The 72,089-nt window shown below is 43.4% G+C and overlaps 1 long non-coding RNA gene and 6 other non-coding genes across 7 annotated transcripts; 1 reads left to right on the top strand and 6 right to left on the bottom strand.

Moving 5' to 3' along the window:
* Nucleotides 1-35,544: 35,544 nt before the first annotated feature.
* Nucleotides 35,545-35,663, top strand: LOC142393529 (5S ribosomal RNA). The gene has a single exon (XR_012772127.1). It is a non-coding gene; the product is annotated as a 5S ribosomal RNA (ribosomal RNA).
* A 298-nt stretch (nt 35,664-35,961) lies between these two features.
* LOC142393343 (5S ribosomal RNA) lies at nt 35,962-36,080 on the bottom strand. Its single transcript, XR_012771952.1, has one exon. It is a non-coding gene; the product is annotated as a 5S ribosomal RNA (ribosomal RNA).
* A 15,642-nt stretch (nt 36,081-51,722) lies between these two features.
* trnas-aga (transfer RNA serine (anticodon AGA)) lies at nt 51,723-51,804 on the bottom strand. Its single transcript has one exon. It is a non-coding gene; the product is annotated as a tRNA-Ser (tRNA).
* Nucleotides 51,805-57,208: 5,404 nt separating this feature from the next.
* trnat-ugu (transfer RNA threonine (anticodon UGU)) lies at nt 57,209-57,282 on the bottom strand. Its single transcript has one exon. It is a non-coding gene; the product is annotated as a tRNA-Thr (tRNA).
* Nucleotides 57,283-58,317: 1,035 nt separating this feature from the next.
* Nucleotides 58,318-58,391, bottom strand: trnat-cgu (transfer RNA threonine (anticodon CGU)). The gene has a single exon. It is a non-coding gene; the product is annotated as a tRNA-Thr (tRNA).
* Nucleotides 58,392-58,655: 264 nt separating this feature from the next.
* On the bottom strand, nt 58,656-58,729 carry trnat-cgu (transfer RNA threonine (anticodon CGU)). Its single transcript has one exon. It is a non-coding gene; the product is annotated as a tRNA-Thr (tRNA).
* A 7,601-nt stretch (nt 58,730-66,330) lies between these two features.
* LOC142391920 (uncharacterized) lies at nt 66,331-71,802 on the bottom strand. The gene is made up of 3 exons (XR_012770641.1): nt 71,647-71,802; nt 66,964-67,137; nt 66,331-66,802 (listed from the first exon to the last, which is right to left on the bottom strand). It is a non-coding gene; the product is annotated as an uncharacterized LOC142391920 (long non-coding RNA).
* Nucleotides 71,803-72,089: the final 287 nt, after the last annotated feature.

The raw sequence follows: 72,089 nt of genomic DNA, 5'->3' as shown, positions 1-72,089 counted from the left end.
TCACTAAGGCTGTGAGCAAAGTCCTTAAACCTTACTTTCCAGAGGAGGAAACCAAAGTAGATGGATACAGCGAAATCTCTGCAGGAACTAAGGAATCTTCTTTGGAAACAAAGCCTGCAGATGATCAAATTCAAACCAAAGAAAAACCAATTCCTCGAAAGGCGTGGAGACTCACTAAGGCTGTGAGTAAACTTATAAAACCATACTTTCCAGAGAAAGAAACCAAAGTAGATGGATACAGCGAAATCTGCAGCACCTGCGGAATCTTCTTTGGAAACAAAGCCTGCAGATGATCAAATTCAAACCAAAGAAAAACCAAGTCCTCGAAAGGCGTGGAGCCTAAAAAAGGCTGTGAGGAAACTCCTAAAACCATACTTTCCAGTGAAGGAAACCAAAGTAGATGGATACAGCGAAATCTCTGTGGCACCTGCGGATTCTCCTTTGGAAACAAATCCTGCAGATGATCGAATTCAAACCAAAGAAAAACAAAGTCCTCCAGAGGCTGTGAGCACTCCTAAAACCATACTTTCCAAAGGAGGAAACCAAAGTAGATGGATACAGCGAAATCTCTGCAGGACCTGCGGAATCTTCTTTGGAAACAAAGCCTGCAGATGATCAAATTCACACCCAAGAAAAACAAAGTCCTCGAAAGGCGTGGAGCCTCACTAAGGCTTTGAGCAAAATCCTAAAACCACACTTTCCAGAGGAGGACACCAAAGTAGATGGATAAAGTGAAATCTCTACAGGAACTAAGGAATCTTCATTGGAAACAAATCCTGCAGAAAATCAATTTCACACGAAAGAAAAACCCAAGTCCTCGAAAGGCGTGGAGACTCACTAAGGCTGTGAGCAAACTTCTAAAACCATACTTTCCAAAGGAGGAAACCAAAGTAGATGGATACAGCGAAATCTCTGCAGGAACTAAGGAATCTTCTTTGGAAACAAAGCCTGCAGATGATCAAATTCAAACCAAAGAAAAACCAAGTCCTCGAAAGGCGTGGAGACTCACTAAGGCTGTGAGTAAACTTCTAAAACCATACTTTCCAGAGAAAGAAACCAAAGTAGATGGATACAGCGAAATCTGCAGCACCTGCAAAATCTTCTTTGGAAACAAAGCCTGCAGATGATCAAATTCAAACCAAAGAAAAACCAAGTCCTCGAAAGGCGTGGAGCCTCACTAAGGCTGTGAGAAAAGTCCTAAAACCATACTTTCCAAAGGAGGAAACCAAAGTAGATGGATACAGCGAAATCTGCAGCACCTGCGGAATCTTCTTTGGAAACATAGCCTGCAGATGATCTAATTCACACCAAAGAAATATAAAGTCCTCGAAAGCCGTGGAGCCTCACTAAGGCTGTGAGTAAACTTATAAAACCATACTTTCCAGAGAAAGAAACCAAAGTAGATGGATACAGCGAAATCTGCAGCACCTGCGGAATCTTCTTTGGAAACAAAGCCTGCAGATGATCAAATTCAAACCAAAGAAAAACCAAGTCCTCGAAAGGCGTGGAGCCTAAAAAAGGCTGTGAGGAAACTCCTAAAACCATACTTTCCAGTGAAGGAAACCAAAGTAGATGGATACAGCGAAATCTCTGTGGCACCTGCGGATTCTACTTTGGAAACAAATCCTGCAGATGATCGAATTCAAACCAAAGAAAAACAAAGTCCTCCAGAGGCTGTGAACAAACTCCTAAAACCATACTTTCCAAAGGAGGAAACCAAAGTAGATGGATAAAGTGAAATCTCTACAGGAACTAAGGAATCTTCATTGGAAACAAATCCTGCAGAAAATCAATTTCACACGAAAGAAAAACCAAGTCCTCGAAAGGCCTGGAGCCTCACTAAGGCTGTGAGCAAAGTCCTAAAACCTTACTTTCCAGAGGAGGAAACCAAAGTAGATGGATACAGCGAAATCTCTGCAGGAACTAAGGAATCTTCTTTGGAAACAAAGCCTGCAGATGATCAAATTCAAACCAAAGAAAAACCAAGTCCTCGAAAGGCGTGGAGCCTCACTAAGGCTGTGAGCAAACTTCTAAAACCATACTTTCCAAAGGAGGAAACCAAAGTAGATGGATACAGCGAAATCTCTGCAGCACCTGCGGAATCTTCTTTGGAAACAAATCCTGCAGATGATAAATTTCGCACAAAAGATAAACCAAGTCCTCGAAAGGCGTGGAGCCTCACTAAGGCTGTGAGCAAAGTCCTAAAACCATACTTTCCAGATGAGGAAACCAAAGTAGATGGATACACCGAAATCTCTGCAGGACCTGGAGAATCTTCTTTGGAAACAAATCTGGCAGATGATCAATTTCACACCAAAGAAAAAATAAAGTACTCCAGAGGCTGTGAGCAAACTCCTAACACCATACTTTCCAAAGGAGGAAACCAAAGTAGATGGATACAGCGAAATCTCTGCAGGACCTGCGGAATCTTCTTTGGAAATAAATCTTGCAGATGATTAAATTCAAACCAATGAAAAACCAAGTCCTAGAAAGGCGTGGAGCCTCACTAAGGCTGTGAAAAAACTCCTAAAACCATACTTTCCAGAGGAGGAAACCAAAGTAGATGGATACAGCGAAATCTCTGCAGGACCTGCGGAATCTTCTTTGGAAACAAAGCCTGCAGATGATAAAATTCGCACAAAAGAAAAACCAAGTCCTCGAAAGGCGTGGAGCCTCACTAAGGCTGTGAGCAAACTTCTAAAACCATACTTTCCAAAGGAGGAAACCAAAGTAGATGGATACAGCGAAATCTGCAGCACCTGCGGAATCTTCTTTGGAAACAAAGCCTGCAGATGATCAAATTCACACCAAAGAAATATAAAGTCCTCGAAAGCCGTGGAGCCTCACTAAGGCTGTGAGGAAACTCCTATAACCAAACTTTCCAGAGTAGGAAACCTAAGTAGATGGATACAGCGAAATCTCTGCAGGACCTGCGGAATCTTCTTAGGAAACAAAGCCTGCAGATGATAAAATTCGCACAAAAGAAAAACCAAGTCCTCGAAAGGCCTGGAGCCTCACTAAGGCTGTGAGCAAAGTCCTAAAACCTTACTTTCCAGAGGAGGAAACCAAAGTAGATGGATACAGCGAAATCTCTGCAGGAACTAAGGAATCTTCTTTGGAAACAAAGCCTGCAGATGATCAAATTCAAACCAAAGAAAAACCAATTCCTCGAAAGGCGTGGAGACTCACCAAGGCTGTGAGTAAACTTATAAAACCATACTTTCCAGAGAAAGAAACCAAAGTAGATGGATACAGCGAAATCTGCAGCACCTGCGGAATCTTCTTTGGAAACAAAGCCTGCAGATGATCAAATTCAAACCAAAGAAAAACCAAGTCCTCGAAAGGCGTGGAGCCTAAAAAAGGATGTGAGGAAACTCCTAAAACCATACTTTCCAGTGAAGGAAACCAAAGTAGATGGATACAGCGAAATCTCTGTGGCACCTGCGGATTCTCCTTTGGAAACAAATCCTGCAGATGATCGAATTCAAACCAAAGAAAAACAAAGTCCTCCAGAGGCTGTGAGCACTCCTAAAACCATACTTTCCAAAGGAAGAAACCAAAGTAGATGGATACAGCGAAATCTCTGCAGGACCTGCGGAATCTTCTTCGGAAAAAAAGCCTGGAGATGATCAAATTCACACCCAAGAAAAACAAAGTCCTCGAAAGGCGTGGAGCCTCACTAAGGCTTTGAGCAAAATCCTAAAACCACACTTTCCAGAGGAGGACACCAAAGTAGATGGATAAAGTGAAATCTCTACAGGAACTAAGGAATCTTCATTGGAAACAAATCCTGCAGAAAATCAATTTCACACGAAAGAAAAACCAAGTCCTCGAAAGGCGTGGAGCCTCACTAAGGCTGTGAGCAAACTTCTAAAACCATACTTTCCAAAGGAGGAAACCAAAGTAGATGGATACAGCGAAATCTCTGCAGGACCTGCGGAATCTTCTTAGGAAACAAAGCCTGCAGATGATAAAATTCGCACAAAAGAAAAACCAAGTCCTCGAAAGGCCTGGAGCCTCACTAAGGCTGTGAGCAAAGTCCTAAAACCTTACTTTCCAGAGGAGGAAACCAAAGTAGATGGATACAGCGAAATCTCTGCAGGAACTAAGGAATCTTCTTTGGAAACAAAGCCTTTAGATGATCAAATTCAAACCAAAGAAAAACAAATTCCTCGAAAGGCGTGGAGACTCACTAAGGCTGTGAGTAAACTTCTAAAACCATACTTTCCAGAGAAAGAAACCAAAGTAGATGGATACAGCGAAATCTGCAGCACCTGCGGAATCTTCTTTGGAAACAAAGCCTGCAGATGATCAAATTCAAACCAAAGAAAAACCAAGTCCTCGAAAGGCGTGGAGCCTCACTAAGGCTGTGAGCAAACTTCTAAAACCATACTTTCCAAAGGAGGAAACCAAAGTAGATGGATACAGCGAAATCTGCAGCACCTGCGGAATCTTCTTTGGAAACATAGCCTGCAGATGATCTAATTCACACCAAAGAAATATAAAGTCCTAGAAAGGCGTGGAGCCTCACTAAGGCTTTGAAAAAACTCCTAAAACCATACTTTCCAAAGGAGGAAATAAAAGTAGATGGATACAGCGAAATCTGCAGCACCTGCGGAATCTTCTTTGGAAACAAAGCCTGCAGATGATCAAATTCACACCAAAGAAAAACCAAGTTCTCGAAAGGCGTTGAGCCTCACTAAGGCTGTGAGCAAACTCCTTAAACCATACTTTCCAGAGGAGGAAACCAAAATAGGTGGATACAGCAAAATCTCTGCAAAAACTAATGAATCTTATTTGGAAACCAAGCCTGCAGATGATCAAATTCACACCAAACAAAAATTAAGTCCTCAAAAGGAGTGGAGCCTCACTGTGAGAAAAGTCCTAAAACCATACTTTCTAGAGGAGGAAACCAAAGTAGATGGATACAGCGATATCTCTGCAGGAACTGCGGAATCTTCTTTGGAATCATAGCTTGCAGATGATCAAATTCGCACAAAAGAAAAACCAAGTCCTCAAATGGCATGGATCCTCACTAAGGCTGTGAGGAAACTCCTAAAACCATACTTTCCAGAGAAAGAAACCAAAGTAGATGGATACAGCGAAATCTCTGCAGGACCTGCGGAATCTTCTTTGGAAACAAAGCCTGCAGATGATCAAATTCAAACCAAAGAAAAACCAAGTCCTCGAAAGGCGTGGAGCCTCACTAAGGCTTTGAGCAAACTCCTAAAACCATACTTTAAAGAGGAGGACACCAAAGTAGATGGATACAGCGAAATCTCTGCAGCACCTGCGGAATCTTCTTTGGAAACATATCCTGAAGATGATAAATTTCGCACAAAAGATAAACCAAGTCCTCGAAAGGCGTGGAGCCTCACTAAGGCTGTGAGCAAAGTCCTAAAACCATACTTTCCAGATGAGGAAACCAAAGTAGATGGATACACAAAAATCTCTGCAGGACCTGGAGAATCTTCTTTGGAAACAAATCTGGCATATGATCAATTTCACACCAAAGAAAAACAAAGTCCTCCAGAGGCTGTGAGAAAAATCCTAACACCATACTTTCCAGAGCAGGAAACCAAAGTAGATGGATACAGCGAAATCTCTGCAGGACCTGCGGAATCTTCTTTGGAAATAAAGCATGCAGATGATTAAATTCAAACCAATGAAAAACCAAGTCCTAGAAAGGCGTGGAGCCTCACTAAGGCTGTGAAAAAACTCCTAAAACCATACTTTCCAGAGGAGGAAACCAAAGTAGATGGATACAGCGAAATCTCTGCAGCACGTGCGGAATCTTCTTTGGAAACAAATCCTGCAGATGATGAATTTCGCACAAAAGATAAACCAAGTCCTCGAAAGGCGTGGAGCCTCACTAAGGCTGTGAAAAAACTCCTAAAACCATACTTTCTAGAGGAGGAAACCAAAGTAGATGGATACAGCGAAATCTGCGGCACCTGCGAAATCTTCTTTGGAAACAAAGCCTGCAGATGATCAAATTCACACCAAAGAAATATAAAGTCCTCGAAAGGCGTGGAGCCTCACTAAGGTTTTGAAAAAACTCCTAAAACCATACTTTCCAGAGGAGGAAACCAAAGTAGATGGATACAGCGAAATCTCTGCAGCACCTACGGAACCTTCTTTGGAAACAAATCCTGCAGATGATAAATTTCGCACAAAAGAAAAACCAAGTCCTCGAAAGGCTTGGAGCCTCACTAAGGCTGTGAGCAAAGTCCTAAAACCATACTTTCCAGATGAGGAAACCAAAGTAGATGGATACAGCGAAATCTCTGCAGTACCTGCGGAATCTTCTTTGGAAACAAATCCTGCAGATGATGAATTTCGCACAAAAGATAAACCAAGTCCTCGAAAGGCGTGGAGCCTCACTAAGGCTGTGAAAAACCTCCTACAACCATACTTTCTAGAGGAGGAAACCAAAGTAGATGGATACAGCGAAATCTGCGGCACTTGCGGAATCTTCTTTGGAAACAAAGCCTGCAGATGATCAAATTCAAACCCATAGAAATATAAAGTCCTCGAAAGCCGTGGAGCCTCACTAAGGCTGTGAGGAAACTCCTATAACCAAACTTTCCAGAGGAGGAAACCTAAGTAGATGGATACAGCGAAATCTCTGCAGGACCTGCGGAATCTTCTTAGGAAACAAAGCCTGCAGATGATAAAATTCGCACAAAAGAAAAACCAAGTCCTCGAAAGGCGTGGAGCCTCACTAAGGCTGTGAGAAAAGTCCTAAAACCATACTTTCCAGTGGAGGAAACCAAAGTAGATGGATACAGCGAAATCTCTGCAGGAACTAAGGAATCTTCTTTGGAAACAAAGCCTGCAGATGATCAAATTCAAACAAAAGAAAAGCCAATTCCTCGAAAGCCGTGGAGCCTCACTAAGGCTGTGTGTAAACTTCTAAAACCATACTTTCCAGAGAAAGAAACCAAAGTTGATGGATACAGCGAAATCTGCAGCACCTGTGGAATCTTCTTTGGAAACAAATCCTGCAGATGATCAAATTCAAACAAAAGAAAAACAAAGTCCTCGAAAGGCGTGGAGCCTCAAAAAGGCTGTGAGGAAACTCCTAAAACCATACTTTCCAGTGAAGGAAACCAAAGTAGATGGATAAAGCGAAATCTCTACAGGAACTAAGGAATCTTCATTGGAAACAAATCCTGCAGAAAATCAATTTCACAAGAAAGAAAAACAAAGTCCTCCAGAGGCTGTGAGCAGAGTCCTAAAACCATACTTTCCAGAGGAGGAAACCAAAGTATATGGATAAAGCGAAATCTCTGCAGGACCTGCGGAATCTTCTTTGGAAACAAAGCCTGCAGATGATCAAATTCACACCAAAGAAAAATAAAGTCCTCGAAAGGAGTGGAGCCTCACTGTGAGCAAAGTCCTAAAACCATACTTTCAAGAGGAGGAAACCAAAGTAGATGGATACAGCGAAATCTCTGCAGGAACTAAAGAATCTTCTTTGGAATCATAGCTTGCAGATGATCATATTCGCACAAAAGAAAAACCAAGTCCTCAAATGGCATGGATCCTCACTAAGGCTGTGAGCAAAGTCCTAAAACCATACTTTCTAGATGAGGAAACCAAAGTAGATGGATACACCGAAATCTCTGCAGGAACTGCGGAATCTTCTTTGGCAACAAATCCTACAGATGATAAAATTCGTACAAAAGAAAAACCAAGTCCTCGAAAGGCGTGGAGCCTCACTAAGACTGTGAACAAAGTCCTAAAACCATACTTTCCAGAGGAGGAAACCAAAGTAGATGGATACAGCGAAATCTCTGCAGGACCTGTGGAATCTTCTTTGGAAACAAATCCTGCAGATTATTAAATTCAAACCAAAGAAAAACCAAGTCCTCGAAAGGCGTGGAGCCTCACTAAGGCTGTGAGGAAACTCCTAAAACCATACTTTCCAGAGGAAAAAACCAAAGTAGATGGATACAGCGAAATCTCTGCAGGACCTGCGGAATCTTCTTTGGAAACAAAGCCTGCAGATGATCAAATTCAAACCAAAGAAAAACCAAGTCCTCGAAAGGCGTGGAGCCTCACTAAGGCTGTGAAAAAACTCCTAAAACCATACTTTCCAGAGGAGGAAACCAAAGTAGATGGATACAGCGAAATCTCTGCAGGACCTGCGGAATCTTCTTTGGAAACAAATCCTGCAGATGATAAATTTCGCACAAAAGATAAACCAAGTCCTCGAAAGGCTTGGAGCCTCACTAAGGCTGTGAGCAAAGTCCTAAAACCATACTTTCCAGATGAGGAAACCAAAGTAGATGGATACACCGAAATCTCTGCAGGACCTGGAGAATCTTCTTTGGAAACAAATCTGGCATATGATCAATTTCACACCAAAGAAAAACAAAGTCCTCCAGAGGCTGTGAGCAAACTCCTAACACCATACTTTCCAGAGGAGGAAACCAAAGTAGATGGATACAGCGAAATCTCTGCAGGACCTGCGGAATCTTCTTTGGAAATAAAGCCTGCAGATGATTAAATTCAAACCAATGAAAAACCAAGTCCTAGAAAGGCGTGGAGCCTCACTAAGGCTGTGAAAAAACTCCTAAAACCATACTTTCCAGAGGAGGAAACCAAAGTAGATGGATACAGCGAAATCTCTGCAGCACCTGCGGAATCTTCTTTGGAAACAAAGCCTGCAGATGATAAAATTCGCACAAAAGAAAAACCAAGTCCTCGAAAGGCGTGGAGCCTCACTAAGGCTGTGAGCAAAGTCCTAAAACCTTACTTTCCAGAGGAGGAAACCAAAGTAGATGGATACAGCGAAATCTCTGCAGGAACTAAGGAATCTTCTTTGGAAACAAAGCCTGCAGATGATCAAATTCAAACCAAAGAAAAACCAATTCCTCGAAAGGCGTGGAGCCTCACTAAGGCTGTGAGTAAACTCCTAAAACAATACTTTCCAGAGAAAGAAACCAAAGTAGATGGATACAGCGAAATCTGCAGCACCTGCGGAATCTTCTTTGGAAACAAAGCTTGCAGATGATCAAATTCAAACCAAAGAAAAACCAAGTCCTCGAAAGGCGTGGAGCCTCACTAAGGCTTCGAGCAAACTTCTAAAACCATACTTTCCAGAGGAAACGAAAGTAGATGGATACAGCGAAATCTGCGGCACCTGCGGAATCTTCTTTGGAAACAAAGCATGCAGATGATCAAATTCAAACCAAAGAAAAACCAAGTCCTCGAAAGGCGTGGAGCCTCAAAAAGGCTGTGAGGAAACTCCTAAAACCATACTTTCCAGAGAAGGAAACCAAAGTAGATGGATACAGCGAAATCTCTTTGGCACCTGCGGAATCTTCTTTGGAAACAAATCCTGCAGATGATCGAATTCAAACCAAAGAAAAACAAAGTCCTCCAGAGGCTGTGAGCAGACTCCTAAAATCATACTTTCCAGAGAAGGAAACCAAAGTAGATGGATACAGCGAAATCTCTGCAGGACCTGCGGAATCTTCTTTAGAAACAAAGTGTGCCGATGAAAAATTTCACACAAAAGAAAAACCAAGTCCTTGAAAGGCGTGGAACCTCACTAAGGCTGTGAGCAAAGTACTAAAACCATACAATCTGGAGGAGGAAATAAAAGTAGATTGATCCAGTGAAATCTCTGCAAAAACTATGGAATCTTCTTTGGAAGCAAAGCCTGCAGATGATCAAATTCAAACCAAAGAAAAACCAAGTCCTCGAAAGGCGTGGAGACTCACTAAGGCTGTGAGCAAACTCCTAAAACCATACTTTCCAGAAAAAGAAACCAAAGTAGATGGATACAGCGAAATCTCTGCAGGAACTTCGAAATCTTCTTTGGAAACAAATCCAGTAGATGATAGAATTCACACCAAAGAAAAACAAAGTCCTCCAGATGCTGTGAGCAAAGTCTTAAAACCATACTTTCCAGAGGAGGAAACCAAAGTAGGTGGATACAGCGACATCTCTGCAGGACCTGCGGAATCTTCTTTGGAAACAAATTCTGCAGATGCTAAAATTCGCACAAAAGAAAAACCAAGTCCTCGAAAGGCGTGGAGCCTCACTAAGGCTGCGAGGAAACTCCTAAAACCATACTTTCCAGAGAAGGAAACCAAAGTAGATGGATACAGCGAAATCTCTGAATAACCTGTGGAATCTTCTTTGGAAAAAAAAGCCTGCAGATGATCAAATTCACACCAAAGAAAAAAAAAAACCTAGAAAGGCGTGGAGCCTCACTAAGGCTGTGAGGAAACTCCTAAAACCATACTTTCCAGAGAAGGAAACCAAAGTAGATGGATACAGAAATCTCTGCAGCACCTGCGGAATCTTCTTTGGAAACAAAGCCTGCAGATGATAAAATTCGCACCAAAGAAAAACCAAGTCAACCAAAGGCGTGGATTCTCACTAAGGCTGTGAGCAAACTCCTAAAACGGAACTTTCCAGAGGAGGAAACCAAAGTAGATGGATACAGTGAAATCTCTGCAGGAATTATGGAATCTTCTTTGGAAAAAAATCCTGCAGATTATCAAATTCACACCAAAGAAAAACAAAGTCCTCCAGAGGCTGTGAGCAAACTCCTGAAACCATACTTTCCAGAGGTGGAAACCAAAGTAGATGTATACAGCGAAATCTCTGCAAGAACTACAAAATCTTCTTTGGAAACAAAGCCTGCAGATGATAAAATTCACACCAAAGAAAAACCAAGTCCTCGAAAGGTGTGGAGCCTCACTAAGGCTGTGAGAAAACTCCTAAAACAATTCTTTCCAGAGGAGGAAACCAAAGTCGATGGATACAGCGAAATCTCTGCAGCACCTGCGGAATCTTCTTTGGAAACAAATCCTGCAGATGATAAAATTCGCACAAAAGAAAAACCAAGTCCTCGAAAGGTGTGGAGCCTCACTAAGGCTGTGAGAAAACTCCTAAAACCATACTTTCCAGAGGAGGAAACCAAAGTAGATGGATACAGGGAAATCTCTGCAGCACCTGCGGAATCTTCTTTGGAAACAAATTCTGCAGATGACAATATTCGCACAAAAAAAAAACAAAGTCCTCGAAAGGCGTGGAGCCTCATTAAGGCTGTGAGGACAACCCTAAAACCATACTTTCCAGAGAAGGAAACCAAAGTAGATGGATACACCGGAATCTTTGCAGGACCTGCAGAATCTTCTTTGTAAACAAATCCTGCAGATAATCGAAATCACATCAAGGAAAAACAAAGTCCTCGAAAGGCATGGAGCCTCATTAAGGCTGTGAGGACACTCCTAAAACCATACTTTCCAGAGAAGGAAACCAAAGTAGATGGATACACCGGAATCTCTGCAGGAATTACGGAATCTTCTTTTGAAACAAATCCTGCAGATGATCAAATTCAAACCAAAGAAAAACAAAGTCCTCGAAAGGCGTGGAGCCTCACTAAGCCTGTGAGGAAACTCCTAAAACAGTACTTTCCAGATGAGGGAACCAAAGTTGATGGATACACCGGAATCTCTGCAGGACCTGCAGAATCTTCTTTGGAAACAAATCCTGCAGATGATCAAATTAACACCAAAGAAAAACCAAGTCCTCGAAAGGCGTGGAGCCTCACTAAGGCTGTGAGCAAACTCCTGAAACCATACTTTCCAGAGGTGGAAACCAAAGTAGATGGATACAGCGAAATCTCTGCAGGAACTAAGGAATCTTCTTTGGAAACAAATCCTGCAGATGATCAAATTCACACCAAAGAAAAACCACGTCCTAGAATGCTAAACAGATGGCTCAAAGACGTGTGTGCTGCTCATTCAACAAACTTTATTGACAATTTCAACATCTTTTGGGGACGCAGGCACCTCTTTAAGGCAGATGGATTTCACCTTAACAAGTCAGGAGTTAAGTTGCTAAGCTCCAACATTTTTTACTCTCTGCGTCACACACCAGCAGCCCCTATCAAGTACGAGACGGGACAAAACGATCCAAAAGGACAGATAGGACAATGTTCTGTTGAGGGCGCTGAGACAAGGACTGACCATGGAGGAGAGCAGATCCAGATAGAACCTGCAACGTCATCATCCTCACCCCAAGATAAGGAGTCTGCAACGTCATCAGCCGCACCCCAAGATAAGGAGTCTTCACCAGCCCCAACAGCCCAACAGGCGGAGTCTTCACCAGCCCCGGCAGTCCAACAGGCGGAGTCTCTCCCAGCCCCAGTGGGAAACCCCCAGCCTTCGCCCCCCCGGACCCCACCCAGCCCCCAGCACTCTCCACTCAGTCTGGACTCCTCACTTCTGGATTTCCCGGACAGGATGAAGAGCTTTCTCAATATTGGGATACAATTGACACCACGACAAAATCCCATATTCTTCCCCCCTAACATCCCACCTCATCCAGCCCCTCCCATTCCACCACGTCCATCACGTTGGAAATAACCCTCAAACCAAAGTCACCAAGCCCCCCCACCGCCTCTGAATCATCATATCTCTGAGTCTGACTGATATGTGCCGCGTCCATGCTGTAATACTGATATCAAGAATGCTCTTCCCCAGATAAAGTTAGGGCCCTATGGAGTTCAGACAGCCTTTTCAATCCCTGTGATGACAGGTAACAGAAAAGTGGTCAAACTGGTGAGAAATAAAAAAGGTTCAGTTAAATCTATTGAATATAGTGTGTCAACCCCGAAACACACCAGTATCACCTGTTGTCTCCACGAGATTAGCCCTACTCAATATCAGATCACTAGCCAACAAATCCCTCTTAGTAAATGACATGATCATGACCTATAATCTAGACTTTTTATTTCTTAGTGAAACATGGCTGACTGAATGTAGCTGTGATACCATTCTCAATGAGGCCACACCAACAAATTTCAGTTTTATCAATAAGTGTCGAAGTGGTAAGAAGGGCGGGGGAGTTGCCGCCATTTTTAAATCAGTCTTTCAGTGCAAAGAAATTTTACTTGGTGATTTTAGCTCTTTTGAATATCTCTGTTTTTTTGTAAAGGGGGATCCAAAAGTTATCTTCCTAATCATTTATAGACCACCAAGATACCCAGGAACTTTCTTTGATGAGTTTGCTGAACTGCTGTCAGTTATCTGCACTGACTATAACTTTTTTATCATAACTGGGGATTTTAACATTCACATGGACAATAACATGGACACTAATGCCAAAGAACTCTGCTCTCTACTTGACACTTTTGGCCTCCTTCAACATGTGAATGGACCCACACATACTCGAGGCCACACACTGGATCTGGTTATCTCTAAAGGTGTTGACATTTCTTCTGTTGATATCAAGGACTTGGCGCTCTCTGATCATTTCTGTGTGTTCTCTGACTTACAGTTAACTCCAAACATTCAGTTAACCCATGTGTCTGTTAGAAAAAGGTACATAAATGAGAATACCAGTGCTAAGTTTATGGAAGTTATAGCTATGTCATCAACTGCGAGTGCAGAGACAGTTGATGAACTCTTAGATAACTTTAACTTGAAACTCTCAAATGTCATGGATACAGTTGCACCTGTTAAAAATAAGATGATCTTGAGCAGAAAGCGAACACCATGGAGGAACACTATTATGGTAAAGGCCTTGAAAACAGAATGCAGGAAAGCAGAGCGTAAATGGCGAAAAACTAAACTTCAAATTCACCATGACCTCTACAAACAAAGTCTTTGTAATTTTAACCACGGGTTACTTCGGGCTAGACAGCAACACTTATCTGAAATGATTAATAAGAACATCAACAACACTCGTGCTCTGTTTGCTATGGTTAATAAGCTGACAACCCCCCCAAAACAGATAGTTTCAGAACTCTGTTCCACAGAAAAATGCAATGAATTTGCTTGTTTTTTCAATGAAAAAATCAAATCTATTAGGCAAAATATCAACATAAATGAGCAAAATAATAAAATGACGCAATCCTTAAAACCACCTTGGAATCAATCAACTATGATGTCAGAATTCGATACAGTTGACCAAAAAACATAGAAGAAACAGTCTAGCATCTTAAACCATCAACATCCTGTCTTGACACAATGCCATCATTCTTTAAAACTATTGTAAGCTCTGTCCAAACAGATTTGCAGCAAACAATAAACTGCTCACTTCAATCAGGCACGTTTCCTAAACCCTTAAAAGTAGCTGCCATCAAGCCACTCCTAAAAAAGACAACATTGGATGCTTCCATTTTAACCAACTACAGACCCATCTCAAATCTTCCTTTTATAGCCAAGATTGTTGAGAAAGTGGTTTTTAATCAACTCAGTAACTTCTTGAACTCCAGTGGAATCCTTGACAAATTTCAGTCAGGCTTCCGACCTCACCACAGTACAGAAATGGCTCTTATTAAAGTGTTAAATGACATAAGGTTGAACACTGACTCAGGCAAGGTGTCAGTTCTGGTATTGTTGGATCTCAGCGCTACATTTGACACTGTGGATCACAGTATACTGCTGAACAGGTTGGAAACCTGGGCAGGACTCAGCGGGACAGTCCTAGAATGGTTCAGGTCCTACTTGGAGGAGCGGAGTTATTTTGTGACTATTGGAAGTAATCGATCTGATCGAGTGGCTATGACATGTGGAGTTCCTCAGGGGTCAGTTCTTGGACCCCTTCTGTTCACTCTATACATGCTGCCTCTGGTTCAAATTCTGAAGAACTCTAAAGTCAACTACCACAGCTATGCAGATGACACACAGATATATCTCGCACTGTCTCCAGATGACTGCAGTCCTATAGAGTCATTGTGCGACTGCCTAGAGCAAGTCAAAAAGTGGATGAACCAAAATTTCCTTCAGTTAAATCAAGAAAAAACTGAGGTCATTGTGTTTGGCAACAAAGAGAAGAGGTTTGCTGTCAGTAAACATCTTGAGTCACTGTCTCTAGAAACTAAAGACCAAGTCCGGAACCTCGGCGTGCTGATAGACTCAGACCTGACCTTCAACAATCATATCAAATCAGTCACCAAATCAGCCTTTTATCAACTTAAGAACATATCCAGAATTAAGGGTTTCATGTCCCAAACAGATCAGGAGAAGCTTATTCATGCTTTTATCTCCAGCAGACTTGACTACTGTAACGGTCTTCTGACTGGACTCCCCCAAAAGAGTCTCAAACAGCTGCAGCTCATTCAGAACGCTGCAGCCCGAGTTTTAACCAGAACAAAGAGATCAGATCACATCAACCCAGTTCTCAAGTCTTTACAGTGGCTCCCAGTCAGATACAGAATAGATTTTAAAGTTCTGCTACTCGTCTACAAATCAAGGAATGGTTTAGGTCCAGAATACATGAATGACATGCTAGCAGAGTATAAACCCAGCAGAGCTCTGAGATCTGCTGACTCAGGTCAGATAGTGGAGCCCAGAGTTCAAACTAGACACGGTGAAGCAGCTTTTAGCTGTTATGCTACACACAACTGGAACAAACTACTAGCAGAACTGAAATCAGCCCCAACTGTGAGCAGTTTTAAATCCAGGTTAAAAACATTTCTCTTTCGGTGTGCGTATGGTTGAGTTTATATCTTTCTTTATCCCCTCTTCTTTGATTGATTTTAACTGTGTTTTTAATTTTTATTCTATTTTTTTTCTCTTTAAATTGCTGCTTTATGATGTTCTTTTAAATGCCTTGTCTTTATGTAAAGCACATTGAGTTGCCTGTGGTATGAAATGCGCTATATAAATAAAGATGCCTTGCCTAGAAAGATATGGAGCCTCACTAAGGCTGTGAAAAAACTCCTAAAACCATACTTTCCAGAGGAGGATACCAAAGTAGATGGATACAGCGAAATCTCTGCAGGAATTACGGAATCTTCTTTGGAAACAAATCCTGCAGATGATCAAATTCACACCAAAGAAAAACAAAGTCCTCCAGAGGCTGTGAGCAGACTCCTAAAACCATTCTTTCCAGAGGAGGAAACCAAAGTAGATGGATACAGCGAAATCTCTGCAGGACCTGCGGAATCTTCTTTGGAAACAAATCCTGCAGATGATAAAATTCACGCAAAAAAAAAGCGAGTCCTCTAAAGGCGTGGAGCCTAACTAAGGCTGTGAGCAAAGTCCTAAAACCATACTTTCCAGAGGAGGAAACCAAAGTAGATGGATACAGCGAAATCTTTGCAAGAATTGCGTAATCTTCCTTGGAAACAAAGCCTGCAGATGATAAATTTCGCACAAAAGATAAACCAAGTCCTCGAAAGGCGTGGAGCCTCACTAAGGCTGTGAGCAAAGTCCTAAAACCATACTTTCTAGAGGAGGAAACCAAAGTAGATGGATACACCAAAATATCTGCAGGACCTGCAGAATCTTCTTTGGAAACAAAGCCTGCAGATGGTAAAATTCAAACAAAAGAAAAGCCAAGTCCTAGAAAGGTGTGGATTCTAACTAAGGCTGTGAGCAAACTCCTAAAACCATACTTTCCAATGGAGGAAACCAAAGTAGATGGATACAGCGAAATCTCTGCAGCACCTGCGGAATCTTCTTTGGAAACAAATCCTGCAGATGATCGAATTCACACCAAAGAAAAACCAAGTCCTCGAAAGGCGTTGATTCTCACTAAGGCTGTGAGGAAACTCCTAAAACCATACTTTGCAGTGAAGGAAACCAAAGTAGATGGATACAGCGAAATCTCTGCAGGACCTGCGGAATCTTCTTTGGAAACAAAGCCTGCAGGTGATCAAATTCAAACCAAAGAAAAACCAAGTCCTCGAAAGGTATGGAGCCTCACTAAGGCTGTGAGCATACTTCTAAAACCATACAATCAATCAATCAATCATTTATACTTTATCAATCCCCGAGGGGAAATTCCAGTTTCGGTCAAGACAGACAACACAGAAACAGACAGGGGAGAGAGAGTGTGACCAGGCATCGCAGCCCGCTTTGCAGGCGCCGCCAGATAAGAAGGAAGGGGAACAACATTGGGTGAGGGGAGGGAAAAAAAAAATCATACTTCACACTGTACCCTTATTAGGATACGGTCTGAGATCTCAAAAAACCTCAGCACAGAAAAAGCAACATATACACAAAACAACACCTTAAGCAATGGTACAGTGAAGAGGTGAGGAGTTGCATGTGTTATAAATGAGCATGTATGTGTATGCGTGAGTGTTTGTTCAATAAGTCTGCACAGAAAGTTGGATCAGGCAATTGTCCTTGACAAGTTGGAATATGTCAGCCAGTTCCACAACAAATCTCACAGGAGTGCAGGAAGGGAGGGGGGCACATGGGAGAGAGCATCATGTTATCATAACAACGTGGACAATGATTATGCAACTGGCCACAAGGCCAGTGTGGGGCGCCGGATTGGAGTAACAATTAATTTAGGTCAGACAGACAACTGATTGCGCTCTCTGTCTTTCTGTCCATTGCTGGTATCTCATGGCGAAGTCCCGAATTCAGCCGAATTGTGGGATGTGGACCCTTTCCGCCCGGTCCAAGCGATCAATCAACCATTCTCCCAGGTCAATCCACTTCTCTTCTGAGTCCAGGAATCTCAGCCAGCCTGCGAACCTGCGCAAGGATAACATCCAGCTTCCGACTCTGCTCACGTAGCATCTCAGTCTGAGCGTTGATTGCTCTAGTGACTCCATCAAACGCTTTCCACGATCTCTTAATTTCACAAAATACCATGTATCCTCCAACTCCAAACAGCAGGAACCCGAGTATCATACTTTACAGAGAAAGAAACCAAAGTAGATGGATACAGCGGAATTTCTGCAGGACCTGCGGAATCTTCTTTGGAAACAAAGCCTGCAGATGATTAAATTCAAACCAAATAAAAACCAAGTCCCAGAAAGGCTTGGAGCCTCACTAAGACAGTGAGGAAACTCCTAAAACCATACTTTAAAGACAGGAAAACCAAACTAGATGGAGAAAGCGAAATCTCTGCAGCACCTGCGGAATCTTCTTTGGAAACAAAGCCGTAAGATGAAAAAATTCGCACAAAAGAAAAACCAAGTCCTCAAAAGGCGTGGAGCCTCACTAAGGCTGTGAGGAAACTCCTAAAACCATACTTTCCAGAGAAAGAAACCAAAGTAGATGGATACAGCGAAATCTCTGCAGGAATTACGGAATCTTCTTTGGAAAAAAATCCTGTAGATGATCAAATTCACACCAAAGAAAAAAAAATTCCTCTAGAGGCTTTGAGCAAACTCCTAAAACCATTCTTTCCAGGGGAGGAAACCAAATTAGATGGATACAGCGAAATCTCTGCAGGACCTGCAGAATCTCCTTTGGAATCAAAGCCTGCAGATGATTAAATTCAAACCAATGAAAAGCCAAGTCCTAGACAGGCGTGGAGCCTCACTAAGGCTGTGAGGAAACTCCTAAAACCATAATTTCCAGAGGAGGAAACCAAAGTAGATGGATACAGCGAAATCTATTCAGCACCTGTGGAATCTTCTTTGGAAACAAAGCCTGCAGATGATCAAATTCACACCAAAGAAAAACAAAGTCCTCGAAAGGCCTGGAGCCTCACTAAGGCTGTGAGCAAAGTCCTAAACAGTACTTTCCAGAGCAGGAAACCAAAGTAGAGAATACAGCGAAATCTCTGCAGCACCTGCGGAATCTTCTTTGGAAACAAAGCCTGCAGATGATTAAATTCAAACCAAATAAAAACCAAGTCCTAGAAAGGCGGGGAGCGTCACTAAGGCTGTGAGTAAACTCCTAAAACCATACTTTCCAAAGGAGGATATCAAAGTAGATGGATACAGCGATATCTCTGCAGGAACTGCGGAATCTTCTTTGGAATCATAGCTTGCAGATGATCAAATTCGCACAAAAGAAAAACCAAGTCCTCAAATGGCATGGATCCTCACTAAGGCTGTGAGGAAACTCCTAAAACCATACTTTCCAGAGAAAGAAACCAAAGTAGATGGATACAGCGAAATCTCTGCAGGACCTGCGGAATCTTCTTTGGAAACAAAGCCTGCAGATGATCAAATTCAAACCAAAGAAAAACCAAGTCCTCGAAAGGCGTGGAGCCTCACTAAGGCTTTGAGCAAACTCCTAAAACCATACTTTAAAGAGGAGGACACCAAAGTAGATGGATACAGCGAAATCTCTGCAGCACCTGCGGAATCTTCTTTGGAAACATATCCTGAAGATGATAAATTTCGCACAAAAGATAAACCAAGTCCTCGAAAGGCGTGGAGCCTCACTAAGGCTGTGAGCAAAGTCCTAAAACCATACTTTCCAGATGAGGAAACCAAAGTAGATGGATACACAAAAATCTCTGCAGGACCTGGAGAATCTTCTTTGGAAACAAATCTGGCATATGATCAATTTCACACCAAAGAAAAACAAAGTCCTCCAGAGGCTGTGAGAAAAATCCTAACACCATACTTTCCAGAGCAGGAAACCAAAGTAGATGGATACAGCGAAATCTCTGCAGGACCTGCGGAATCTTCTTTGGAAATAAAGCATGCAGATGATTAAATTCAAACCAATGAAAAACCAAGTCCTAGAAAGGCGTGGAGCCTCACTAAGGCTGTGAAAAAACTCCTAAAACCATACTTTCCAGAGGAGGAAACCAAAGTAGATGGATACAGCGAAATCTCTGCAGCACGTGCGGAATCTTCTTTGGAAACAAATCCTGCAGATGATGAATTTCGCACAAAAGATAAACCAAGTCCTCGAAAGGCGTGGAGCCTCACTAAGGCTGTGAAAAAACTCCTAAAACCATACTTTCTAGAGGAGGAAACCAAAGTAGATGGATACAGCGAAATCTGCGGCACCTGCGAAATCTTCTTTGGAAACAAAGCCTGCAGATGATCAAATTCACACCAAAGAAATATAAAGTCCTCGAAAGGCGTGGAGCCTCACTAAGGTTTTGAAAAAACTCCTAAAACCATACTTTCCAGAGGAGGAAACCAAAGTAGATGGATACAGCGAAATCTCTGCAGCACCTACGGAATCTTCTTTGGAAACAAATCCTGCAGATGATAAATTTCGCACAAAAGAAAAACCAAGTCCTCGAAAGGCTTGGAGCCTCACTAAGGCTGTGAGCAAAGTCCTAAAACCATACTTTCCAGATGAGGAAACCAAAGTAGATGGATACAGCGAAATCTCTGCAGTACCTGCGGAATCTTCTTTGGAAACAAATCCTGCAGATGATGAATTTCGCACAAAAGATAAACCAAGTCCTCGAAAGGCGTGGAGCCTCACTAAGGCTGTGAAAAACCTCCTACAACCATACTTTCTAGAGGAGGAAACCAAAGTAGATGGATACAGCGAAATCTGCGGCACTTGCGGAATCTTCTTTGGAAACAAAGCCTGCAGATGATCAAATTCAAACCCATAGAAATATAAAGTCCTCGAAAGCCGTGGAGCCTCACTAAGGCTGTGAGGAAACTCCTATAACCAAACTTTCCAGAGGAGGAAACCTAAGTAGATGGATACAGCGAAATCTCTGCAGGACCTGCGGAATCTTCTTAGGAAACAAAGCCTGCAGATGATAAAATTCGCACAAAAGAAAAACCAAGTCCTCGAAAGGCCTGGAGCCTCACTAAGGCTGTGAGAAAAGTCCTAAAACCATACTTTCCAGTGGAGGAAACCAAAGTAGATGGATACAGCGAAATCTCTGCAGGAACTAAGGAATCTTCTTTGGAAACAAAGCCTGCAGATGATCAAATTCAAACAAAAGAAAAGCCAATTCCTCGAAAGCCGTGGAGCCTCACTAAGGCTGTGTGTAAACTTCTAAAACCATACTTTCCAGAGAAAGAAACCAAAGTTGATGGATACAGCGAAATCTGCAGCACCTGTGGAATCTTCTTTGGAAACAAATCCTGCAGATGATCAAATTCAAACAAAAGAAAAACAAAGTCCTCGAAAGGCGTGGAGCCTCAAAAAGGCTGTGAGGAAACTCCTAAAACCATACTTTCCAGTGAAGGAAACCAAAGTAGATGGATAAAGCGAAATCTCTACAGGAACTAAGGAATCTTCATTGGAAACAAATCCTGCAGAAAATCAATTTCACAAGAAAGAAAAACAAAGTCCTCCAGAGGCTGTGAGCAGAGTCCTAAAACCATACTTTCCAGAGGAGGAAACCAAAGTATATGGATAAAGCGAAATCTCTGCAGGACCTGCGGAATCTTCTTTGGAAACAAAGCCTGCAGATGATCAAATTCACACCAAAGAAAAATAAAGTCCTCGAAAGGAGTGGAGCCTCACTGTGAGCAAAGTCCTAAAACCATACTTTCAAGAGGAGGAAACCAAAGTAGATGGATACAGCGAAATCTCTGCAGGAACTAAAGAATCTTCTTTGGAATCATAGCTTGCAGATGATCATATTCGCACAAAAGAAAAACCAAGTCCTCAAATGGCATGGATCCTCACTAAGGCTGTGAGCAAAGTCCTAAAACCATACTTTCTAGATGAGGAAACCAAAGTAGATGGATACACCGAAATCTCTGCAGGAACTGCGGAATCTTCTTTGGCAACAAATCCTACAGATGATAAAATTCGTACAAAAGAAAAACCAAGTCCTCGAAAGGCGTGGAGCCTCACTAAGACTGTGAACAAAGTCCTAAAACCATACTTTCCAGAGGAGGAAACCAAAGTAGATGGATACAGCGAAATCTCTGCAGGACCTGTGGAATCTTCTTTGGAAACAAATCCTGCAGATTATTAAATTCAAACCAAAGAAAAACCAAGTCCTCGAAAGGCGTGGAGCCTCACTAAGGCTGTGAGGAAACTCCTAAAACCATACTTTCCAGAGGAAAAAACCAAAGTAGATGGATACAGCGAAATCTCTGCAGGACCTGCGGAATCTTCTTTGGAAACAAAGCCTGCAGATGATCAAATTCAAACCAAAGAAAAACCAAGTCCTCGAAAGGCGTGGAGCCTCACTAAGGCTGTGAAAAAACTCCTAAAACCATACTTTCCAGAGGAGGAAACCAAAGTAGATGGATACAGCGAAATCTCTGCAGGACCTGCGGAATCTTCTTTGGAAACAAATCCTGCAGATGATAAATTTCGCACAAAAGATAAACCAAGTCCTCGAAAGGCGTGGAGCCTCACTAAGGCTGTGAGCAAAGTCCTAAAACCATACTTTCCAGAGGAGGAAACCAAAGTAGATGGATACACCGAAATCTCTGCAGGACCTGGAGAATCTTCTTTGGAAACAAATCTGGCATATGATCAATTTCACACCAAAGAAAAACAAAGTCCTCCAGAGGCTGTGAGCAAACTCCTAACACCATACTTTCCAGAGGAGGAAACCAAAGTAGATGGATACAGCGAAATCTCTGCAGGACCTGCGGAATCTTCTTTGGAAATAAAGCCTGCAGATGATTAAATTCAAACCAATGAAAAACCAAGTCCTAGAAAGGCGTGGAGCCTCACTAAGGCTGTGAAAAAACTCCTAAAACCATACTTTCCAGAGGAGGAAACCAAAGTAGATGGATACAGCGAAATCTCTGCAGCACCTGCGGAATCTTCTTTGGAAACAAAGCCTGCAGATGATAAAATTCGCACAAAAGAAAAACCAAGTCCTCGAAAGGCGTGGAGCCTCACTAAGGCTGTGAGCAAAGTCCTAAAACCTTACTTTCCAGAGGAGGAAACCAAAGTAGATGGATACAGCGAAATCTCTGCAGGAACTAAGGAATCTTCTTTGGAAACAAAGCCTGCAGATGATCAAATTCAAACCAAAGAAAAACCAATTCCTCGAAAGGCGTGGAGCCTCACTAAGGCTGTGAGTAAACTCCTAAAACAATACTTTCCAGAGAAAGAAACCAAAGTAGATGGATACAGCGAAATCTGCAGCACCTGCGGAATCTTCTTTGGAAACAAAGCTTGCAGATGATCAAATTCAAACCAAAGAAAAACCAAGTCCTCGAAAGGCGTGGAGCCTCACTAAGGCTTCGAGCAAACTTCTAAAACCATACTTTCCAGAGGAAACGAAAGTAGATGGATACAGCGAAATCTGCGGCACCTGCGGAATCTTCTTTGGAAACAAAGCATGCAGATGATCAAATTCAAACCAAAGAAAAACCAAGTCCTCGAAAGGCGTGGAGCCTCAAAAAGGCTGTGAGGAAACTCCTAAAACCATACTTTCCAGAGAAGGAAACCAAAGTAGATGGATACAGCGAAATCTCTTTGGCACCTGCGGAATCTTCTTTGGAAACAAATCCTGCAGATGATCGAATTCAAACCAAAGAAAAACAAAGTCCTCCAGAGGCTGTGAGCAGACTCCTAAAATCATACTTTCCAGAGAAGGAAACCAAAGTAGATGGATACAGCGAAATCTCTGCAGGACCTGCGGAATCTTCTTTAGAAACAAAGTGTGCCGATGAAAAATTTCACACAAAAGAAAAACCAAGTCCTTGAAAGGCGTGGAACCTCACTAAGGCTGTGAGCAAAGTACTAAAACCATACAATCTGGAGGAGGAAATAAAAGTAGATTGATCCAGCGAAATCTCTGCAAAAACTATGGAATCTTCTTTGGAAGCAAAGCCTGCAGATGATCAAATTCAAACCAAAGAAAAACCAAGTCCTCGAAAGGCGTGGAGACTCACTAAGGCTGTGAGCAAACTCCTAAAACCATACTTTCCAGAAAAAGAAACCAAAGTAGATGGATACAGCGAAATCTCTGCAGGAACTTCGAAATCTTCTTTGGAAACAAATCCAGTAGATGATAGAATTCACACCAAAGAAAAACAAAGTCCTCCAGATGCTGTGAGCAAAGTCTTAAAACCATACTTTCCAGAGGAGGAAACCAAAGTAGGTGGATACAGCGACATCTCTGCAGGACCTGCGGAATCTTCTTTGGAAACAAATTCTGCAGATGCTAAAATTCGCACAAAAGAAAAACCAAGTCCTCGAAAGGCGTGGAGCCTCACTAAGGCTGCGAGGAAACTCCTAAAACCATACTTTCCAGAGAAGGAAACCAAAGTAGATGGATACAGCGAAATCTCTGAATAACCTGTGGAATCTTCTTTGGAAAAAAAAGCCTGCAGATGATCAAATTCACACCAAAGAAAAAAAAAAACCTAGAAAGGCGTGGAGCCTCACTAAGGCTGTGAGGAAACTCCTAAAACCATACTTTCCAGAGAAGGAAACCAAAGTAGATGGATACAGAAATCTCTGCAGCACCTGCGGAATCTTCTTTGGAAACAAAGCCTGCAGATGATAAAATTCGCACCAAAGAAAAACCAAGTCAACCAAAGGCGTGGATTCTCACTAAGGCTGTGAGCAAACTCCTAAAACGGAACTTTCCAGAGGAGGAAACCAAAGTAGATGGATACAGTGAAATCTCTGCAGGAATTATGGAATCTTCTTTGGAAAAAAATCCTGCAGATTATCAAATTCACACCAAAGAAAAACAAAGTCCTCCAGAGGCTGTGAGCAAACTCCTGAAACCATACTTTCCAGAGGTGGAAACCAAAGTAGATGTATACAGCGAAATCTCTGCAAGAACTACAAAATCTTCTTTGGAAACAAAGCCTGCAGATGATAAAATTCACACCAAAGAAAAACCAAGTCCTCGAAAGGTGTGGAGCCTCACTAAGGCTGTGAGAAAACTCCTAAAACAATTCTTTCCAGAGGAGGAAACCAAAGTCGATGGATACAGCGAAATCTCTGCAGCACCTGCGGAATCTTCTTTGGAAACAAATCCTGCAGATGATAAAATTCGCACAAAAGAAAAACCAAGTCCTCGAAAGGTGTGGAGCCTCACTAAGGCTGTGAGAAAACTCCTAAAACCATACTTTCCAGAGAAGGAAACAATAGTAGATGGATACAGCGAAATCTATGCAGCACCTGCGGAATCTTCTTTGGAAACAAATCCAGTAGATGATAGAATTCACACCAAAAAAAAACAAAGTCCTCCAGAGAATGTGAGCAAAGTCCTAAAACCATACTTTCCAGAGGAGGAAACCAAAGTAGATGGATACAGCGAAATCTCTGCAGGACCTGCGGAATCTTCTTTGGAAACAAAGCCTGCAGATGATTAAATTCAAACCAAAGAAAGACCAAGTCCTCGAAAGGCGTGGAGCCTCACTAAGGCTGTGAAAAAACTCCTAAAACCATACTTTCCAGAGGAGGAAACCAAAGTAGATGGATACAGCGAAATCTCTGCAGCACCTGCGGAATCTTCTTTGGAAACAAATTCTGCAGATGACAATATTCGCACAAAAAAAAAACAAAGTCCTCGAAAGGCGTGGAGCCTCATTAAGGCTGTGAGGACAACCCTAAAACCATACTTTCCAGAGAAGGAAACCAAAGTAGATGGATACACCGGAATCTTTGCAGGACCTGCAGAATCTTCTTTGTAAACAAATCCTGCAGATAATCGAAATCACATCAAGGAAAAACAAAGTCCTCGAAAGGCATGGAGCCTCATTAAGGCTGTGAGGACACTCCTAAAACCATACTTTCCAGAGAAGGAAACCAAAGTAGATGGATACACCGGAATCTCTGCAGGAATTACGGAATCTTCTTTTGAAACAAATCCTGCAGATGATCAAATTCAAACCAAAGAAAAACAAAGTCCTCGAAAGGCGTGGAGCCTCACTAAGCCTGTGAGGAAACTCCTAAAACAGTACTTTCCAGATGAGGGAACCAAAGTTGATGGATACACCGGAATCTCTGCAGGACCTGCAGAATCTTCTTTGGAAACAAATCCTGCAGATGATCAAATTAACACCAAAGAAAAACCAAGTCCTCGAAAGGCGTGGAGCCTCACTAAGGCTGTGAGCAAACTCCTGAAACCATACTTTCCAGAGGTGGAAACCAAAGTAGATGGATACAGCGAAATCTCTGCAGGAACTAAGGAATCTTCTTTGGAAACAAATCCTGCAGATGATCAAATTCACACCAAAGAAAAACCACGTCCTAGAATGCTAAACAGATGGCTCAAAGACGTGTGTGCTGCTCATTCAACAAACTTTATTGACAATTTCAACATCTTTTGGGGACGCAGGCACCTCTTTAAGGCAGATGGATTTCACCTTAACAAGTCAGGAGTTAAGTTGCTAAGCTCCAACATTTTTTACTCTCTGCGTCACACACCAGCAGCCCCTATCAAGTACGAGACGGGACAAAACGATCCAAAAGGACAGATAGGACAATGTTCTGTTGAGGGCGCTGAGACAAGGACTGACCATGGAGGAGAGCAGATCCAGATAGAACCTGCAACGTCATCATCCTCACCCCAAGATAAGGAGTCTGCAACGTCATCAGCCGCACCCCAAGATAAGGAGTCTTCACCAGCCCCAACAGCCCAACAGGCGGAGTCTTCACCAGCCCCGGCAGTCCAACAGGCGGAGTCTCTCCCAGCCCCAGTGGGAAACCCCCAGCCTTCGCCCCCCCGGACCCCACCCAGCCCCCAGCACTCTCCACTCAGTCTGGACTCCTCACTTCTGGATTTCCCGGACAGGATGAAGAGCTTTCTCAATATTGGGATACAATTGACACCACGACAAAATCCCATATTCTTCCCCCCTAACATCCCACCTCATCCAGCCCCTCCCATTCCACCACGTCCATCACGTTGGAAATAACCCTCAAACCAAAGTCACCAAGCCCCCCCACCGCCTCTGAATCATCATATCTCTGAGTCTGACTGATATGTGCCGCGTCCATGCTGTAATACTGATATCAAGAATGCTCTTCCCCAGATAAAGTTAGGGCCCTATGGAGTTCAGACAGCCTTTTCAATCCCTGTGATGACAGGTAACAGAAAAGTGGTCAAACTGGTGAGAAATAAAAAAGGTTCAGTTAAATCTATTGAATATAGTGTGTCAACCCCGAAACACACCAGTATCACCTGTTGTCTCCACGAGATTAGCCCTACTCAATATCAGATCACTAGCCAACAAATCCCTCTTAGTAAATGACATGATCATGACCTATAATCTAGACTTTTTATTTCTTAGTGAAACATGGCTGACTGAATGTAGCTGTGATACCATTCTCAATGAGGCCACACCAACAAATTTCAGTTTTATCAATAAGTGTCGAAGTGGTAAGAAGGGCGGGGGAGTTGCCGCCATTTTTAAATCAGTCTTTCAGTGCAAAGAAATTTTACTTGGTGATTTTAGCTCTTTTGAATATCTCTGTTTTTTTGTAAAGGGGGATCCAAAAGTTATCTTCCTAATCATTTATAGACCACCAAGATACCCAGGAACTTTCTTTGATGAGTTTGCTGAACTGCTGTCAGTTATCTGCACTGACTATAACTTTTTTATCATAACTGGGGATTTTAACATTCACATGGACAATAACATGGACACTAATGCCAAAGAACTCTGCTCTCTACTTGACACTTTTGGCCTCCTTCAACATGTGAATGGACCCACACATACTCGAGGCCACACACTGGATCTGGTTATCTCTAAAGGTGTTGACATTTCTTCTGTTGATATCAAGGACTTGGCGCTCTCTGATCATTTCTGTGTGTTCTCTGACTTACAGTTAACTCCAAACATTCAGTTAACCCATGTGTCTGTTAGAAAAAGGTACATAAATGAGAATACCAGTGCTAAGTTTATGGAAGTTATAGCTATGTCATCAACTGCGAGTGCAGAGACAGTTGATGAACTCTTAGATAACTTTAACTTGAAACTCTCAAATGTCATGGATACAGTTGCACCTGTTAAAAATAAGATGATCTTGAGCAGAAAGCGAACACCATGGAGGAACACTATTATGGTAAAGGCCTTGAAAACAGAATGCAGGAAAGCAGAGCGTAAATGGCGAAAAACTAAACTTCAAATTCACCATGACCTCTACAAACAAAGTCTTTGTAATTTTAACCACGGGTTACTTCGGGCTAGACAGCAACACTTATCTGAAATGATTAATAAGAACATCAACAACACTCGTGCTCTGTTTGCTATGGTTAATAAGCTGACAACCCCCCCAAAACAGATAGTTTCAGAACTCTGTTCCACAGAAAAATGCAATGAATTTGCTTGTTTTTTCAATGAAAAAATCAAATCTATTAGGCAAAATATCAACATAAATGAGCAAAATAATAAAATGACGCAATCCTTAAAACCACCTTGGAATCAATCAACTATGATGTCAGAATTCGATACAGTTGACCAAAAAACATAGAAGAAACAGTCTAGCATCTTAAACCATCAACATCCTGTCTTGACACAATGCCATCATTCTTTAAAACTATTGTAAGCTCTGTCCAAACAGATTTGCAGCAAACAATAAACTGCTCACTTCAATCAGGCACGTTTCCTAAACCCTTAAAAGTAGCTGCCATCAAGCCACTCCTAAAAAAGACAACATTGGATGCTTCCATTTTAACCAACTACAGACCCATCTCAAATCTTCCTTTTATAGCCAAGATTGTTGAGAAAGTGGTTTTTAATCAACTCAGTAACTTCTTGAACTCCAGTGGAATCCTTGACAAATTTCAGTCAGGCTTCCGACCTCACCACAGTACAGAAATGGCTCTTATTAAAGTGTTAAATGACATAAGGTTGAACACTGACTCAGGCAAGGTGTCAGTTCTGGTATTGTTGGATCTCAGCGCTACATTTGACACTGTGGATCACAGTATACTGCTGAACAGGTTGGAAACCTGGGCAGGACTCAGCGGGACAGTCCTAGAATGGTTCAGGTCCTACTTGGAGGAGCGGAGTTATTTTGTGACTATTGGAAGTAATCGATCTGATCGAGTGGCTATGACATGTGGAGTTCCTCAGGGGTCAGTTCTTGGACCCCTTCTGTTCACTCTATACATGCTGCCTCTGGTTCAAATTCTGAAGAACTCTAAAGTCAACTACCACAGCTATGCAGATGACACACAGATATATCTCGCACTGTCTCCAGATGACTGCAGTCCTATAGAGTCATTGTGCGACTGCCTAGAGCAAGTCAAAAAGTGGATGAACCAAAATTTCCTTCAGTTAAATCAAGAAAAAACTGAGGTCATTGTGTTTGGCAACAAAGAGAAGAGGTTTGCTGTCAGTAAACATCTTGAGTCACTGTCTCTAGAAACTAAAGACCAAGTCCGGAACCTCGGCGTGCTGATAGACTCAGACCTGACCTTCAACAATCATATCAAATCAGTCACCAAATCAGCCTTTTATCAACTTAAGAACATATCCAGAATTAAGGGTTTCATGTCCCAAACAGATCAGGAGAAGCTTATTCATGCTTTTATCTCCAGCAGACTTGACTACTGTAACGGTCTTCTGACTGGACTCCCCCAAAAGAGTCTCAAACAGCTGCAGCTCATTCAGAACGCTGCAGCCCGAGTTTTAACCAGAACAAAGAGATCAGATCACATCAACCCAGTTCTCAAGTCTTTACAGTGGCTCCCAGTCAGATACAGAATAGATTTTAAAGTTCTGCTACTCGTCTACAAATCAAGGAATGGTTTAGGTCCAGAATACATGAATGACATGCTAGCAGAGTATAAACCCAGCAGAGCTCTGAGATCTGCTGACTCAGGTCAGATAGTGGAGCCCAGAGTTCAAACTAGACACGGTGAAGCAGCTTTTAGCTGTTATGCTACACACAACTGGAACAAACTACTAGCAGAACTGAAATCAGCCCCAACTGTGAGCAGTTTTAAATCCAGGTTAAAAACATTTCTCTTTCGGTGTGCGTATGGTTGAGTTTATATCTTTCTTTATCCCCTCTTCTTTGATTGATTTTAACTGTGTTTTTAATTTTTATTCTATTTTTTTTCTCTTTAAATTGCTGCTTTATGATGTTCTTTTAAATGCCTTGTCTTTATGTAAAGCACATTGAGTTGCCTGTGGTATGAAATGCGCTATATAAATAAAGATGCCTTGCCTAGAAAGATATGGAGCCTCACTAAGGCTGTGAAAAAACTCCTAAAACCATACTTTCCAGAGGAGGATACCAAAGTAGATGGATACAGCGAAATCTCTGCAGGAATTACGGAATCTTCTTTGGAAACAAATCCTGCAGATGATCAAATTCACACCAAAGAAAAACAAAGTCCTCCAGAGGCTGTGAGCAGACTCCTAAAACCATTCTTTCCAGAGGAGGAAACCAAAGTAGATGGATACAGCGAAATCTCTGCAGGACCTGCGGAATCTTCTTTGGAAACAAATCCTGCAGATGATAAAATTCACGCAAAAAAAAAGCGAGTCCTCTAAAGGCGTGGAGCCTAACTAAGGCTGTGAGCAAAGTCCTAAAACCATACTTTCCAGAGGAGGAAACCAAAGTAGATGGATACAGCGAAATCTTTGCAAGAATTGCGTAATCTTCCTTGGAAACAAAGCCTGCAGATGATAAATTTCGCACAAAAGATAAACCAAGTCCTCGAAAGGCGTGGAGCCTCACTAAGGCTGTGAGCAAAGTCCTAAAACCATACTTTCTAGAGGAGGAAACCAAAGTAGATGGATACACCAAAATATCTGCAGGACCTGCAGAATCTTCTTTGGAAACAAAGCCTGCAGATGGTAAAATTCAAACAAAAGAAAAGCCAAGTCCTAGAAAGGTGTGGATTCTAACTAAGGCTGTGAGCAAACTCCTAAAACCATACTTTCCAATGGAGGAAACCAAAGTAGATGGATACAGCGAAATCTCTGCAGCACCTGCGGAATCTTCTTTGGAAACAAATCCTGCAGATGATCGAATTCACACCAAAGAAAAACCAAGTCCTCGAAAGGCGTTGATTCTCACTAAGGCTGTGAGGAAACTCCTAAAACCATACTTTGCAGTGAAGGAAACCAAAGTAGATGGATACAGCGAAATCTCTGCAGGACCTGCGGAATCTTCTTTGGAAACAAAGCCTGCAGGTGATCAAATTCAAACCAAAGAAAAACCAAGTCCTCGAAAGGTATGGAGCCTCACTAAGGCTGTGAGCATACTTCTAAAACCATACAATCAATCAATCAATCATTTATACTTTATCAATCCCCGAGGGGAAATTCCAGTTTCGGTCAAGACAGACAACACAGAAACAGACAGGGGAGAGAGAGTGTGACCAGGCATCGCAGCCCGCTTTGCAGGCGCCGCCAGATAAGAAGGAAGGGGAACAACATTGGGTGAGGGGAGGGAAAAAAAAAATCATACTTCACACTGTACCCTTATTAGGATACGGTCTGAGATCTCAAAAAACCTCAGCACAGAAAAAGCAACATATACACAAAACAACACCTTAAGCAATGGTACAGTGAAGAGGTGAGGAGTTGCATGTGTTATAAATGAGCATGTATGTGTATGCGTGAGTGTTTGTTCAATAAGTCTGCACAGAAAGTTGGATCAGGCAATTGTCCTTGACAAGTTGGAATATGTCAGCCAGTTCCACAACAAATCTCACAGGAGTGCAGGAAGGGAGGGGGGCACATGGGAGAGAGCATCATGTTATCATAACAACGTGGACAATGATTATGCAACTGGCCACAAGGCCAGTGTGGGGCGCCGGATTGGAGTAACAATTAATTTAGGTCAGACAGACAACTGATTGCGCTCTCTGTCTTTCTGTCCATTGCTGGTATCTCATGGCGAAGTCCCGAATTCAGCCGAATTGTGGGATGTGGACCCTTTCCGCCCGGTCCAAGCGATCAATCAACCATTCTCCCAGGTCAATCCACTTCTCTTCTGAGTCCAGGAATCTCAGCCAGCCTGCGAACCTGCGCAAGGATAACATCCAGCTTCCGACTCTGCTCACGTAGCATCTCAGTCTGAGCGTTGATTGCTCTAGTGACTCCATCAAACGCTTTCCACGATCTCTTAATTTCACAAAATACCATGTATCCTCCAACTCCAAACAGCAGGAACCCGAGTATCATACTTTCCAGAGAAAGAAACCAAAGTAGATGGATACAGCGGAATTTCTGCAGGACCTGCGGAATCTTCTTTGGAAACAAAGCCGTAAGATGAAAAAATTCGCACAAAAGAAAAACCAAGTCCTCAAAAGGCGTGGAGCCTCACTAAGGCTGTGAGGAAACTCCTAAAACCATACTTTCCAGAGAAAGAAACCAAAGTAGATGGATACAGCGAAATCTCTGCAGGAATTACGGAATCTTCTTTGGAAAAAAATCCTGTAGATGATCAAATTCACACCAAAGAAAAAAAAATTCCTCTAGAGGCTTTGAGCAAACTCCTAAAACCATTCTTTCCAGGGGAGGAAACCAAATTAGATGGATACAGCGAAATCTCTGCAGGACCTGCAGAATCTCCTTTGGAATCAAAGCCTGCAGATGATTAAATTCAAACCAATGAAAAGCCAAGTCCTAGACAGGCGTGGAGCCTCACTAAGGCTGTGAGGAAACTCCTAAAACCATAATTTCCAGAGGAGGAAACCAAAGTAGATGGATACAGCGAAATCTATTCAGCACCTGTGGAATCTTCTTTGGAAACAAAGCCTGCAGATGATCAAATTCACACCAAAGAAAAACAAAGTCCTCGAAAGGCCTGGAGCCTCACTAAGGCTGTGAGCAAAGTCCTAAACAGTACTTTCCAGAGCAGGAAACCAAAGTAGAGAATACAGCGAAATCTCTGCAGCACCTGCGGAATCTTCTTTGGAAACAAAGCCTGCAGATGATTAAATTCAAACCAAATAAAAACCAAGTCCTAGAAAGGCGGGGAGCGTCACTAAGGCTGTGAGTAAACTCCTAAAACCATACTTTCCAAAGGAGGATATCAAAGTAGATGGATACAGCGAAATCTCTGCAGGACCTACGGAGTCTTCTTTGGAAACAAATCCTGCAGATGATAAAATTCACACAAAAGAAAAACCAAGTCCTCGAAAGGCCTGGAGCCTCACTAAGGCTGCGAGCAAAGTCCTAAAACCATACTTTCCAGAGGAGGAAACCAAAGTATATGGATACAGCGAAATCTCTGCAGGAACTAAGGAATCTTCATTGGAAACAAATCCTGCAGAAGATCAATTTCACACAAAAGAAAAACAACGTCCTCCAGAGGCTGTGAGCAAACTCCTAAAACCATACTTTCCAAAGAAGGAAACCAAAGTAGATGGATACAGCGATTCTCTGCAAGACCTGCGGAATCTTCTTTGGAAACAAATCCTGCAGATGATAAAAATCGCACAAAAGAAAAACAATGTCCTCGAAAGGCGTTGAGCCTCACTAAGGCTGTGAGCAAAGTCCTAAAACCATACTTTCCAGAGGAGGAAACCAAAGTTGATGGCTACAACGAAAACTCTGCAGTAATGCGGAATGTTCTTTTGAAGCAAAGCCTGTTTATGATAAAATTCGCACAAAAGAAAAACCAAGTCCTCGAAAGCCGTGGAGCCTCACTAAGGCTGTGAGCAAAGTCCTAAAACCATACTTTCCAGAGGAGGAAACCAAAGTAGATGGATACAGCGAAATCTCTGCAAGACCTGCAGAATCTTCTTTGGAAACAAATCCTGCAGATGATCAAATTCACACCGAAGAAAAACCAAGTCCTCGAAAGGCTTGGAGCCTCACTAAGGCTGTGAGCAAACTCCTAAAACCATACTTTCCAGAGGAGGAAACCAAAGTTGATGGATACAGCGAAATCTCTGCAGGAACTAAGGAATCTTCTTTGGAAACAAAGCCTGCAGTTGATCAATTTCACACCAAAGAAAAACAAAGTCCTCCAGATGCTGTGATTAAAGTCCTTAAACCATACTTTCCAGAGGTGGAAACCAAAGTAGATGGATACAGCGAAATCTCTGCAGCACCTGCGGAATCTTCTTAGGAAACAAAGCCTGCAGATGATAAAATTTGCACAAAAGGAAAACCAAGTCCTCGAAAGGCGTGGAGCCTCACTAAGGCTGTGAGGAAACTCTTAAAACCATACTTTCCAGAGAAGGAAACCAAAGTAGATGGATACAGCGAAATCTCTGCAGGAACTAAGGAATCTTTTCTGGAAAAGAATCCTGCAGATGATCAATTTCACATCAAAGAAAAACAAAGTCCTCCAGAAGCTGTGAGCAAAGACCTAATACCATACTTTCCAGAGGAGGAAATCAAAGTAGATGGATACAGAGAAATCTCTGCAGCACCTACGGAATATTCTTTGGAAACAAATCCTGCCAGGGCTGTAGTGGTCAAATTAGAGGTGGGTAAACTATGAATTTTTTAAATCAGACAGACCGTGACGCGACGTGACGCGACGCAACGCAACGTGACGCGACACAGCACAAAGCAACGCAAGGTGTCGCAAATCTGTATGGCTGTCCTGGCCATATTCCATGACGTTATCAGTTAAAGTCATATTAAATCAATGACAGTCAACAAATGTGTAGTTTGTAGTTTATTAAATTTCAAATTTCAACAGTAAAGAAAAGTATGTGTAGAGTAAGAACTATCTACAGTAGATATGGTGTGTTTGTGTGTGTGTGTGTGTGTGTGTGTGTGTGTTAGTATGCATGCTTTTTAAAGTAGTGCCCAGAGGGCCTCCTTGTCCGCTACGTCAGGTTCTGCCTTGCAGGGGCGTGTTCTGGGGTCCATGGCTCCCCTGTGCTTCACCAGCCAGGACTTCATTTCCAGGACACCAAATTTATTTTGGATTACAGTGAACCCTCGTTTTTCGCGGGGGTTACGTTCCAAAAAGAACCCGTGATAGGCGAAATCCGTGAAGTAGAAACCTTTTTTTTTTTTTTACAATTATTATACAATGAAATACTGCATAATGCATTGAAACCAAAGAACAAAGCCTTTTTACAGGCCCAAGCATTTGTTTAACAAATAAAAGTACTGTATAAACGTTTTTTTTTTTTTTTTTTTACAAATAACTACTGTAGCCTACTGTAAAATAATCATTTTCATCATCAATACGAACTGAAGGCTTCAAATTGCAGAGATCAGCACTGCCCCACCGCGACCCGAGTCATTGGATTAGAACGTGAAAAAATGAAAAATGATTTTGAAAAAAAATACAAAGTACAGTGGGACAAATAATGACTCACGTGTATTTCACTGCTCTTCTGACTGAGCTGCTGCATCCTGACTCCGCTCTGTAGCGTTTTTTTCTTCTAAAGCCCGCGGTGCAGGTGTGTTTTTTCCGAGAGAAGAATATCGGTAGTTGTTGTCGCTCTTTTTTCTTCTGGGCAAAAATATTTATATATACCGACATGCCACCATCGATTATGTTTGAGAACTGTAATGAACGTGTACGTGTACATATTAAACCACAACATTATTGACACACAGGTAGAGAAGAAGCGGAGAGACTGTTTAGCCAATCAGAATCCAGAACACAATGCACGATGCAAATCCGTGAAGCAGCGAAACCGTGAAAGGTGAACCGCGTTATAGCGAGGGTTCACTGTATTCCAACGGCAGATCACAAGGCGCAGGGAACTTTGACGTGCGTAATTGCCATTAGGAGCTGCGTAAACGCTATTTAGAGGTGGGTAAACGCTATTTCCTAAATTTCAGAGGTGCGTAAACGGCGTTTACGTGCGTTTACCCTCCACTAAAGCCCTGTCTGCAGCTGAAAATGGGACTCTCAGATAACTGTCTGTCAAGCTCCTCTGTTCCCTGTGTGTAGTTTTGTGTCCGTTGTCATATAGAGAAACCAGGGAAGCTCAATCCCACGACATGCTCATAAACTGCGTCTTCTCTAAACAGTATAGTTCTATTTTACAAGTCGGAATACAATAACAGATTCTGTTTCAGAATCTATAAAAAGCTGGTTTGGGATTCCATTGCTGGCTTACGGCCACACCACCCTGAACACGCGTGATCTCGTCAGATCTCAGAAGCCAAGCAGAGTCGGGCCTGGTTAGTACTTGGATTGGAGACCGCCTGGGAATACCAGGTGCTGTAAGCCTTTTGGCTTCTCCAGGCGCATGCAGTTTGGCTACGTCAAATGCAAAAGCAGTCCCTGTTTGACTTTTTGGAACTTGTCCTTTCTCAGGACAAAGTTAAATGTATGAGGATCAAAGCCAACAATGGCCTGGGACATCTCAGCAGATCCAGGATCAGCAACATGGAGACTGCGAGCCAAACAGAAACAGAGGTGTCTGCCAACCAATCAGCAGCAGCCCAAGCTGGTTAACTTCCTGGTGTCTGTGTGGCACACGGTGATGGTCAGATGTTACATGCAGGCCGCAGAGAAAAGAGAAAAAAGCTTACAGCACCTGGTATGCCCAAGCGGTCTCCCATCCAAGTACTAACCAGGCCCGACCCTGCTTGGCTTCCGAGATCGGACGAGATCGGGCGTGTTCAGGGCGGTGCGGCCGTAAGCCACAGTCCCTGTGACAAATATATGTTATATAGGTGCTGGAACCATACGTTTCCCCTATTTTTACCAGAGAGCTGGCTTGAGAGGCTGCTGTTGAGCCTGCACGTTGACTTCCCTGATGTGATTGTTCTCTGCAGCCAGGGCTGTAGTGGTCAAATTAGAGGTGGGTAAACTATGAATTTTTTGATCAGACAGACCGTGACGCGACGTGACGCGACGCAACGCAACGTGACGCGACACAGCACAAAGCAACGCAAGGTGTCACAAATCTGTATGGCTGTCCTGGCCATATTCCATGACGTTATCAGTTAAAGTCATATTAAATCAATGACAGTCAACAAATGTGTAGTTTGTAGTTTATTAAATTTCAAATTTCAACAGTAAAGAAAAGTATGTGTAGAGTAAGAACTATCTACAGTAGATATGGTGTGTTTGTGTGTGTGTGTGTGTGTGTGTGTTAGTATGCATGCTTTTTAAAGTAGTGCCCAGAGGGCCTCCTTGTCCTCTACGTCAGGTTCTGCCTTGCAGGGGCGTGTTCTGGGGTCCATGGCTCCCCTGTGCTTCACCAGCCAGGACTTCATTTCCAGGACACCAAATTTATTTTGGATTACAGTGAACCCTCGTTTTTCGCGGGGGTTACGTTCCAAAAAGAACCCGTGATAGGCGAAATCCGTGAAGTAGAAATCTTTTTTTTTTTTTTTTTTTACAATTATTATACAATGAAATACTGCATAATGCATTGAAACCAAAGAACAAAGCCTTTTTACAGGCCCAAGCATTTGTTTAACAAATAAAAGTACTGTATAAAGGTTATTTTTTATTTTTTTTTTACAAATAACTACTGTAGCCTACTGTAAAATAATCATTTTCATCATCAATACGAACTGAAGGCTTCAAATTGCGGAGATCAGCACTGCCCCACCGCGACCCGAGTCATTGGATTAGAACGTGAAAAAATGAAAAATGATTTTGAAAAAAAATACAAAGTACAGTGGGACAAATAATGACTCACGTGTATTTCACTGCTCTTCTGACTGAGCTGCTGCATCCTGACTCCGCTCTGTAGCGTTTTTTTCTTCTAAAGCCCGCGGTGCAGGTGTGTTTTTTCCGAGAGAAGAATATCGGTAGTTGTTGTCGCTCTTTTTTCTTCTGGGCAAAAATATTTATATATACCGACATGCCACCATCGATTATGTTTGAGAACTGTAATGAACGTGTACGTGTACATATTAAACCACAACATTATTGACACACAGGTAGAGAAGAAGCGGAGAGACTGTTTAGCCAATCAGAATCCAGAACACAATGCACGATGCAAATCCGTGAAGCAGCGAAACCGTGAAAGGTGAACCGCGTTATAGCGAGGGTTCACTGTATTCCAACGGCAGATCACAAGGCGCAGGGAACTTTGACGTGCGTAATTGCCATTAGGAGCTGCGTAAACGCTATTTAGAGGTGGGTAAACGCTATTTCCTAAATTCCAGAGGTGCGTAAACGGCGTTTACGTGCGTTTACCCTCCACTAAAGCCCTGAATCCTGCAGATGATAAAATTCGCACAAAAGAAAAACCAAGTCCTCCAAAGGCGTGGAGCCTCACTAAAGCTGTGAGGAAACTTCTAAAACCATACTTTCCAGTGGAAGAAACCAAAGTAGATACAGCAAAATCTCTGCAGCACCTGCGGAATCTTCTTCGGAAAAAAAGCCTGGAGATGATCAAATTAAAACTATAGAAAAACCAAGTCCCAGAAAGGCGTGGAGCCTAACTAAGGCTGTGAGCAAAGTCCTAAAACCATACTTTCCAGAGGAGGAAACCAAAGTAGATGGATACAGCAAAATCAATGAAGGACCTGCGGAATCTTTTTGGAAACAAATCCTGCAGAAGATCAAATTCGCACAAAAGAAAAACCGAGTCCTCGAAAGGCGTGGAGCTTTACTAAGGCTGTGAGCAACGTCCTAAATTCATACTTTCCAGAGAAGAAAACCAAAGTAGATGGTTACAGCGAAATCTCTGCAGCACCTGCGGAAACTTCTTTGGAAACAAATCCTGCAGATGATTAAATTCAAACCAAAGAAAAACCAAGTCCTCGAAAGGCGTGGAGACTCACTAAGGCTGTGAGCAAAGTCCTAAAACTATACTTTCCAGAGGAGGAAACCAAAGTAGATGGATACACCAGAATCTCTGCAAGACCTGCGGAATCTTCTACGGAAAAAAAGACTGGAGATGATTAAATTCACACCAAAGAAAAACAAAGTCCTCCAGAGGCTGTGAGCAGACTCCTAAAATCATACTTTCCAGAGGAGGAAACCAAAGAAGATGGATACAGCGAAATCTGTGCACGACCTGCAGAATCTTCTTTGGAAACAAATCCTGCAGATGATAAAATTCGCAAAAAAGAAAAACCAAGATCTCGAAAGGCATTGAGCCTCAGTAAGGCTGTGAGCAAAGTATTAAAACCATACTTTCCAGAGGAGGACACCAAAGTAGATGGATACAGCGAAATCTCTGCAGGACCTGCGGAATCTTCTTTGGAAAAAAAGCCTGGAGATGATTGAATTCAAAACAAAGAAAAACAAATTCCTACAGATGCTGTGAACAAGCTCCTAAAACCACACTTTCCAGAGGAGGAAACCAAAGTAGATGGATACAGCGAAATCTCTGCATGACCTGCAGAGATCTTCTTTGGAAACAAAGCCTGCAGATGATTAAATTCAAACCAAAGAAAAACCAAGTCCTAGAAAGGCATGGTGCCTCACTAAGGCTGTGAGAAAACTCCTAAAACCATACTTTCCAGAGAAGGAAACCAAAGTAGATGGATACAGCAAAATCTCTGCAGGAATTACGGAATCTTCTTTGGAAACATAGCCTGCAGTTGATAAAATTCACACAAAAGAAAAACCAAGTCCTAAAAAGGAGTGGAGGCTCACTAAGGCTGTGAGGAAACTCCTAAAACCATACTTTCCAGAGAAGAAACCAAAGTAGATGGATACAGCGAAATCTCTGCAAAACCTGCGGAATCTTCTTTGGAAACGAATCCTGCAGATGATAAAATTCTCACCAAAGAAAAACAAAATTCTCCAGAAGCGTCGAGCAGACTCCTGAAACCATTATGTCCAGATGAGGAACCCAAATTAGATGAATACAGCAAAATCTCTGCAGCACCTGCGGAATCTTCTTTGGAAACAAATCCTGCAGATGATCAAATTCAAACCAAAGAAAAGCCAAGTCCTAGAAAGGCATGGAGCCTCACTAAGGCTGTGAGAAAGTCCTAAAACAATACTTTCTAGAAGAGGAAACCAAAGTAGATGGATACAGCGAAATCTCTGCAGGACCTGCGGAATCTTCTTTGGAAACAAATCCTGCAGATGATCAAATTCAAACCAAAGAAAAACCAAGTCCTCCAGAGAATGTGAGCAGACTCCTAAAACAATTCTTTCCAGATAAGGAAACCAAAGTAGATGGATACAGCGAAATCTCTGCAGGACCTGCGGAATCTTCTTTGGAAACAAATCCTGCAGATGATAAAATTCAAACCAAAGAAAAACCAAGTCCTAAAAAGGCGTGGAGCCTCACTAAGGCTGTGAGCAGACTCCTAAAACCATACTTTCCAGTGGAGGAAACCAAAGTAGATGGAAACAGTGAAATCTCTACAGGACCTGCGGAATCTTCTTTGGAAACATATCCTGCAGATGATATTGTCACGCCCAGAGACTCATGTTTTTAGTTTTCCTGTTTAGGTTATGTTTCTTTTCAGTCCATGTTTAGTTTTCCCTTCACTTCCCTCACTCAGGCCATTAGTTCATTCCCCTCACCTGTTCATTCCCCACCAGCTGCACCCACTCACTTAATCACTCACTCCCTATTTAGTTTCCTGCCTCCCCTTTCAGTTTGCCGGATCTTTGTTGATATTGATGTCACTGTTACTGTTGGTGTTAGTTTCCACGCCACGTTTCCACGCCTCGTTTTCTTCCAAGCTAAGTATTTATTCCATGCCATGTCCTTGTTCTTTTGTTTTGTTTATAGCTTCGTTTTTCTCCGGCTCTGCCGCGTTTTATGTTGATACTTTGTTTTGTTAAATAAATCTAATTTATTTTTTTGAAAGTCCGCATCCGTGTCCTCCCCTTCTACACCACAACCTGACAGAAAGATCCGGCCAGAAATGGACGCGGCGGACGAAGACGCATTCTGGAGGCTGGTCACAAAGTTCTGGTGCTGCTTGGCCCGGGACGGCACCGCCTGGCAGCAATTAAACGTGGCTGATGACCTGGTGGACTTCTTTTTAAAAAAACAGGTTCTCCGGCACTTGCCGGATGTGGCAGACATCTGGGCGGAGGTCATGAGCGTGCAGCGCTCAGCAACCCAGGACATTTTTGGCTTGGAGCCACACCAGGTAACCATGCTGTACAGCTTCTCCTCAGCCACAGTCACCAGAGACTCAGCCGTCCCAGAGCTGGCCCCGGCCCCAGCCGTCCCAGAGCTGGCCCCGGCCCCAGCCGTCCCAGAGCTGGCCCCGGCCCCAGCCGTCCCAGAGCTGGCCCCGGCCGTCCCAGAGCTGGCCCCGGCCCCAGCCGTTCCAGAGCTGGCCCCAGCCGTCCCAGAGCTGGCCCCAGCCGTCCCAGAGCTGGCCCCAGCCGTCCCAGAGCTGGCCCCAGCCGTCCCAGAGCTGGCCCCGGCCGTCCCAGAAATGGCCCCGGCCGTCCCAGAGCTGGCCCCGGCCGTCCCAGAGCTGGCCCCGGCCCCAGCCGTTCCAGAGCTGGCCCCAGCCGTTCCAGAGCTGGCCCCAGCCGTTCCAGAGCTGGCCCCAGCCGTCCCAGAGCTGGCCCCAGCCGTCCCAGAGCTGGCCCCAGCCGTCCCAGAGCTGGCCCCAGCCGTCCCAGAGCTGGCCCCAGCCGTCCCAGAGCTGGCCCCGGCCCCAGCCGTCCCAGAGCTGGCCCCGGCCCCAGCCGTTCCAGAGCTGGCCCCAGCCGTTCCAGAGCTGGCCCCAGCCGTTCCAGAGCTGGTCCCAGCTATAGAGGCCATAGGGCCTGACCACGAGGCCACAGGGCCTGACCATGACCAAGAGGCCACAGGGCCTGACCACAAGGCCACAGGGCCTGACCACGAGGCCACAGGGCCTGACCAAGAGGCCACAGGGCCTGACCATGACCAAGAGGCCACAGGGCCTGACCATGACCAAGAGGCCACAGGGCCTGACCATGACCAAGAGGCCACAGGGCCTGATCACGAGGCTTTAGGGCCTGACCAAGAGGCCACAGGGCCTGACCAAGAGGCCACAGGGTCTGACCACGACCAAGAGGCCTCCGGGCCTGACCATAAGGCGGCAGAGCCCGACATGGACTCACCGCTTCGAGCCCCTCCCTCCCACCCCCAGACTTTGGGGATGTCTGGGATCCATCCCTTAAAGGGGGGGCTCCCCCCCGTCGGAGGTCCGTCCGACCGGGGGACGGTCTTCGCCTCCTGCTGCCACGCCACGGGATGTCTGGCCGCCCGCCAGACCACCGCTTCCTGCTGCCACGCCACGGGATGTCTGGCCGCCCGCCAGACCACCGCTTCCTGCTGCCACGCCACGGGATGTCTGGCCGCCCGCCAGACCACCGCCTGCTGCCACGCCGACGGAAGTCTGGGCGTCCGCCAGACCACCGCCGTCTCCTGCCGCCACGCCGACGGAAGTCTGGGCGTCCGCCAGACCACCGCCGTCTCCTGCCGCCACGCCGACGGAAGTCTGGGCGTCCGCCAGACCACCGCCTGTTCCGGCTACGCCGTCTGCGGTCTGGGCGTCCGCCAGACCACCGCCTGTTCCGGCTACGCCGTCTGCGGTCTGGGCGTCCGCCAGACCACCGCCTGTTCCGGCTACGCCGTCTGCGGTCTGGGCGTCCGCCAGACCACCGCCTGTTCCGGCTACGCCGTCTGCGGTCTGGGCGTCCGCCAGACCACCGCCTGCTCCGGCTACGCCGTCTGCGGTCTGGGCGTCCGCCAGACCACTGCCTCCTGCTGCCCGAAGCCGGTACCACGCCCGTTTCTGGTTCCCCGACCGGCTTCGAGCACCTCCCTCCCACCCTTGGACTTTTTTGGGATGTCTGGGATCCACCCCTTGAGGGGGGAGCTCTGTCACGCCCAGAGACTCATGTTTTTAGTTTTCATGTTTAGGTTATGTTTCTTTTCAGTCCATGTTTAGTTTTCCCTTCACTTCCCTCACTCAGGCCATTAGTTCATTCCCCTCACCTGTTCATTCCCCACCAGCTGCACCCACTCACTTAATCACTCACTCCCTATTTAGTTTCCTGCCTCCCCTTTCAGTTTGCCGGATCTTTGTTGATATTGATGTCACTGTTACTGTTGGTGTTAGTTTCCACGCCACGTTTCCACGCCTCGTTTTCTTCCAAGCTAAGTATTTATTCCATGCCATGTCCTTGTTCTTTTGTTTTGTTTATAGCTTCGTTTTTCTCCGGCTCTGCCGCGTTTTATGTTGATACTTTGTTTTGTTAAATAAATCTAATTTATTTTTTTGAAAGTCCGCATCCGTGTCCTCCCCTTCTACACCACACCTGACAGATATAATCCGCATAAAAGAACAAACAAGTCCTCGAAAGGCGTGGAGCCTCACTAAGGCTGTGAGCAAAGTCCTAAAACCATACTTTCCAGAGGAGGAAACCAAAGTAGATGGATACACCGGAATCTCTGCAAGACCTGCGGAATCTTCTACGGAAAAAAAGACTGGAGGTGATTAAATTCAAATCAAAGAAAAGCAAATTCCTCCAGAGGCTGTGAGCAAACTCCTAAAACCATACTTTCCAGAGGTGGAAACCAAAGTAGATGGATACAGCGAAATATCTGCAGGACCTGCGGAATCTCCTTTGGAAACAAATCCTGCAGATGATCAAATTCACACCAAAGAAAAACAAAGTCCTCGAAAGGCGTGGATTCTCACTAAGGCTGTGAGAAAACTCCTAAAACCATACTTTCCACAGAAGGAAACCAAATTAGATGGATACAGCTAAATCTTTGCAGCACCTGTAGAATCTTCTTTGGAAACAGATCCTGCAGATGATCGAATTCAAACCAAAGAAAAACCAAGTCCTCGAAAGGCGTGGAGCCTCACTAAGGCTGTGAGCAAAGTCCTAAAGCCATACTTTCCAGAGGAGGACACCAAAGTAGATGGATGCACCGGAATCTATGCATCACCTGCGGAATCTTCTTTGGAAAAAAAGCCTAGAGATGATTGAATTCAAAACAAAAAAAAACAAATTCCTCCAGACGCTGTGAGCAAGCTCCTAAAACCACACTTTCCAGAAGAGGAAACCAAATTAGATGAATACAGCGAAATCTCTGCAGCAACTGCAGAATCTTCTTTGGAAACAAATCCTGCAGATGATAAAATTCACACCAAAGAAAAACCAAGTCCTCGAAAGGCGTGGAGCCTCACTAAGGCTGTTAGCAAAGTCCTAAAACCATAATTTTTAGAGGAGGAAACCAAAGTAGGATACAGCAAAATCTCTGCAGGACCTGAGGAATCGTCTTGGGTTAAAAAGCCTGGATATGATCAAATTCACAGAAAAGAAAAACCAAGTCCACGAAAGGTGTGGAGCCTAACTAAGGCTTTGAGCAAAGGCCTAAAACCATACTTTCCAGAGGAAGACACCAAAGTAGATGGATACACCGGAATCTCTGCAGGACCTGCGGAATCTTCTTTGGAAAAAAAGCCTGGAGATGATTGAATTCAAAACAAAGAAAAACAAATTCCTCCAGATGCTGTGAGCAAGCTCCTAAAACCACACTTTCCAGAGGAGGAAACCAAAGTAGAAGGATTCAGCGAAATCTCTGCAGCACCTGAGGAATCTTCTTTGGAAACAAATCCTGCAGATGATAAAAATTTGCACAAAAGAAAAACCAAGTCCTCGAAAGGCGTGGAGCCTCACTAGGCTGTGAGCAAAGTCCTAAAACCATACTTTCCAGAGGAGGAAACCAAAGTAGATGGATACAGCGAAATCTCTGCAGGAACTAAGGAATCTTCTTTGGAAACAAATCCTGCAGATGATCAAATTCTCACAAAAGAAAAACAAACTCCTCCAAAGGCTGTGAGCAAACTCCTAAAACCATACTTTCCAGAGGAGGAAACCAAAGTAGATGGATACAGCGAAATCTCTGCAGGACCTGCAGAATCTTCGTTGGAAACAAAGCCTGCAGATGATTAAATTCAAATCAAAGAAAAACCAAGTCCTCGAAAGTCGTGGAGCCTCACTAAGGCTGTGAGCAAAGTCCTAAAACCATACTTTCCAGGGAATGAAACCAAAGTAGATGGATACAGTGAAATCTCTGCAGCACCTGCAGAATCTTCTTTGGAAACAAATCCTGCAGATGATCGAATTCACACCAAAGAAAAACAAAGTCCTCCAGAGGCTGTGAGATGACTCCTAAAACCATTCTTTCCAGATGAGGAAACCAAATTAGATGGATACAGCGAAATCTCTGCAGGACCTGAAGAATTTTCTTTGGAAACAAATCCTGCAGATGATTAAATTCAAACCAAAGAAAAACCAAGTCCTAGAAAGAAGTGGATCCTCACTAAGGCTGTGAGCAAACACTTAAAACCATACTTTCCAGAGAAAGAAAAGAAGGAGATGGATACAGCGAAATCTCTGCAGGAATTACGGAATCTTCTTTGGAAACAAATTCTGCAGTTGATCAAATTCACATCAAAGAAATACAAAGTCCTCCAGAGGCTGTGAGAAAACTCCTAAAACCATACTTTCCAGGGGAGGAAACCAAAGTAGATGGACACAGCGAAATCTCTGCAGCACCTGTAGAATCTTCTTTGGAAAAAAAGCCTGCAGATGATCAAATTCAAACAAAAGAAAAACCAAGTCCTTGAAATAAGTGGAGCCTCACTAAGGCTGTGACCAAACTCCTAAAACCATACTTTCCAGAGGAGGAAACCAAAGTAGATGGATACAGCGAAATCTCTGCAACATCTGCGGAATCTTCTTTGGAAACAAATCCTGCAGATGATTAAATTAAAACCAAAGAAAAAGAAAGTCCTCAAAAGACGTGGAGCCTCACTGTGAGCAAAGTCCTAAAACCATACTTTCAAGTGGAGGAAACCAAAGTAGATGGATACAGCAAAATCTCTGCAAGAACTACAGAATCTTCTTTGGAAACAAAGCCTGCATATGATCAATTTCAAACAAAAGAAAAACCAAGTCCTCGAAAGGCGTGGAGCCTCTCTAAGGCTGTGAGCAAAGTCCTAAAACCATACTTTCCAGAGAAGGAAACCAAATTAGATGGATACAGCGAAATCTCTGCAGGACCTGTAGAATCTTCTTTGGAAACAAATCCTGCAGATGATCAAATTCAAACCAAAGAAAAACCAAGTCCTCGAAAGGCGTGAAGCCTCACTAAGGCTGTGAGCAAAGTCCTAAAACCATACTTTCCAGAGGAGGACACCAAAGTAGATGGATACACCGGAATCTCTGCAGGACCTGCGGAATCTTCTTTGGAAAAAAAGCCTGGAGATGATTGTATTCAAAACAAAGAAAAACAAATTCCTCCAGATGCTGTGAGCAAGCTCCTAAAACCACACTTTCCAGAGGAGGAAACCAAATTAGATGAATACAGCGAAATCTCTGCAGCAACTGCGGAATCTTCTTTGGAAAAAAATCCTGCAGATGATAAAATTCACACCAAAGAAAAACAAAGTCCTCGAAAGGCGTGGAGCCTCACTAACGCTGTTAGCAAAGTCCTAAAACCATAATTTTTAGAGGAGGAAACCAAAGTAGGATACAACGAAATCTCTGCAGGACCTGCGGAATCTTCTTTGGTTAAAAAGCCTAGATATGATCAAATTCACACAAAAGAAAAGCCAAGTCCATGAAAGGTGTGGAGCCTCACTAAGGCTGTGAGAAAACTCCTAAAACCATACTTTCCAAAGGAGGAAACCAAAGTAGATGGATACAGCGAAATCTCTGCAGGAATTACGGAATCTTCTTTGGAAACATAGCCTGCAGATGATCAAATTCACACCAAAGAAAAACAAAGTCCTCCAGAGGCTGAGCAAACTCCTAAAATCGTACTTTCCATAGGAAGAAACCACAGTAGATTTATACAGCGAAATCTCTGCAGAACCTGCGGAATCTTCTTTGGAAACAAATCCTGCAGTTGATAAAATTCAAACCAAAGAAAAACCAAGTCCTCAAAAGGAGTGGAGGCTCACTAAGGCTGTGAGGATACTCCTAAAACCATACTTTCCAGAGAAGAAACCAAAGTAGATGGATACAGCGAAATCTCTGCAGAAACTGCGGAATCTTCTTTGGAAACAAAGCCTGCAGATGATTAAATTCAAACCAAAGAAAAGCCAAGTCCTCGAAAGGCCTGGAGCGTCACTAAGGCTGTGAGCAAAGTCCTAAAACCATACTTTCCAGAGGAGGAAACCAAAGTAGATGGATACAACGAAATCTCTGCAGGACCTGCGGAATCTTCTTTGGAAACAAATCCTGCAGATGATCAAATTCTCACCAAAGAAAAACAAACTCCTCCAGAGGCTGTGAGCAAACTCCCAAAACCATACTTTCCAAAGAAGGAAACCTAAGTAGATGGATACACCGGAATCTCTGCAGGACCTGCAGAATCTTCGTTGGAAACAAAGCTTGCAGATGATTAAATTCAAATCAAAGAAAAACCAAGTCCTCGAAAGTCGTGGAGCCTCACTAAGAATGTGAGCAAAGTCCTAAAACCATATTTTCCAGAGGAGGAAACCAAAGTAGATGGATACAGCGAAATCTCTGCAGTACCTACGGAATCTTCTTTGGAAACAAATCCTGCAGATGAAAAAATTTGCACAAAAGAAAAACCAAGTCCTCGAAAGGCGTGGATTCTCACTAAGGCTGTGAGGAAACTCCTAAAACCATACTTTCTAGAGAAAGAAACCAAAGTAGATGGATACAGCAAAAATCTCTGCAGGACCTGCGGAATCTTCTTTGGAAACAAATCCTGCAGATAACCAAATTCACGCCAAAGAAAAACCAAGTCCTCGAAAGGCGTGGAGCCTCACTAAGGCTGTGAGGAAACTCCTAAAACTATACTTTCCAGAGGAGGAAACCAAAGTAGATGGATACAGCGAAATCTGCAGCACCTGCGGAATCTTCTTTGGAAACAAAGCCTGCAGATGATCAAATTCAAATCAATGAAAAACCAAGTCCTAGAAAGGCGTGGAGCCTCACTAAGGCTGTGAGCAAAGTCCTAAAACCATACTTTCCAGAGGAGGAAACCAAAGTAGATGGATACAGCGAAATCTGCAGCACCTGCGGAATCTTCTTTGGAAACAAAGCCTGCAGATGATCAAATTCAAATCAATGAAAAACCAAGTCCTAGAAAGGCGTGGAGCCTCACTAAGGCTGTGAGCAAAGTCCTAAAACCATACTTTCCAGAGGAGGAAACCAAAGTAGATGGATACAGCGAAATCTCTCTAGGAACTGTGGAATCTTCTTTGGAAACAAAGCCTGCAGATGATCAAATTCACACCAAAGAAAAACAAAATCCTCGAAAGGCGTGGAACCTCACTAAGGCTGTGAGGAAACTCTTAAAACCATATTTTCCAGAGAAGGAAACTAAAGTAGATGGATACAGCGAAATCGAAACCAAAGTAGTAGCCTGGGTGCCAGCCGAACTTAGCCCCGCCCATAAAAGTTTTGGTCGGGAAGTTCGGTCTGGCTCTTCTCAGCTGGGAAATCATTATGCCCGACCAAGAATTGGTCGGACCAATCAGATTGCCAGGGCGGGCTTTATACGATGATGGACAGATGATCAACAGGGACATTATCGACTACGTCACTAAAGAGCTGAACACGGCTGCCGCTGGAGAGCTAGGGTGTGTAGATTCTGCCATCGAGTCTGTTCTACAGGATCTCCACATTGCATTCATTTTGAAAGACGAACAGAGGAACGCGATAAAGGCTTTTATCGATAGAAAAGATGTTTTTGCCGTCCTTCCTACAACAAATGTGTGTTGCTTAAACTACGTCATATACTACATTGCTCTTATTGGTTGTAGGTCTATCCAATTGAGCGAAGAGGCATTTTTTCTCCTGGATCGGTTGAAACACGCCCCATACCCAAATCTCACATTCTGACTAGAATCGTTAGTATGACGTAGTCAGGCTACCAAAGTAGATGGATACAGCAAAATCTCTGCAGCACCTGCGGAATCTTCTTTGGAAACAAATCCTGCAGATGATCAAATTCACATCAAAGAAAAACAAAGTCCTCCAGAGGCTGTGAGCACTCCTAAAACCATACTTTCCAGAGGAGGAAACCAAAGTAGATGGATACAGCGAAATCTCTGCAGTACCTGCGGAATGTTCTTTGGAAACAAAGCCTGCAGATGATTAAAGGCCTACAGAAAGGTGATTTTTTGCACAAAACTGAAATGGCAGATCGATTCCTTATATAGCATGGAATTGTTTTATGATTTTAAAATAATTTTAGGCCCCTGGATAGTCCTGATTAGGCCCAATAAACTATCACCACATTTGATTTGAATTTTGGCAAACCGACGATAGGTGCGTGACGTCACGAGTGCACTAAACAATAAACATGTCTGATACCAGTAGTTCCAGTAGCGAAGCCAGCAGTTTGCCAGACCTGGACAGCTTCTTCACGGCAAATTTCGATGTGTGCCTCGGGACGTCGCTTGGAAATATAAAACGTTGGGTTCAGTGCAGTTTTTATTGCGAGTAGATGTACGAAGTGCGTGTGTTGCCCTCAGCAGCTCACACCACCGGGGACAGAGGAAGCAGAGAGAACTGCGGTCTTGTGTCTGTGTCTAGCCTAATCTTTTGTCATATTTGGCTGTGATCACTTTTATGTAGCCTATCATAATTTATATATATATAAATTATGCACTATATCGCCTTAACCACTCGGCCACCTCGTCCTCTCTCTTATAAGTTTGACCATAAAAAATTCCGTCTTAAACTACAGCTGGTATAATTTTGATCTCAAAATTGGAGCCTCATTAGATACAATGGCCTTGCGTGCAGAGGATATGAATTTATCCTCCTTTCACAAAAATAGAATCATTATTATCTAAATGTGGTTTCATGTAGGGATGTTTGAGGTTGTTTGATTTAAAATTGGGTGAAACAAAAGCAATTGCACTTAGGATAAGTCAAATTTAGGGTTGGGGTTTGCGTGGAAGGTGGAAGGTGGAAGGCAAATCAGGTCTAATTATAAAGGGCTTGCTTTCCAGACAAAATGTGGCGGGATTCATGTCCACACTCCTCAGAAATCTTTTAGGTGCTCTTCTGGTGAGAGGCTTTAATGATCATCTTATAAAGACAAACCAACTAATGTGCAAATTCAAATTTGTTTAAAAAAGGGAAAGAAATAAGAATCTACAAAACCATGAAACACTACGGATTTTCCATGTCTCACTGATCGAACGCAAGACTCTACTTGATACATTCAACCACTCTGAAAAACACTGAGAAAAACCAACAAGCTTCAGTTGTGAGATCTATTTTTTGATGTATCAAGGAATGGATCGTTTGGTCAGCAGGGCCGTAACCAGGATTTTTCTAATACCAAGGTCAAATATTGCGATAAATCTTATTTGACAAAAAAAAACATCCTAATATGTTGACTTTTTAAAATACAGTGTGGAAATGTGAATAAACAGAGGTAAATCACAAGCCCATCAAGGAGATGAATATGTAGATGAACAAGTTTATTATAACAATGTGATCACAAAAGTAGAGTATTTGAGTGAGTGAGTGAGACTCAGTTCTTCCCCTTTCTTCCTCTACTGACTCTCTCTCTTCAACTCCCTCATTCTCATCCTCTCCTGTGTCATCTGTTTTAAAATATCATCATCAGCATCACCATTAATATTATTGTTATTATTAATATTACATTATTATTATTATTACTATTGTCACCATCATCACCATGCATGTGCATGACCCACTAAAAGGTCAAATGAATGAGTTGGGTTATTGGTCTAACCGATGTGCAAAATTTTAGACACCATTTGCAATAAAATCCAAATGGTTCATTAGGTGAAATGCAATCATTTTACTTAAGTAATTGGTTGAATCCACCCACTAAATTAACATCGTAGAATGTGCCAAACAGACCACAAGATGTTGGCTGTATTTTAGATGAATAGTCTCAATTCAATCCATTCACTCAACACAGAGAAGACAGAGGTATCATGCTGGGCCTGACAACTAGCTAAATGCTGGTAAAACTTGGCTTCATAATGCACCATGAGCAGCACAACTAACCTCAAGATTGTGTCATATGAGAGAGTACACGGGGTATTTCATTCTGTTATTTTGCCCTGTGTGCATCATCAATTGTTTTAAGTAAAATGAAAAATATAAGTTTCTGACCCAGTTTCTATTAGTCTGCTTTATTTACATGTAGGAAGCCATATAGCACTGAACAAAACTGTAGCTAGTGAGGCTGAATGACCATTAGCCACAGTTGGCACAAAACTGTCAAGCCCTGATTAAAAAAAAGTTAGCTTAACAGCCCAAGCCGTGTCACGATTCCCAATAATTTCATTACAGGTCGCTACTTTTTTTTTTGGAAAATCGAATTGAGAGAGAGATTTGTGTGCAGTGTGTTTGTGCCGACTGGAAAACTAAATCCTAACCAAAGGGCTTTGTGACTGTTGCTTGAAATGCTGAGGACAATGATCTAGCATCCTCCTATTCCTAGCCACGCTTTGAACCCACATGAACTGTCACTCATTCTCACAGGCGATTGGCGAAATGAACTCACCTCCTTCTCTCTCTCTTTTCCCCTGGCCAGTTGGCTTTCCAAAGCTGAGTTTAGTTTGTTTAGTAGATTTCTTCATCTTGCTTCCATTTCCTAGCTGACTTTCGCGTCGAAGCTGTGTAATATGATAAACATGTTTCCAATGTCGGGAGGCGTAAAAAAAACAAAAAAAAGAAAAAGAAAAGTTGGGTGCCGTTTTTGCGCTCAGTTTTAAAATATAACGTGATGATAAAGGGATTATGTGGACTTTATTTTCAGAAAAACAAATGAGAATGCATGCTGATTTTTCCACCAATCAAAGTCAGAACGATTTTCATCTTATATTAATTTGACATTTCTCTGAATAAAAAAAAATAAAAAAAACACCGGGGAAAATACCGAGGTCATGACCTGTGTGTCCTCAATGCTGGTTACGGCACTGTTGGTCAGAAAAGGTTCGTTAATTTGGAAGCGCTAAGAATGCATCAATCAAGGGGGCATTAGCTCAAATGGTAGAGTGCTCACTGTGCATGTGAGAGGTAGCGGGATCGACGCCCGCATTCTCCAGTTGTCTTTCCTTTGTCCTCTGTGGAGGAAATGATTAACAGCTGGACGTAGCAAAGGTGGATGCAAACTGAAAGAAAGACAGCTCTTTCACATTAGCCTCAAGTCAGACTCAAAACTCTTCATGATAGATTCAATCGCCCAAATGAACTTTGTGTAGGCAAATAAAAATATTGCGACAAAAGCATTGTTTGAAAAGCCTGCTTGTAAGAAGTGGAATCAGAATTAACAAACAACACACCAGCACACAACTTGACGAGAATGGGATTCGAACCCATGCATGCTTCTTTCTAAGTTAACTTTTAGCAACCCTGAGTCAATAATGTTATCGTTGTCGGCAGGACTCGAACCTGCGCAGGGAGACCCCAATGGATTTCTAATCCATCGCCTTAACCTCTCGGCCACGACAACCACATACAGGTGCGTTCACCTTTGACATTCAACGGTTACAAATCATCATTTTCATGAAGGACTTCAACTCCTGAGACAGACCTAAGTTATGGCGATCAAGAAAAAGCTTTTTTGTTTGTTAGAAATGGTCAGTCTTCGAAATGGGTCAGAGGAAGGAGCTCTCTCTTCAGAGATCAATCTGTGCAGAAGTTCATGTGATCAACGACACGTCTGGCCTTTGTTTTGTTTAATCAAACAGTCCAAGGAACTTGTGCTTCTTTCCAGGTTAACTTTTAGCAACCCTGAATCGATAATGGAGCCTCTCCGTCGGTAGCCCATCGACGTCTCGTGACGGAGGAGCGTGAGCCACGGGGCCGAGCCTGGTGCTCTGCGGAGTCTCTGTGAGCCGGAGGCCAGGAGAACAGAGGAGGACAGCCGCGGCTGTCCTCTGTCCTCCGGCCCACGCAGCCACCGCGAGCACCAGGCTCGTCTAGTAGCCTATTAGTTAGCACTAGATGGTCAACTATGCAACTAACTTCTCTCTATGACTAAATGAATAGCTGCATGATGGTCAGAAGAGAAAACTAAAGTCACTCTTAGTGTATGAACTCACTGTTGTCACTGTCCACTTGCTGTCACTAAACATGTTGCTCACGTGCACTGCGTCCCAGGCTCGTCTGTTAGCCAATTCGCTCTGTGAATAATTCGCTCTGTGCAAGACTCTACTCCCGTTCTACTTCCGCTCTCTCTCTGGAGTGTGTGATCCACTCCTTCCGGTGCTATCGCTAACTAGCTAGCAGTAGCCAGAAGTAATAGCTAGATAGATCTCTCTCTCTCTCTCTCTCACTCTCTCTCTCTCTCTCTCTCTCTCTCTCTCTCTCTCTCTCTCTCTCTCTCTCTGATATTTATAGTAGTAACTATGTACTGTGTGTAGATAACATTCAGGACAGTTGTCCTGTAGATACTTTAGATTTGTAGATTTTCGGCACCCTGAAAAGTACAAACTTTTCAGAACTAGAGGTAACGATTCAATCAGGTTTACACAGCTATACAAGCACAGTCTAGTTTGGTTGTGATGGTGTTCATCTTTACAAATCTATACAAAACCTGAAGTGATAATGGTCACCAATGAAGGCTTACAACTGACCTGAGACCATACCTTTTGTACTGATTGAAATGAGAGCCCGAGTGTCAATCTATGTGGATTGTTGATATTGGATTATTGAATAAGTGTTGTTCAGTATTTACTTAGTAAATTCTACATGTTGTAATGTCATCTCTGTACGTTTTCATTTTAATTTCAAGTCAGGAAAAACCCAAAGCTAATGTAACGATGACAATGACACCAAGACTGTTTTTGAATTAAAGCTGCGGTCGGTAACTTTTTTTTGTCATATTAGCTTGAACTGTCATGGGATTCTGGAAGTAGAATATTAAATAGGCTGTTTAGAAAAAATAACGAAATCTGTAGCTCCCTCTGAAGCCTGTAATCTTGCTTGCAAAAACCGAGCGCTCCCGGCTGTTTTTAACCAATCAAGTTAGGGTGGAGGAATCCTACCTGTCAATCACAGCTTGTGCACACGCTGCTGAGCGTGAGTCTGCCCCAGCTTGTGTGCGCTCACACTGGTGTGAACTCACGTGCACAACCCCGTCCACAGAGGGGGAGGGGTTTGGGGGGGCGATTCGGAGCTTATTAGAGGTTGGGGGAGGGACCTGAAAGTTGTATCAGTTTGAATTTTCCGACTTTAGACTCGGAATTTTGAAAACCTGCCGACTGCAGCTTTAATAATTTATTATTACATATTCAAAAGATGCACACATCTCATTACAACAATGAACAATACAACCTCTACACTGGTAGAGATTTGCACAAACAAACAATAAAGATCAGTTCAGGTTTTGTATAGATTTCTAAAAATGAACAAGATCGAAAGAACTGATCATTTGAACTGATTGAAAGAACTGATCATTTGAACTGACTGAAAGAACTGATCATTTGAACTGACTGAAATAACTGATCATTTGAACTGACTGAAAGAACTGCTGATTGAACTGATTGAAAGTGCTACCAATTCATTGCTGAGTTGCCCATGCCTTCACTAACGGCCCATTCTGATAATTGACCAGGAAGCAGGCCACACTGAACAATTTGTCAATGTTCCCACATATAGACAGTGGTATCTCCTTGTCGAAGAGTTTGTTCTCTTTCACTCTCCTTATGCACCTCTCCACGTGCACTCTCAGCCATGCAAATGACTGCGTCTGTCTGACATCCTCTCGACTCATTTGTTGTTTGTTGCTGAGAAAGGCAGGCCGGTACACCTTACAAGGAGCAAGGTTGTCCACAACAAACCCTTTGTCCACCATGATGGCCATACCTGGCTTCAGCAGCTTTACAATCCCGGACTGCTTAACTCATTGGCTGCCATTGACGTCTATAGACGTCAATTTAAAAAAAAAATGTTGACTGCCAAAGACTTCTATAGACGTCAATTGCGTTTTTTAACGGAGCGGGCTGGGGGACAATCTAGCGGAGTTTGTCACTAAATCTTAGGCTTGTAAACACTAAACAGAGAATATACTGGCAAAATTACCCGCAAGGTGGCAGCAGTGCCACTTTGCACAAAAAAAAGCTTGTTTTCTCCGTTTTTTTCGTGAAACCAACCTATGTGCTACTATCTATTACTAAAGGACTGAAAACGGTAGAAACAAACTTTTTTTCCTGATGAAAGAAGAGAGTCTACTCTTTCGTTTGGTAATTTCGGTGTGTACATAGTCATAAGACACACTTTTTTGTGGATCTTGGAAAATCAGTCAAAATACTGTAAAATACTTGGCAGTATGGGTCTCTCTGCACTGAAAATGGCTGGCAGCCACTCATAGAGCCTGCATACAGTCCGGACACAAAGGTGACAGCACCGTGGGGTGCCATGCCAATCAAGGCCTTGAATGTAGTGTGAGATTTGTATGTGGAAAAAACCTCACTCTGAAGGAGCAGAGAGGAGGGCGTCTGACAAAATATCTCCGTACAATAAAGGACCATCTGTGTGTCAGAAAAAGCTGCAAACTCAACTGGCAGGTGAGCTCTCACTGTCGCTGGAGGAATCCAAAGGCGCTGGCTTCCTAACAGGCAGTACAGGAAATGAGTCCATGTGGAGATGATTCCACTTGGAGCAGTGCGGTGAATGCTGAACCTCTCTGCAAGATCCCTGGGAGGAAAACCCACTGACAGGTACATCAGGAAAAGAAGAAACTCATCAGTGGGTCTCAGTTTCTGTTGAGATATAAAAACAAAAGGCCTCTGTTTAGTTACCTTGACATTGGCATTATTACAAAGCATAAATCAGAAAACTTTTGTTTTGTTTTGTTTTGTTTTGTTTTTGTGTGTTGTTGTTTTGTTTGTTTGTTTGTTTTCAGTAACGTTTTACATTATGCATTGCTGTTTGGTGTGTAATTTGTTTTTTTTTATGTGAAAGCAATAAAAAATATATGAACAAAAAAGGCCTACACCTTTTAATATCACGTCACGTAACGTCATCACTTACCGTTGCTTGGTGATGGACTGTGCTGGTGCTGGCAGAGGCTGTCTTGGCGCTAGTTATGCGCACCATCTTGTGGGTCACAGCAGGTTCGATTAATGTCCAGAATGCCTCGAAACTCCTGTAGGACGCAAACCTGGTATAAAACCGCACGTCATCATCTGATGCAGACAGACGCTCGATGCCAAAATGCTGACGATGTTTGAGGACTTTTAATTGCTGCTGTAACTCCCTAACCTGACGACGTAGAGCTTCGTTCTCGTCGGCTAAATTACTCGCCCTCGCTCCTGTTTGAGGGACTACACAGTAATCGTGATCTGGAGCCATTTCGGTCTTCATCTCCGAGTCCGAGTCTGACTCTGGGGCAGGACTCTAGGCCCGCGGACGCCGTTCCCAGACACTTGGTCTGGGCGCAGGTAGTTCATACCCATTCCAAGAAAAGTAAACCGGTACGGATCCCTTCTTCAACCTCCTCAGTCCCCCGGCAGTCACGTTGAAATCAGCCTGCTTAAAGATGCCTCTCCTGGTGGCAAGTCCAGAAATGTTTTACAAGAACAATGGGGACACGCAACATTTGGTATCAATTGGCGAATTATTCTGTTAAATCTGTCACCGATGCTTGTTGTGTGGTTTGTATGAAAGACGCACAGCCTGTTGCTTTTACAGGAGTGCCTGGGGAAGTTGATCCTTTAACTTGTACTGCCTATGCCATCTGCTCTAATGGCAGTGGTAATGTGACGCTGTACCTGCCTGAAGTTGCCCCTGAGATGACAACGTCTCCATTCCGTGGTATGAATTGTACTTTTCACCTGTGTTTGACACATTGTTGGCTGATGAGAGGAAGGTATTTTAAGGGCGTGGATGGCAAATATCATAGTAAGGGAGACCATTATCCTTGGAGTACTGAATGTCCGCCACTTACCAGTCGCATTATTCCACCACCGCCACATTTTAAGTTATCTAGAGCACGAAATACTTATATAGTTTGCTATGAATCCCAAACTAAACCTGCAAATGCATTCAACAGACATGCCCTGGGCAGTGTCCCCCCTGACATGTGTAATGTTACCGTCCCTGTCAAATGGGGAAGGAGTAGTATTCAGAATTCAGAAGCTTTTCATTGTATTTTTACTTATTGCCTATTTGATTCTCCCTCCATGTCTCATTGGATTTTTAATGACACTCGCCCTGTCCCTGACATGTTTTGGCTGTGTGGCTGTCACAGTAAGCTACATTCCAGTTTGCCTGCCAGTTGGACTGGTAGGTGTGTCCATGTGATGTTGGTGTATAATGTCCGTATTGCTGTTGACCCTTTTGCTCCTCAAGCCACCCGCTCAGTACGCAAACGCTCTATTCCTGGCAGTTTTGATGATCGTGTCTATGTAGATGCAATTGGAGTCCCCAGAGGTGTCCCTGACGAATACAAATCAAGAATTAAGAATTAAGCTAAAGCCATGAGATGAAGTGCCTCCAAGTACAGACTGCTTTGGAAGACCAGCACTACGAAGCACTGCTATAAATAGTTATGGCACCATGTTGATGTACATAATAATATCTTAATTTAATTGAACCCAGGATCTCCTGTTTACAAGACATGCGCTTTGACCAACTAAGCCACAGCGCCACATGTTTAAAAAAACTCATGAAAGAATAAAGAGCAGGAACTGGATCCATTTCAGGAAATGAGCTCCAGAGACTCTCCCAAAACTAACTGTGACTTCTAAAAAACATTTTTATCAAGTCTGACCAAAGAACAGACTCATAATAACCATGATGCTCATTTAAAGGTCTATCCTTTGATGAAGACCAACAATGCAAAGCATTCAGTAGAACCCTGCTAACAACTAGTTTCTCATGCTAAGTCAGAGCTAGCTCTGAAGGACAATAGGCACTGCTGGGATTTGAACCCAGGATCTCCTGTTTACAAGACAGGCACTTTGACCAACTAAGCCACAGCACCACATGGTTCATAAAACTGATGAAAGAATAAAGAGCAGGAACTGGATCCACCTCAGGAAGTGGTTTTTGTTATTCTGTATGTAGCTGCACGGGTTAAGAGAATGGCCACGCTTCATACAGGTGTTTAGTTGACAGTTTATTTTTCCAAACTTACGAACCATCATAAAACATCGTGACAACGTTAGCGCCTTAACCTTGTGCAGAGTCCATCTTTCTGTCCGAAGTGCACAGCCGTGCACATGAGTCCTCAGTATCTCCCCCGCGTATTCCCCATAATTCTCTGCTCATCACATCCGCCCACGTCACTGCCATACAACCAATCAGTTATTGCATAGAAATAATGAGTTTTTTAACAGCATGGAATAATTTCCTTTTAGAACATACATGAAATCATCTTTTTTAAAACACGTCACAAAATAATGAATTCAAAACAACACATTATAAATGAAATGTAAGACTTCAATGACAACACTGTCTGATTGACAGTTACACTGTACCTCAAGAATAGTTAAAGCCATGAGTAGAAGTGCCTCCAATTGGTTCAAAACTTCATCATATTTTGCAGATATTGTTGGGTTTTCAACTCAGACCCTGCTGTTCATGAGGAAGGCACTTTCACCAGTTACAGCCAGATCTCATGAAGCGGTGTACTTATTACACGCCAAGTCATTTACTGTGTTTTTACAAGGCTTTTTTATGCTTTTGCGTATTATTTTCCGCTACATATTTCAAGGAAATGACGTCCTGCCCTCAGCTTTTACTGTAACTCTGACTATTTCACGGTTTGTACGTTCATTTTGATGTTATGTAGTGTGACAGGAGGAGAACCTCCACCGTACTGTACCCTAACCATTTGACATGTTATGTGACCAGAGGAAAATTACACTCTGAAAGTATAAAATAGGCATAAATGAGACTTTAAAAGCTGTGTGCTATTTAGATGCACTTCATTAAGTGGTCCAGTGAGAAGCATTTAGTAGAATGCTGGTAATTAGCTGTTTTATATGCTAAGTCACAGCCAGCTCTGAAGGTCCACAGGCACTGCTGGGATTTGAACCCAGGATCTCCTGTTTACGAGACAGGCACTTTGACCAACTAAGCCACAGCACCACATGGTTCATAAAATTGATGAAATAATAAAGAGCAGGAACTGGATCCATTTCAGGAAATGAGCTCCAGGGACTCTCCCAAAACTAACTGTGACTTCTAAAAAAAACCTTTTTATCAACTCTGACCAAAGAACAGACTCATAATAACCATGATGCTCATTGAAAGGTATAACATTTGATGAGGACTAACAATGCAAAGCATTCAGTAGAACCCTGATAACAACCAGTTTCTCATGCTAAGTCATAGCTAGCTCTGAAGGACCACAGGCACTGCTGGGATTTGAACCCAGGATCTCCTGTTTACGAGACAGGCACATTGGCCAACTAAGCCACAGCGCCACATAGTTCTTAAAACTGATGAAGGAAAAAGAGATGGAGCTGGATCCACCTCAGGAAGTGGTTTTTGTGATTTATTTCCAATATTCATGTGATCTCTGCATAAATCAGGGCTTGATGTTATTCAAATTATCTCCATATGTGAAAACATTGGATTCTTACAGAATCAGAAGCAGCAAGGAGAACTGAGCATGAAGTGGAGGGAGGTGAGAGATTTGTTTTCTGTTTTGTCGACGCCCACCCCTACCTATAGGCCACTCTAATTTCTTACACCAAATAAACAGTGTCTGGTTCCATAGCACATGAAAAACTTGGGACAATATCCTATTCTGCCTATTATAGCCTATTTACTAAACTACCTTAGGCATTAATAATGGGTAAAATGTGGGTGGGCTAGTTTAAAAGGCTACTCAATCAGGGGAATAACTTATCAGACCATATAAGGAACTCTTAATTTAAGATTTTGACTTTTTATTCAGCAATATTCCCTCTTGTAGAAGTATTTATTGACTGTGCCACAGTGAGATTAAAACATGTTTAGTTCCTGGACTGAAATATTGTTCATTATTTTGTATCGGTTGATCTGTTGAAAGTTGTAACTGTCCATATAGTGTTTTTTAGTAATATTGCCTCTTGTTAAAGGCTGACTTGCTTATGTTTGATGAGCCACAGAAGGAGGAATTGAAAAGCTAAATGGCTGAACTCAGGTGTTTTTATTTGCTTAAATAGCCTGTAGCTCTGTTAAAGCTGTTGAAGTTCGTGCACATTTGAATAAATGTTCTTATACTTCCAGTACAGGCTCATTTTCTGTCTACAGTAAGGCAGTGTTGGTGGAGGGGTTCTGGAACCCAGGTTCAAAGAAGAGCTTTGGGATGTCCTTCAAGAAGCCTGGAGAACTGTTCCTGAAGACTCCTTAAAGAAAGGACAGAAAGCTCGTCTCAGAGGGTTCAGGCTGTGTTGGAGAATAAAGGAGCTCAGACCAAACGTCCACATTCAGTCTTGTTGGAATTATACAAATAAATTGTCTTCTCTGCTGTATTTCCATTCATGCTTGCATGTGTTACAATAAATTGCTCCATCTTTTTTCCCATTTTCCTGGCAAAACCTAAAGGAATGAGGTGTGTTTTAAGACTTTAGACCACTTTTAGAGGACTTTATAAAAGCACATACTTTATGCTTTACTAAAGAAAGGGATGATATGTATTAGTTCAAGGTGCTCTGTATTTAGTCTGACCCACAACTGGTCACCACAGGACCATCATCTTCAACATCAGTGCTCAGTGACAGCTGCAGAAGTATGTGTAGAAACCTGATCTGTATTTAGACTGTTTCTGTCCAGTCCAGCTCTCTGAGCCGACAACAAAACTCCCTCTGAGTGCTGCCCACAGAGGGAGTGGGACGGCTTCCTGAATCTGTAAACTCCCTCTGAGCGCTGCCCACAGAGGGAGCGGGACGGCTTCCTGAATCTGTAAACTCCCTCTGAGCGCTGCCCACAGAGGGAGCGGGACGGCTTCCTGAATCTGTAAACTCCCTCTGAGCGCTGCCCGCAGAGGGAGCGGGACGGCTTCCTGAATCTGTAAACTCCCTCTGAGCGCTGCCCACAGAGGGAGCGGGACGGCTTCCTGAATCTGTAAACTCCCTCTGAGCGCTGCCCACAGAGGGAGCGGGACGGCTTCCTGAATCTGTAAACTCCCTCTGAGCGCTGCCCGCAGAGGGAGCGGGACGGCTTCCTGAATCTGTAAACTCCCTCTGAGCGCTGCCCACAGAGGGAGCGGGACGGCTTCCTGAATCTGTAAACTCCCTCTGAGCGCTGCCCACAGAGGGAGCGGGACGGCTTCCTGAATCTGTAAACTCCCTCTGAGCGCTGCCCGCAGAGGGAGCGGGACGGCTTCCTGAATCTGTAAACTCCCTCTGAGCGCTGCCCACAGAGGGAGCGGGACGGCTTCCTGAATCTGTAAACTCCCTCTGAGCGCTGCCCACAGAGGGAGCGGGACGGCTTCCTGAATCTGTAAACTCCCTCTGAGCGCTGCCCACAGAGGGAGCGGGACGGCTTCCTGAATCTGTAAACTCCCTCTGAGCGCTGCCCACAGAGGGAGCGGGACAGCTTCCTGAATCTGTAAACTTCCTCTGAGCGCTGCCCACAGAGGGAGCGGGACGGCTTCCTGAATCTGTAAACTCCCTCTGAGCGCTGCCCACAGAGGGAGCGGGACGGCTTCCTGAATCTGTAAACTCCCTCTGAGCGCTGCCCACAGAGGGAGCGGGACGGCTTCCTGAATCTGTAAACTCCCTCTGAGCGCTGCCCACAGAGGGAGCGGGACGGCTTCCTGAATCTGTAAACTCCCTCTGAGCGCTGCCCACAGAGGGAGCGGGACGGCTTCCTGAATCTGTAAACTCCCTCTGAGTGCTGCCCACAGAGGGAGCGGGACGGCTTCCTGAATCTGTAAACTTCCTCTGAGCGCTGCCCACAGAGGGAGCGGGACGGCTTCCTGAATCTGTAAACTTCCTCTGAGCGCTGCCCGCAGAGGGAGCGGGACGGCTTCCTGAATCTGTAAACTCCCTCTGAGTGCTGCCCGCAGAGGGAGCGGGACGGCTTCCTGAATCTGTAAACTCCCTCTGAGCGCTGCCCGCAGAGGGAGCGGGACGGCTTCCTGAATCTGTAAACTCCCTCTGAGCGCTGCCCGCAGAGGGAGCGGGACGGCTTCCTGAATCTGTAAACTCCCTCTGAGCGCTGCCCGCAGAGGGAGCGGGACGGCTTCCTGAATCTGTAAACTCCCTCTGAGTGCTGCCCGCAGAGGGAGTGGGACAGCTTCCTGAATCTGTAAACTCCCTCTGAGTGCTGCCCACAGAGGGAGTGGGACGGCTTCCTGAATCTGTAAACTCCCTCTGAGTGCTGCCCACAGAGGGAGCGGGACGGCTTCCTGAATCTGTAAACTCCCTCTGAGTGCTGCCCACAGAGGGAGCGGGACGGCTTCCTGAATCTGTAAACTTCCTCTGAGCGCTGCCCACAGAGGGAGCGGGACGGCTTCCTGAATCTGTAAACTTCCTCTGAGCGCTGCCCACAGAGGGAGCGGGACAGCTTCCTGAATCTGTAAACTCCCTCTGAGTGCTGCCCACAGAGGGAGCGGGACGGCTTCCTGAATCTGTAAACTCCCTCTGAGTGCTGCCCACAGAGGGAGTGGGACAGCTTCCTGAATCTGTAAACTCCCTCTGAGTGCTGCCCACAGAGGGAGCGGGACAGCTTCCTGAATCTGTAAACTCCCTCTGAGCGCTGCCCGCAGAGGGAGCGGGACGGCTTCCTGAATCTGTAAACTCCCTCTGAGCGCTGCCCACAGAGGGAGTGGACAGCTTCCTGAATCTGTAAACTCCCTCTGAGTGCTGCCCACAGAGGGAGTGGGACGGCTTCCTGAATCTGTAACCTTCCTCTTGCCGTGTTGAGCTGCAGAGGCCTGGGGATGATTCTGCAGGAGCTGGACATCCTCTGAGTGAGGAGTCCCAGCTGCAGCAGAGACCTCTGACTGCTCCTCTAACAGCAGCAGATTTTCTGTGTTGGCTGTGTTGGAAGCAGCAGAGACCTGGGATTGATGGTGTTCTGAGCTCGCTGTTACAGCTTCTGGCCTGTTGGCGGGTTCCTCACAACTTTCCTCTTTGCCACTTTCAAAGGGAAATATGTAGAAACCCTCAGACTCATTTTCCAGAATCTCTTCATCTACTATGTCACCCCACAGAAGTGCAGGAGAGGATATTCTGCTTTGACTCGTTTTGCTTGTTTTTTAGCGTTTGTCTAAATGACTCTTTAAGTACGTGTTGTTTTTCAGGCGCTTTGTCTTTCAGGCTTTTAGAAACTACAGTGATGTCATGTCCTCTGATGTCATGTTTCCACTGTGATGTCATGCTAAACTGTGAAGTCATCATCAGTGATGACATCACTTCTTGTGATATCAGAAGCAGGGTTGCCAACTTTTCCAAAAACCTTGGAGTGAGATTTCAGCGGGTCGGTTCGCGACACGCATCTCAGAAGTTGTTCCACAGTACAGATATATATATATCTGTGTAGATATGATGTAGATACATGTATACATTTTATGAATATAGAATAGTGCAGAGTGTGGGGCCTTCCTCTAGAAAATTTTGCATTTCTTAAATGCAATTTCTTCCATTCTAGTCGATTTTAGGGTGACTATTTAGACATGGCAAATCCTAAATTCGCTTGAATCGAATAACACTACATTGCTGTAGTGAGACAGCGCTGCGTTACCAATCAGATTTCGCCTTGGCAAACCAACGTCACTGACGTACCGACTGACGTACCGACTGACGTAATGACAAGCCGTTCCCAGCAAATCAACAATCAGAGAGGGATTAGACACTCTGCTGCGAGGGCGTAATAATGGTGTTGACATTGGTGGGGATATAATTTGCCACTCCACCACCAACTAAGTTTGAGGGACACCTCATTTGTGTGGGGGGTTTGGGGGTCCTCCCCCAGAAATTTTTTTATTTCTTAGATGCAATTTCCTGCATTTTAACCAATTCTGGGGTGAATAATGGCAAATCCCATCTGATTCACAGCCCTCTGATTTTTTTTAATGTAAACCATAATGGCAAGATTGAGGATTGATTTTTTTTTTTATACAAGTCACTCAAGTTTCTGGTGACTTCAACATTATCCCAGGCCCAAGCAGACATTGCCACAGAAAGATGTTTTATGTGTGTTATGTGTTTCTGAAATTTCAGGATCTGTAAGTTGATGAGTTTGGGTGCATTTTGTATAAAATATCAACTGATGAAGTTTTGAAAGTGCACACTGCAAAGATAAGTGTGAAAAACTGCAAAGATAAGTGTGAAAAGTGTGAACAATAAAAGTGGAAATGTACAATTTTTGAAAAATGTAGGCGGATGACTACTTAGCATTAGCAACAAGCATTTATTAGCTCTGCACAGTTCCCACAAAAATAAAACACCAGCAGTCAAAAGTAGCTAGCGAAAATAATGCATTTCGCCAAACACAGACTTTTGGGCAAGTTAGCACCAGAGCTGATATAGTTCATCATAAACAAACTCAAAATAAGGCTCAAAGTGCTAAAAACCGGAATATGCCTTTAACAATAACATACCTTGTAAATGTATTACTCTCATCCATCAGACTTTCTCAAGCTGTCCCGCTGTGTCTCTTCTTCTGCTGCTGACTGGATGCAGCGCAGAGGGTTCAGTGGCGCTCATTAGCGCCGACTAGCGGCGGGGAGGAGTATTCGCGGCTCAAGGTCGCATTATTATTTTTTGCCGTGTGAAATGTGATGTGTGGCGTGTGTGCGTGTGAAAACAGGCAAAAGAGTGTGTCACACGGTGAAACCGTGAGAGTTGGCAGCTCTGCAGAAGCAGTGGTGCTCTGTTCTCAGTCAGCAGTCATCACGTGTGCTGTTTTGCTCTCTTTTTCAGCTTTCTGATCTGAACTGTAAATAATATGCAACACATGTTCATAGAGCCCAGGCAATGGTGGCACACATGGGTTGTATGAATGCTGTATGAGATGTAAATGAAAACAGAAGCAGAGATCCTTTATATATATGTGATTAAAAATGGGACAACAGGAATTGAACCTGAATGCATCACTGTCCAGGTCAGTAATAATGTATTTATTGTATGTTACGGTGCTCACAGCTGCTTTCTTCACGCCTCACCTGGAAGTGTCTTTGAAGCTGTTTTGTATGTTGTCTAAACTGACTGTGAAGCAAAAGCAACACAACCGCCACATCTGCAGCTTGTTCTCAGTGTTTACAGCACAATCACTCAGCTGCTTTCATGCATCAACATAATACAGTAATAACAGTGCAGTCATGCTGGTTTCTATTAAGAGCTGCTTACAAGCAGAATGGGATTATTTCTACGTGTCAGCATACAGTGTATAACATGGATTCCAGTAAGAATCTGACTTTGAAAGACAGAATCAACATGTAAATGATAAAGTGTCTTCCTGTGGATGTTCTCAGATATGTACAGTATGAACACTGTGATCCTTTCCCACATGTCCCAGTATGTCTGATTATGTTCCAAGTGAGGGTCAGACTGGAGAAAGTGTCATGAAGCTGCCACCCTTAAAGAATCAATAAAAGCTCTGAATACCAAAGCATCTCAGTGTCATTCCAGTGTCATCTCTCTAAGTAATGATGGAAGAAGCAGAAGCTTCAGCTGCTCCTCCTGAGCTCTACTTTCCATATTGTCCACACTGACTGTGAAGCAGAAGCAGCACAACAGCCACATCTGCAGCTTGTTGCTGAAAAGCTGCTCTGACAACATTCACAGCCCAATAAGCAGCACAGTGACAGCAATGTAGTTGTGTTTGTGAGTCAGAGGAAATCTCAGGTTCCCACCATGTGAGTGAAGGACAGACTGCAGCACTGATAAAAATGAATTCCCAGCATCAGTGTGTCAGTGGAACTGAAGGTGAACTGTCTGAGAGCTGAACACTGATAGCACTTTGTTTGGATGATGGAAACATGATGAAGAATAACATGACAAACTAAATTCATCATGTCAGAAGACAGTGTGAAAAGAATGAGTCGATAGAAATTCAGCTCCATTATTGAATGAAGTCAAACACGTTGAAGAGTTCAATCAGAGTTGAGGAGCTGTGTGGATTTGTAGTTGTGCATTTTCATCCCAGCTGTCAAACAACAGATAACAGAGTGTGTTACTAAATTCACCACCAAGCTGAATGTGTTTGTGGGAACACGAATGTTTTTTAGTCTTTCTGCATCATGTGACCCCGATTTTTTTCCATCTGCCGTCAGATTCAAATGAAGACCATGAAAGCACACAGCAGCTTCAGCTGAGCTGTCAATCAGCAGCAGCGGACTTCTCTGTGGGCCGCAGGGGCTGATGGGAGCTCTGAGGAGCTGTTAGAAAGCACGGGGGGGGGGCCCTGCTCTGATCTCACAGCTCGTCCTTGTTTGGCCTGAGCTGCATCAGAGCGTCACTTCTCCCCAGGTTCACCAGAGGAAGCAGCGCTGCACAAAATGCTTTTCCTCCCAGCCGCTGCTCTGTGCTGTCTGTGTTCAGGTGAGTGTTTCCAGCCAATCAGGAGCCAGCAAACTCTACCTGGAGCAAACACTGTCACTTAGTCTGTTTGTCTGTGTCTGTACAGTGTTGGTTGCCATGGCAGCAGAGCTGATTCAGGACCAGTTTACACTGACCAGGAGAGTTGGTCAAAGTGTCTCCGTCAGCTGTGGAACTGAGCAGTGTGATTAATGGTGACGTATTCTGGTACCAGAAGAAAGAACCAGAAACATTCAGACTGATTCTTGATATTAATAAAGATAGTGGTGATGTTTATAAAGGTTATGGTCATCCCCAGGAAGATGATTTCTCAGCTGTGAATAAACAGAACAGCTGTGAGTTGCAGATACAGAAAGTTAAACTCCATCATTCAGCCACCTACTGCTGCAGGTGTTGGAAGTCTGGTCTCCACAGGGAGAAATGATCCCTGCAGCCTGTACAAAAACCTTCAGATGAAAACATCCAAAGTGAAAAGAGAGAAAGATCTTCCTTCCAGGTCCCCACATTTCATTCAGGTTAGTTGTATCTAAAGCTGCTCGTCTCTGACTGAATCAAGGAAAGGCAATTTTATTTCTAGGGCACAATTCGTACACAAGGCAATTCAAAGTGCTGTACAGCTACATAAAATCACAAGAAGGCAATAAAATCATAAAAGAAGGCAATCCCACTGACAGCTTCTCATTTCCACTGATGGATTGTTATCAAATCCATCCGAATCAAACAAAGTGAGATGTAACCAGGTCAAGTTGGAAGCAAAGAGAAAAAAACAGGTGACAGATTTTAAACGCTGGCTTTTCTTTAAATTCAGGTGGAACTGCAGGTAGTGATGGCAGCTGGATTTATGGATCTTTTCATTACTGATCATTTCTAACAACTTTAACTTTATAATTCCAAAGGAAGAAAACACAGAATATAAACACATCAACATGATATACATCATCATCCAGTCAGAGTCTCTCTGCACACAAGCTGCTGCTGCTTCATCCTCTCAGCTCACATCGTCCTGTTCATCACCACCCCCACCTGTAGAGAGAAGAAAGAGAGGAGATAAACGAGTGCTTCAGAGCATCTCTTCCTCAGCTGTCAGCTGCCATCAGCTTTAATAAATATAAAAGAAAAAATAATAAAAAAAAGTCTAATAAAATACTGCTGAGAGCTGCATGGACCTCCAACCCTCGACTGACCTCAGAGTCTGCAGTTTGTTGTGTGGACTCTCCACAAGATCAGACAGCTCCTTCACATCTGATTCATTCAGGAAGTTCCAGCTCAGGTCCAGTTCTGTCAGATGGGAGGGGTTGGACTTCAGAGCAGAGACCAGAGAATCACAGCTGATCTCTGACAAACTGCAGTTCCTCAATCTGAATAAAGAATAAAACATGTGAGCTGAAGCCAACAGGATGCAGGTTAAAACAGTCCAACAGAACAAGTGAAAAAGAGCTCTCATTAATATTAATGACAACATGCTGCTGCTTCAATAAAGACGGAGTGACTTCAGCTCTTAAACTCTGCCAGCTCCACCAGTGGCTCCATCCATACAAACTCATGTTGTGCAGCCAAATGATTCAAGTTTCAAAGAAAACAAACATGTCAGGAGGAACTTTGGAGCAAATGGGAACAAACTGATAGAAATGGAGATCAGGTTCACTGTTTAATTGAAGGTTAAAGGCACAAAAACATGGTGTAGTGATGTTTAATGTTATCAAACTTCTTTAAAAAGACGTTTCATTCAAAGTCTTACAGATGATTTTAGTATGAAGCTAACTTTGATTTGATATCAAATCTTCTCTTTTCTGTTATTCTTCATATTTTAGTGGCTGGCCTTGTCTTCTATGCGGTGGTGTGCTGGGAGGCAACTTTAAGAGGAGAGATGTCAGCAGACTGGACAGGCTGCTGAGGAAAGCTGGCTCTGTGGCTGCTGCAGAGCTGGAGTCCTTAACATCAGATGCAGAGAAAAGGACTCTGAACAAGCTGCTGTCCATCATGGACGATGAGCATTTGTGCTGAGTGCTGACAGAAACGGCTGACATTAACAAAGTGTGTCAGTGCTGCAGGTTATTTTCACCAGCACTCATGGAAATATAGTATGGAGGAGGTGTCTAAGAAAGGATTGCAGTTCCCATAGTCCCTGAAGGCAGCATGATGGGGGTCCCTTCAGCCTCCTCTGTTACTCTGTCAGTCAGGATTTAACACCCCTGTCAGCTGACGTCCTGGCTCTCAAAGCAGGTCAGCAGCAAAAGTTTGAAAGTGAAAAAACGGATCAGAAGGTGGAAAAAAGTTCAGAATCTGACAGAAAGTGTGAATCTGAAAACAGAAAATATCTCAAATATGAAGAAATGAGACTAAAGTGCAAATAAAAAAGCTGCTCACACACACTCACAACCTCCTTCCATCTGCTGTTACCTAGCAACAAGTTAGCTCACAGCTTTTCTTCCATCCATCGTCCAATCATGTTATTCTTCTTCTGATAAACTCTTCTTTGTATTTTCCTCACAGTCACTAAATGTCAGCATCACTTTCAGTTGGACTTGACATTGTGTAACAGAGGGAATTATTGATAGAATTCATGAAATAAAGCTCAACTGAAAGTGATTTCCTTTCAGTTATCAGTGGGAGAAGGTTTTTGGCTGGATTTTGTCATCATGAATGAATCTGACTGAAGATAACTGCTGCTGTGATGAAAGCTGTTTTCTAACCAAGTCAAAGATTGTTCATTTCCAACAGAGTTGGAGGGGAGTTTGTTAGTATCAGCTGATTAACGGGCTTTTGGAGTTTTGCTGCTCCAAACTGTTGTTATTGTTTCAGCCAGAAATATTCACCAACTCTGGAGCTCTGGAAGCATCAGCCAGTGATTCTAGATTTGTTTCTGTCTGACAGATTCACTGTGTTTTCTCATTATTTAATGAATCATCATTTCATCAACTAAACCACTGAAGAAGAAAACAGACTTTACCATGAAGACCAGCACAACTTTCACATCATATTAATCTGAACAAACAACTAAAACATGGTGTCTGACCTCAGAGTCTTCAGTCCACAGTGAGGACTCTGCAGAAAGCTGCACAGCTCCTTCTCTGCAGAGTCACTGATGCTGTTGTAGCTCAGGTCCAGTTCTGTCAGATGGGAGGGGTTGGACTTCAGAGCAGAGACCACAGAAGCACATCTGATATCTGACAAACCGCAGCGCTCCAATCTGAATAAAGAATAAAACATGTGAGCTGAAGCCAACAGGATGCAGGTTAAAACAGTCCAACAGAACAAGTGAAAAAGAGCTCTCATTAATATTAATGACAACATGCTGCTGCTTCAATAAAGACGGAGTGACTTCAGCTCTTAAACTCTGCCAGCTCCACCAGTGGCTTCATCCATACAAACTCATGTTGTGCAGCCAAATGATTCAAGTTTCAAAGAAAACAAACATGTCAGGAGGAACTTTGGAGCAAATGGGAACAAACTGATAGAAATGGAGATCAGGTTCACTGTTTTATTGAAGGTTAAAGGCACAAAAACAGGCTGCAGTGATGTTTAATGGAATCATGGAATCAAACTTCTTTAAAGAGTCGACAGCAGCAGAACTTGTTACTGTGACTTGTTGTGTTTGAATATTCCAGTCAGTCCAAACATTACAGAGCCTTAGAAAAGTGTTGGAACCATCCAGAGGTGGACTGATTGATCAGTTTGGCTGATTAATGGATGCTGATGGACGCTTTGACTAACTATCAGAATCAGTGGAGTTTGAGGCTGATGGTTGGGAGACCTCCCCCATCTCCAGCAGGAAGCTACAAAGCTGAAGTCAAGGAGGAGTCAGAGTGTTATGTTCAGTGTTTCCATTCAGTCTTTAAACATCACAGCTTCCATCAGTCACATGATTTAGAAGCAGACAGAAACACAGCTGGCAGCAGCTCCACTGAGAGACTCATCTTCAGGAAATCCAAACACTGGACTAATGAGCAGATCGGTACAGATGCTCGCTGCCAAAGCAGAAACTAAAAGATGAATCTTCTGCTGTTATCGGCTCATCCTGTTTTGTTACTGATGATCTCAGCTCAGCAAAGAACACCATGTGAGCAAAGCATTTTCTCACACTGACAGTCAGCTGTTTTGCCGGAGTGAACAGGGCAGACAATACAGCCTCTAAATAAGGCATTATCTGTCTTTATTTCACCAATACTTTAAGACCAATGACTGAATGAACGCGTACTATTGCACTGTTAGCTCAGAGCTGCCATGTTGTTGTTATTTGGGGCTATCGGGGGCTTTCTATACACGCGTCTAGTGGCGCGGCACGCATCGATGATGTCATCCCACTGTATTGTTTAAGCCTGGTTCTCTACGTGGATCTCGAGTGATATAAATAGTGTCCGAAGGACGCTGACTTTCACCAAACTGTTATCGGTGAGTAGATGAGCGTATTTTATGCCAGAAATAAAGTTCAGGTTTAAAAAACGAACTTCCCCTTTAAGGCCCTCGGCCTCTGGAGAAGTCACTCAACCTCCCTCCTTCATGCAAAGTCCAGTGTGTCATCACCCAGCAAGGATTGGCTCTTTTAGCCCTTCTGCCCTAAATTCCTCAGGTTATCTTGTCTTTTTAATCCCCTTGGTCCCTCAATAAACAATAAACCTTTAAACTCCAACTTAGCATGTGGAAATATTTCATGTTGCTCTCCTCTAACCCTAGCTGAGCGGGGCTCTGTAGCTGCAGCCTTTGTGTGTCACTCTGCAGACCGCCATGCTTTCTGTAGGACTGACCGACCTTTCTTCCAAGATATTAATACATAAAGGACAACTTTTTTTCTCTTACTTTGACTCACTTTAAAAAGTTTCCACAGAGAAGTACATTCCACGCATCAATGATGTCATCCCACTGTAAACTCCCGTTATAGAGTTTAAAAAGCTTAAACTGCACTTTGGTTATTTATTTATTTATTTATTTATTTTTAAAGTTTCATGTTCATGTTCAAAACAGACAGTAAAACTAAATCTACACTTCAGGACGTACTGTGATAGAAACATTCTGATCCTTTATGCTCACATTATCATTTCTACTTCTGTGTAACTGCTTAAGTTGACGCATGCATGAGATTAATAGCTGCACTCTGGAGATCACCACTGTCCGCTGTAAGAACTGAGTGTCCCACAGCCTGGGCGGTATCAACACCACTATCTGCTCCCAGCAGGACAGAAGGAAATGTCTCATGCATAGGCGCAAGCATCCGCCTTCTCTGCCCTATAAAAGCTTCCTGAGAGCTCTGCATCTCTGAGCATTTGCATCACAGCTTCTGTATGTAAACGTTCCCTTGCTGCAGGATAATTAATGTCCTCTGCTTTTGAATTGCAGACAGTATTCCTGAGTATTCTTATTCATTTTCCTGACATACTGAAAACATGCAGTCATCATGAGTCTGGGGAGGAAATATCTGATTAAAAACAGCAACATTTCTGTGGACTGTGTGGAGCTGCTTTTGGACAGCTTCTAAATTTAGTCTGATAAAAAGCTGTAAAATATCCTTTTTTGTTCCATTTTAATATTAGGAGTCAGACTTGGTGAGCAGTACGACTTGCAGATCCTGATTGTAGGCATCTACAGGCATCTGTTTATAAAAATCACTTGGACATGATTTTTCCCCCAGATTGATGGATCTGTGTTTTAGGACAAATCTAAAGGAATGCAAAGGAGTTCAAGTAAAAGAGTACTTTGGTATTTCTTTAAGCTGTGTGTGTTATATTTCATTATTAGAGTTATTTAAGCCAGATAATCAAAAGGTTGAACAGATCAACCTGTTTCATTGATCAAGGTATCTGGAAGCTGTTTTTAATCCATTTAAGCCAGAATTATATCAGCTCTCAGCTGAAAAGCTCATGAATCCTTACCTGAGTTTTTTCAGTCTGCAGTTTGGACTCTTCAGTCCAGCAGAAAGCTTCACTCCTGAATCCTGCAGGTTGTTGTTACTCAGATCCAGTTCTGTCAGGCTGGAGGACTGGGAGCTGAGAACTGAGGACAGAGCTTCACATCCTTCATCTGAGAGGTTACAGCCAATCAGTCTGAGGAGGAAATGAGATGGAAGGAAATAACTTGATCGACCAATCAATCAAACTACATTTGAATTTCATTAGTGGAAGAATTCTGTTTCCCTATTTGTTTCTGTTTTGTTTCCTGGTTTAACTTCCTGAGTAAGTAAAGGCGCTGCCCTGCTTTCCACCTGCCAGGAGATGTTGGTGGACCAGGTCAGGTTAGCCCAGATGTGGACTCCCAGGAACTTAAAGCTCTCCACAGTCTTGACTTCCTCTCCCTTGATGGAGGGAGGGGAGCATGG

This window comes from Odontesthes bonariensis, chromosome 11 (assembly GCF_027942865.1).
Source record: "Odontesthes bonariensis isolate fOdoBon6 chromosome 11, fOdoBon6.hap1, whole genome shotgun sequence".
In the NCBI taxonomy this organism is placed as follows: Eukaryota; Metazoa; Chordata; class Actinopteri; order Atheriniformes; family Atherinopsidae; genus Odontesthes; species Odontesthes bonariensis.
The sequence above is the reverse complement of the archived record's forward strand: the minus strand, read 5'-3'. Positions and strand labels throughout refer to the sequence as shown.